General features: G+C 46.8%; 3 protein-coding genes across 6 annotated transcripts in view; 1 reads left to right on the forward strand and 2 right to left on the reverse strand.

Annotated features, from left to right (window-relative positions):
- Positions 1 to 715: 715 nt before the first annotated feature.
- pias2 (protein inhibitor of activated STAT, 2) lies at positions 716 to 24,775 on the reverse strand. 2 transcript variants are annotated; one of them, XM_056296546.1, is made up of 14 exons: positions 24,742 to 24,775; positions 23,648 to 23,733; positions 22,582 to 23,015; positions 16,254 to 16,341; positions 16,123 to 16,173; positions 15,937 to 16,027; positions 15,696 to 15,830; positions 15,096 to 15,201; positions 13,580 to 13,653; positions 11,290 to 11,492; positions 10,127 to 10,260; positions 5,998 to 6,184; positions 1,176 to 1,362; positions 716 to 948 (listed from the first exon to the last, which is right to left on the reverse strand). In XM_056296546.1, the coding sequence occupies exons 3-14, from the start codon at positions 22,691 to 22,693 to the stop codon at positions 727 to 729; spliced, it is 1,590 nt and encodes a 529-aa protein (XP_056152521.1). In that variant the 5' UTR covers positions 22,694 to 23,015; positions 23,648 to 23,733; positions 24,742 to 24,775; the 3' UTR covers positions 716 to 726. The 2 variants fall into 2 exon arrangements, with proteins under 2 accessions (XP_056152521.1, XP_056152522.1); XM_056296547.1 differs by lacking the exon at positions 23,648 to 23,733 and having other exon boundaries at positions 24,742 to 24,759.
- Positions 24,776 to 50,686: 25,911 nt separating this feature from the next.
- ube2l3b (ubiquitin-conjugating enzyme E2L 3b) lies at positions 50,687 to 54,509 on the forward strand. The gene is made up of 4 exons (XM_056283460.1): positions 50,687 to 50,737; positions 51,760 to 51,855; positions 51,979 to 52,165; positions 52,823 to 54,509. Exons 1-4 carry the CDS (start codon positions 50,711 to 50,713, stop codon positions 52,975 to 52,977), a joined length of 465 nt encoding a protein of 154 aa, XP_056139435.1. The 5' UTR covers positions 50,687 to 50,710; the 3' UTR covers positions 52,978 to 54,509.
- Positions 54,510 to 67,888: 13,379 nt separating this feature from the next.
- ydjc (YdjC chitooligosaccharide deacetylase homolog) overlaps positions 67,889 to 71,666 on the reverse strand; it is a 16,549-nt gene continuing 12,771 nt past the window's right edge. For 2 of the 3 annotated variants that reach the window (XM_056283946.1, XM_056283955.1), the window contains one exon: positions 70,758 to 71,567. In XM_056283946.1, the coding sequence (XP_056139921.1) occupies positions 71,243 to 71,567 (325 nt within the window). In that variant the 3' untranslated portion in view covers positions 70,758 to 71,242. Of the gene's footprint in view, positions 68,411 to 70,757; positions 71,568 to 71,666 lie in introns of those variants that run through there. The other variant, XM_056283963.1, reaches the window with a different exon arrangement.

The following is a 71,666-nucleotide window of genomic DNA, read 5'->3' on the forward strand; positions in this document are numbered from 1 at the left end:
TTGTCTCACTTGCCACAAAACGAAATGTATCCCTCTAGTAAAAAACTTAGAAATTCTGCCAACATATGGGCCTGCATATTTAATAAACAGAACATGAAATAAATTCAGATCCGATGTCTGTCTTATGGTATGGCATCATCCCGTAATACTTTTTTTTGACACATTTCTGAAGTCTGGAATCAAAACTTGGCTAGGGTGAATGAAACTATTAAATACTAACTAGTTAAATAATCTATTATTGCCATGACGAAGACAGAACAAGTTCATCATTGTCTGGATAAAAAAAGAAAGCTGCCTTGTGGTACAACTCAGTCAAGACTGATGGATATAACAACCTATGAGGAGGACATCTTCGTACTTTTCCAGCCTTCTGCTTTTCCATCGTGAAATTAAAAGAAATAGAAGGCTGTCAAAAAGGTCCAGTAAAAAGTAGCGAAAGAAAAAAAAAACAACCTCCTGACAGACCCATCTCTCATAAGACATGAAGAGGTTAGCTTAATCAACAGTCTTTGCAAGTCCAAGTAGTTTCTCACAAATGGGGCTTTCTCCTCAGCATTATGTTCTCCTGCAGGGGTGTGAGGTGAAACATCTCGGTTTGCAGGGAGAAGTGCGTCTACGCTCTCAACACTCCTCTCACGCTTCCATTTCTTATACACCAATCTCAGCAGAGCAAATGGACATCAGGCCAGTGGTTTGATTAAGGTCCACTGGGATGCAGCGAGATGTTCAGTCAAGTGAGATGATGTCCGATATGCTGGTAGCACCACCTCCTCCACTGGCTTCTCCACCCCCTGTTATTACATGGGTCTCGTGAGTGGAGCTAGTGGCGTGGGCGCTGGCTTCATAGTGGCTGCTGGAGGAGGAGACCAGGGCCGAGCTGGTGGTGGCAGCAGCCGCACTCTGCAGGGTGCTGGTCAAGCTATCCAGGAACATGGGTGTCCGGTAATGCTGCACACCCACAGAGGGAAGGGAGGGGAATGAAATTACATCATTAACGACACATTTCCATGAAAAAGCAACTTAAATGAGGTTTCCCTCAATCAAAAATTAATTCATTTAATTCAAACAAAACTTCAAATACCTGAGAATCTGCCTGAATTAAAGAAAATAGATCCAGACCTAAACGAGATAGCACAAAATAAGCGTTAGGAAATGGTCCCTCACAGGAAACACACCATTACTGGAGGTTCTTTGGGCAACTGGCCCCAGGATTTGGACTCACTCTGCATGTCTGTGGGGATGGTGGCCAGGCTGGAGTGGTGGAAGGGAACCGCATACTCAGCAAGGGCGGAGGTCAAGTATTGCGTTTCCAGAGCCTGGACGTTCTGCACTCTCATGGTGGAAGGTTGGTAAGTCAACACTCTGATAGAAAAGGGAAAAGGATTGCAGAAAAAGAAAAGAAAAAGTGGTCTCAGTAGCATTCGCATCAGTCAATGTAAAAACTGGGAGCAAAACATTATTGTCAATTTTTTTGACAAAATGCAAAACTGTGGACAAAATCCAACGACCCCTTGTTTGGTTTCATACATGAAATGGAGAAGCCATACTTAATTTTGCCCATCATATGAGTTTTGAGTTGATTTCGTGGACAAAAAAAACCCTGCCATTTTACTATCCATCATGGGCAAAATGGAGAATTTAAATTGAATTATGCATTTATGTGGCTTTATTGTTTAAATTTCAACAAATTGGGTTTGGAACTTGTTTTGTTGTACAGTATCCTACTCAAACACATGGCAAACATTCCATAGGATCAAAACGTGTTTGGTTGACAAAATCCATCTAGATATCCAACTCCTCCTCAAATTATGCTAACACACCTGAAAAATTGTAATTTGCCTATGACCCAGTCTTCAGCGGTCATGGTAGGGTTGGATGTCATCCATTTTTTTTTAATATCATTAAACAGTCCCTTAGTATTACCAGGTGTAGGGTATCCATCCATTGTCCGAGCCACTTATCCTGCTCTCAGGGTCGCGGGGATGCTGGAGCCTATCCCAGCAGTCATTGGGCGGCAGGTGGGGCGACACCCTTGACAGGCCATCACAGGGCAAACTACAGTGAGGAGTTTCACCACGGGGACATAGCGCAGCGGAGGATCACGCCACCCCCCCCCCCCAACCGGCACCCCAACCGACCAGAGAAGGCGCTAGTGCAGCAACCAGGACACATACCCACATCCGGCTTCCCACCCGCAGACATGGCCAACTGTGTCCGTAGGGACGCCCGACCAAGCCGGAGGCAACACGGGGAGCCGGAGATCCCCATGTTGGTAGGCAATGGAATAGTCCGCTACACTACCCAGATGCCCCCATGTATGGTATTACCAGCTTTAAAAAAAAAAAGTAAGTCCGCGGTGGCGTAGCGGTCTAAGCATCGGCTTGGTGTCGATGCAGATGCCCACTGGGGACTGGGGTTCGCGCCCCGGTCTCGTCAGATCCGACTATGGCCGGACTCGATGAAGCAGCAATCATTGGCAACGCTGTCTTCGGGAGGGGGGCGGAGTCGGCTTGTGTTCGTCATGTGAATGCGTCTCTGTGTGTGTCGGAAAAACAGTGGTTCGGCTTGGATTCGCCTTGTCACGAAAGTGGGGAGGTGCTTTCCTTCGAGACTGCCGACCGGAGAGATGCAGTTGGCGAACGCATGCAATACGAGGGTGGGTGTTTGAATTAAAATAGGGATCAATTGGCCACTAAATTGGGAGAAAAAAGGGAAAAATCAGAAATAAATTTAAAAAAAAAAAAAGTAAAGATGAAAAGGGAGGGAATAGCGGGAGCTGTCCAACTATACTGCCATGCAAATATGGTCATGGCAGTCTTCCATCGCTCACAGTTGTTTGTTAATCCACCTGGATATCCTGTCCAACTCTGCTACACAAGTCTGGAATGACAGTTTTAGAAAAGAGCTTGAGAAGTGTATCGGGCTTCGATCAGGCCTTTAAATGAAGACTTGTCCACCATTTGGAACGACGTCATTTCGTGTCTATATATATGTTGCCACCTCACCTGGCAGGTGAGTTTTCCATCGAACACTGTAGCAGATGGTTGTGATGTTCCAGTTGCAATCAAAACTTATACAGAAAAATGTTTTAAATCTGATCAAACAGGAAGGTATCAATTCTAAAAAGAAACATCCATCCACCATCATCACAACCGCTTACCCTGCTCTCAGGGTCGCGGGGATGCTGGAGCCTATCCCAGCAGTCATTCGGCGGCAGGCGGGGAGACACTTTTTTTATTTTTTATTTACTTTATTGATCCCTGTAGGGAAACTGTGCTCTCCATTTAACCCATCCTAGCTGTGTAGCTAGGAGCAGTGGGCAGCCACCATGCAGCACCTGGGGACCAACTCCAGTTCATCTTGCCATGCCTCGGTCAGGGGCACAGACAGGAGTATTAACCCTAACATGCATGTCTTTCTGATGGTGGGAGGAAACCGCAGCATCCAGAGAAACCCCACCGCAGACACGGGGAGAACATGCAAACTCCACACAGAGGACGACCTGAGATGACCCCCCTCCCCCCCAAGGTTGGACAACCCTGGGGTTCGAACCCAGGACCTTCTTGCTGTGAGGCGACAGCGCTAACCACTGCGCCACCGTGCCACCCAAAGACTCCCATTTGGGGTAGTTTTTAGTGCAGTGACACATGACCCTCTCACACGCCTTACAAATTTATCAATTACGCAATGCAGCGATTTTCAGTAAATCGTGCTGCATGCAGACGAATGTTTTTTAAATGGGACAGTTGCATAACTGATGGCATAGCATTCCCCGCTCGCACACGGTTAGCGATCACACTACTGTGCCCAACTGAATCATCCCTGAGCCCACCACTTCAAGTGGGCCAGAAAACAGTACAGTGAACCATGCCTGAGCACGGTACGGATAGATTACACTAGCCACACGAACTGCACTTTGGAGGTCAAACGTGCTTGGGCATGGTACAGATAGACGTGGCACAGAATTTTTAAGTCTGTGTTGAAATGGATACCGTCATCATTTTTCAGTACTCCGGGTCACCATATTACCGTGATAGTGCCCAGTACTCCGGGTCACCATATTACCGTGATACTGCCCAGCCCTCATTCATGGTCTATTCAGGTTTTGTGTCGCTGAAATGACACAGCCAAGTCTCCCCCCGTGGTGCTGCAGCAATCCAACGGCAAGACAATCATCAAACTTCTTATCTTCACAAGTTCTTCCTTCCAGTGTCCCGACATAAGGGCATAAATGTTGGACCCTGTTTCGGAAAGATTTGGGAAGTAAATTTGATAATTGAAGTCCTGTTGTCCGTCTCGTCTGTCTACTTGAGTAAAAGGGGTTTGTGTTTGGTAATTTAATGTTTTGAGCACGCAAATCTCCTTAAAGTTTGATTTATTATTTTCAAATTATTGAACGGACAAAATGCCAGAACTACATATCGTTTAGCTGTACCGATGGACGTCAGGAAAACAACAGCGTATAAACAGGAAATTTGGTGACGTGATTTGTAACGCAGCTCTGTTTGATAAAGATCCTGCTACTGTAGCCTGGCATGATCGATAACTCAATAACCTGCTACTGCTGCTCAAACACGCTGGAAAAGCACTGATGAACTGTGCATCTTCATGTTTACCCCTTTCTGACATCTCCTTGTAAGCCTATTCTATATTTCTTGTAGGTAAGCACAGTGCTCAAAGTACAACCCTACACCTGAAGCACTTCAGCATCTAACATGTGCCTGCACATTGTTTGTAATGACAATACATTGAATTAATTAAAGTTAAACATCAATAATTGATTGATTATTTCAAATTGAAGTCTAAATGACATTTAGTCTAAATGCAATGTGCCATGTTGGGCTTGTTCCAACAAAAATCAATAATCTTATTAGATAAAAATGAATTACACATCGTTCTAATAGTTTCTTTACAACTACATTGCCATTAAATTCTGCTGCTGCTGCTACTGCACCAGAGCTAGCCAAGACAGTTTAATAAAATTGCATTAGAGTAATTTTCATAAAATAATTTATTAAATTAAATTTTAAATTAAAATGAATATTTTACAATAAAAATAAAATAATTTGAGGAGTTTAGTCTAGAAAAGGGCCCATTGAACTTCCAACAAACAAAAACAGTTTTGTGTATTGGGTTTGTTAAGGATTGTTTGGACTTGTTTTGTGTTTCGGGATATTCAGTCTGTGAACACAGCTGTGAAGGTTTCAGATGGAGAAACTCTCCCCACTTTCATCACGTGCCGATTCTGCCAACTAGTTACTATAGGGGTGTCCCATGCCGATGTGAAAATCGACATTCTTTCCTGCAATCAACAAAGTGAAAATGAAACACAATTCATAAGCAAGAAAATCTGCAGGTCAGGGTAACGACAAAGCAGCTCGTTGTTTTGTCCCGTCATGACACAGTCCTTCAATGAAATACTCGCCATATGTCTCACAAAATAGATTTAACCCCACAGAATGCAACAAGGGGACCGTTTGCTCATTAAGGTAGTATGTAATTCAATTTAATTTAAATTCAATTTAAATTTAGTAAGTAATGCGGTTTCCCCGCAGTACAAATACGTTTTCCTCCAACAGAATGCTTGATGTGCGTTTTCTGAAATGGCTTCCATGAAACAACATTATTCTATACCAGCATTCAGTTGGTTAAAATTTAAATAAAAGTTAAAGAACCAACATAATTACATTATTTCACTTAAATATAACCATTTAGTCCAAGAAGTTAAAATAGATAATTTCCCTCAGCTAAATCAAAAGACAAAATTAAAAGTGTTGCTTTCCCATTTTGTGGGCGAAATAAAACAAGGTGTTTATGGATTTCGTCTACATTAATGCGTTTTGTGCAGAAAATTGACAAGGTGATGTGCTGCAACCCATATAAAACCTCTAGCAGAAAGGTACAAGACAGAAAAGACTGAAAGTTGCCCTGGAGTGGGGCACTAGACTGGAGTTTTGGAAAACCGATATGAACAGAACAGTTTTGAGGCTTACTGACCCCTTCCCGTGCATGTCCTCACTCTTTGACATGTAGAGGCAGCGCTTCTTAAGAGGTGGATTCATGTTCTCGTCCTCATCGTCTGAGGATGAGCTTTCCAGCGTCAGATCAATGACATCAGCCTTCTTGGTGACATTGGGCTCAGGGGTATGGGGGACAACGGCACATTGACGCACAGGGGTAGAAGCTGAGGGACACAATGCAGCTTGTATGAAGAGATGTGATATGAAGACTCCATTTTCATTCATGTTACCCAGGTTTTGTCATGAGGAAATAGCACCTTAGCTGCTAACATCATGTGTTACATAGTAAAGCTGATAACATCATGTGTTACATAATAAAGCTGCTAACATCATGTGTTACATAGTAAAGCTGCTAACATCATGTGTTACATAGTAAAGCTGATAACATCATGTGTTACATAGTGAAGTGAGCAAGCAACGTGTGTGACACGTCACTGTCTTTTGATTCTTTGTACTCTCCAAAAACATTTGATTCCAATTCGTTTTAGTTACTTTAACACAGCAGATCTGTTCAAACCGACACATTTAGCTACTACAGATCAATGACATCAGTCTTCTTGGTATATACAGATATATTCTAGATTTTGAATAAAAATAAAACCTGCAAAAGGTAACATAAGTTAGACCTTGAAAATGAGTGTATTATTCAATGGCTCGATGACATTAGACAATATTTTGACAGTGGTATATGGAGACTGGAACGTGTCATAAAGCATGCTTATGATGCCGGTTAGTGTTATGTCACCTCGCTCCATGCTACAGATGGAGAAGTTCATTACTGAACAACTCTATCAGACTGGGCGAGTGTTGGGCCTTCCAAGCCAACTGTTGCATCATTGCCAGGTTATGACTGGCTGTTCACCATTTAAAATGTTTAATGTTTACCCAATTTGCAAACTTTTATCCAAATTTCTTGATACTCAGTAATCCAGGTAAGGAAATCACAGAAAATTCAATCAGCTCATCTGGACAACGTTTAAGGAGAGAAACCTTACATCACTCACCCAAGTGAACTCTTCAGTCTACACTGACTGGAGGCATCCCCACCCTTGACTCCAGATACCTGCAGTCAAGGGTGGGGATACCTGTGCCGTTTATAAGAGTGGGGGTGTCATTTATAAGGGTGGGGATACCTGCAGTCAGTTGATACTGAAGAGGTCAACAGGCACCTCAACCAACCAGAGGTGGCGCTAGTGAAGCGACCAGGACACATACCCACATCGGGCTTCCCACCCGCAGACACGGCCAATTGTGTCAGTAGGGATGCCTGACCAAGTGGAGGTAAGCGGTAACACAGGGATTCAAACTGGCGATCCCCGTGTTGGTAGGCAACAGAGTAGACCGCTACGCTACCCGGAGGCCCCAGCAGATAAATTTTTATCTTTAACAGGCATTGGAGCACTACAACAAAAAATATCAATGTCGAGAGCGGACATATCAACAGCAATCAGCATGCATCTGAGATCTTTAAGGAAGAGTGACAGGAGATTCAAATAAAGTAGAAACACAAAGCCACATATCAGTATCACAGACATATCACAGAAGACAGTACATGTGTAAATCACTGATGTCCGAGTAAAAGCAGCGATTCTTATTAAGGGTTGCCACTCTTTTGTAATGATACATTTCAAGGACTTTTCAACGGCAAATTATTTCAAAATTAAGGGCCAATAATTCACATAGATGTATCAGTCTAACCCAGCACAGTTTGGCATTACTCTTGGACTTGCTGGTCCCAATTCCAGTTGTTTGAACAACTGACAGCCACCAGGTGGATGTAACAACACAGCTAGCGGAGCTAACGACTACTCTTGAAGTTCTTCTTTCCACTGCCTTGCTCAGGGGCACAGGCAGGAGTATTAACCCTAACATGCATGTCTTTTTGAAGGTGGGAGCGAACCCATGCAGACATGGGGAGCACATGCAAACTCCACTTTGAAAGGACCCGAGACGGCCTCGGGTTCGAACCTAGAACTTTCTTGCCGTGAGACAACAGTTCTAACCACTGGGCCACCGTGCCGCTGAATAGGTTAGCTACATACAAAAATATAGCATAGCTTACCATTTTAAAGTCCTCTCTCTGCATGCTTGAGTTTTTCCTCCTTTTGCGTGGCTTTTGAGAGAGGACTCACCCGAGGTCTCCAGTTGAATGTTATTTGTTTTTTTTTGCAGAAACTGCATTTTGCCAGGTATTTGGGACTTTTCGTAGCCATTTGTAATTTGGGTTGAGCAATCATAGGTCATTGAACCAGCATTTGCCTGGCATGTTGGGCAGTGCTGGAAGTAGGGGGGGAAAAGGCCCCCCCATTACTTTTGACGGGGGGGAGGGGCTAGCCTCGACACAGAGACACAGATAGCTTGAGCCACCGCAGGTTGTGTTTGTCACCCATCCCAAATCAGAGCTGGAGGGGGGGGCTAAACAATGCGAGTTACCTAGGCGACCAGCTGCGAATTTGTGCTAGGAGTGCCTACAAGACCGCACAACAGCCAATGACACAGCGTAGCGATCAGGAAATCGCTGTATGCTAGTAGCCTATGTGGCGATAATACATAGGAAGAATGTGTATCAGACTTGCCCAGCACTCCACATGTATAAAAATGGTTACCAGGTGAATTTTGAGATGACGGCGCGCACGAGGCTCAAACTCAAGAGACCCCAGTAGGCTAAATCCAAGCACTTCTAGGGACCTCTTTATTGCTTGGTAAATCCAAGCAAGTTCAAGTTCTTGTGATTTTTATCCCCCCCCAATACTTTCAAGTACTTGCCAGACCCATGGCAACCCTGATATTGGCAGGCCAATACCACAAAACAGCTGAGCTTCAGGGTTTTGGTTGTGCATGTTTGTTTAAAGCATGGGGCGCTACTCCACATGCAGTTCTCTGGTTCTCTGCTAACTGGAGATATTGTGCCTTTCCATTGTCAAGATGCATTGATGCAAAGCGACGATGTCCCCCGGTCCATAACATCAGTCTATCAATGAATGCACCTAGCACTACTGCTACCCATGGGAGGAGCAGGATTTATTATGGAGGTTTACTCTTCTAGACCCGCCGTGTTCTGCTCTGTTGTCTCCTGACAACGTTAACAGGATTACCACGAGGAGGGTGTGGCTCTTCACCACGCAACGACGGTCATTCATCATGGAGAGGCCAATTTTGCGTTTCACATGATGCTGGGGTGTATGGACACCAGTCAAACACACCATGAAAGGCCATCTAGGAAAGAGATGAATTTAAAGACCATCTGAAGGAGTAGGAAACCATGTTTTTCAAGATGAAAACATGTCGGTGTGGGCTTAGGACAGTAGAACTGACTGTAAATTCAACAAAATCAGACGAATCATCATGGCTGCTTGGAGTGAAAGAACCCATGCTTTCTTTCTTCTGGAAGAAAAATGCACATTACAATCAACCCCCTCTCAATTTCCTGCGTCATACGGGGACATAAGAGACACCGTGACTAATGTGACCTAGGCGACACACACGGGGTCCAGCGCATTAGGCCAATAAAATGGGACAAGCGGAAAAGTGACATGCAAAGCAGTGGGTGGATTTGTGAAACGCCGTTCTCCTCCAACACAGCCAACTCCAGTCTAACTCACACCACCACCATCGTCTTCCACATCTCGTTTTTTCCAGAAGGCGAGTAGGCAGAGACTGGCTAAAAACAAGTGCTTACTTCTTTTACTTTACTTACTTACTTGTTTTTTTCTGTAAATTGTGTAAACACAACATCCATTGCACATTGTCCATCTTGGGAGAGAGATCCCTCCTGTTGCTCTCCCTGAGGTTTCTTCATATTTTTTCCTCCCTATTAAAGGGTATTTTTAGGGAGTTGTTCCTTATCCGGTGTGAGTGTCTAAGGACAGGATGTTGTGTTGCTGTAAAGCCCTTTGAGGCAAATTTGTAATTTGTGATATTGGGCTATGCAAATAAAATTGACCCGACTTAAGGGCCACAGTAAGCCTGAAAAGGAAAGAGCTTCACGGGTTTCTCACAAGCACCTTGCCTGCACTTTCAGCTAGACCACACATTTTCTCTAGCGGATGTACTTTCAGGTTATTACATGCGGTCTCTGGTCATTCATTTGGAAAAATTATACTTACTCTCAAGTTTTGGAATGGACTGAGAGGGCACCTTGACAGCCTCTTTCTTTGGTCTCATGGGACACCACGTCCCATCTTCTTGGAACTTGATTTCATCCACATCTGAGCAGTCATTTAGGATCTCCATGAATAAACTGGATGTAAACAAAGATTTTAATTACCAGAAAATATAGGTACAGGTATGCAGACGTATCCTATCGGCAGTGGCATACAGGAGGATTGACAACTTTCAGTTTCACTGTAGATAATAACATACAAATATCATGTTACACTTGTGTGATATTTTACCCATCAAGACCAGATTCTAGTGGAAGACCAGATTCTAGTGGAAGACCAGATTCTAGTGCAAGACCAATGCACTATTCTTAGTATAGCACTATTAGTGGTACAAGTGAAAACAGGGTTTGCATCAGCACTAGGGTCCTCATTGTCAGAATTTCAAACCCAGAGAAAGCATCCATCCATCATCCGAACCGCTTATCCTGCTCTCAGGGTCGTGAGGATGCTGAAGCCTATCCCAGCAGTCATTGGACGGCAGGCGGGGAGACACCCTGAACAGGCTCGTTCACGCTCACTCTCACACACACACACACACACACTCACACACTCACACACACCTAGGGACTATTTAGTACGGCCGATTCATCTGACCTACATGTCTTTGAACTGTGGGAGGAAACTGGAGCACCTGGAGGAAACCCATGCAGACACAGGGAGAACATGCAAACTCCACACAGAGGACGACCCGGGACGACCCCCGAGGTTGGACTACCCCAGGGCTCAAACCCAAGACCTTCTTGCTGTGAGGCGACCGCACTAACCACTGCGCCACTGTGCTGTCACATGTTTAATGTTGAGCATGAATGAGACCCAAGCGTGACAGAGAGCCATCATCAGTGTTATCAGCTGCAGCCGTGTTAATCCTGATACGCTAACGTCACACAGTACCAAGACCAGCCCGCCATTTTTTATACCTTTACATGGTTTTAACCTGTAGATGTCAGCAAACACGCTAAATAGTCTAGGATTTAGTTGTATGTTAAGGTCCTTTTGAGGACACTGAATACTCTCTCTCGTCTCCTTAAAACCCAAAACACACAGCATAAAGGGACTGCCTGCCAGTCCCCCGTATCCAACTGCGCTGAGGTAAAATAAATAATAACCTTGTTCTGAGCAGCATGACTGGATTACTTGTGTTCACTGACCCATCAATGATTAGACTCTCGTACGCAGCTTTCTTGTCGCACACAGGGCAAATCCAGGTGGGCTTCTTCTCATTCATCTGCAGGTACAGGGCAGCATCAAAACACTGCAGGTGAGAGCAGGTCACCGCCCGGCATGGCACCGTCAGGCGCATCTTCCCCAGCTAGCAGAGAGGAAAACCACAACATTTGTAGGTGAAAATAAAAGAGGAAGAGTTATAAGAAGAGAGGGTTGAGAATTAATCAATAGTAAACGGAGGGCTCAATTAAATGAATAAGAGATGGTTGTGACACTTGATCTTAATCCAACACATTTTCAAATTTATGTCCTGGGCTCTTCACAAGTCACAGCGAAAAAAAATTTGTAAAAAAAAATGCAGCTTTCAGTTTTCCATGGGTCCAGTGTGGAAACAACTACACAGCAACATTCTACTTGCAGCAGATGCAGTTAATTTCATGTGTATAAATTACTTCCTTGTTACATTATTGATGTGTTTCTGTGCTTCGTTCTTTTTTTGTTTTGTTGATGTTGGTTTATCGTTCAGTCTCACATCTCACATGTGAGGCACTACGCTGGACAGAAAGCTGTTTGGCTATAAGGACCAGGTCGGGCAAACATTTGCTGAACCACGTTTTACTCCTTGTTAATGGGAGCACCTATTGTGATTTTTGGCGGTGCATCTTGTTATTCAAGTCCAGGATAAACATGTGAGTTCCACTCAAAAAGTCAGAAAGCATTCGTTAAAAAAGCTTTACTAGTTATGCACTGTCAATACATCCACCACCAAAGTCAAAACACCATTTTGTCCTAAGAAAGTACAGTGTGGGGTGTCTGGGTAGCATAGCGGTCTATTCTGTTGCCTACCAACATGGGGATTGCTGGTTCAAATCCCCATGTTACCTCCGGTTTGGTCGGGCATCCCTACAGACACAATAGGCTGTGTCTGCGGGTGGGAAGCCGGATGTGGGCATGTGTCCTGGTCACTACACTAGCACCTCCTCTGGTCGGTCGGGGCGCCTGTTCACGGGGGGGGGAATAGCGTGATCCTCCCACGTGCTACGTCTCCCTGGTGAAACTCCTCACTGTCAGGTGAAAAGAAGCAGCTGGTGACCCCACGTGTCAGAAGAGGTTATGTGGTAGTCTGAAGGCCCTCCCAGGATCGGCAGAGGGGTTGGAGCAGCGACCAGATGGCTCGGAAGAGGGGGGTAATTGGGCAGGTACAACTGAGAGAAAAAAGGGAAAAATCCACAAAAAAAAAAAAAGAAAAAGAAAAGAAAAGAAAAAAGAAAGTACAGGGTTTCCCCCGGACAACCTCTTAGTCAAGGTGGCATCTCTTTGGGGTTGAGGGGATTGGTGTGCAGTCTGCTTCCTTCCCTGCTGTTGCCAATGGTAGCATAGGCAGTAGACGGGGACGTTTTTCTTAATGGAGTATTTTATTCATCCATGTAGTTATAGTCTCGCTACTGTTCCAACTAGGACAACAGGTTTTTGATTTTTTGCAGTAACGCATTTTGACCAGGAGGTGGTTCATAACCATGCCGTTTGCTTACATCGTGCTCACTTGCTTTATCCAGCTTTTAAACTGTGTTGACAGATGAACAAATAAAATGTGGCAGTACAATTAAAAACTAATTTTCAAAGAATCTCTAGCCAAGGCGAGCCACAACTCTTAAGGCTTCCCACCTTGTTTAAAAAGCACTAGGGCAAACACTTGAGCCCAATCTTGTATGAAAGGGAAATGCCCCTTTTTTATCCATCCATTATCTGAACCATTTGTCCTCTTCTCAGGGTCGCGGGGATGCTGGAGTGTCTCCCTGCCTGCCACCCTTTTTATATATATTCTATTAATCCTTGTGGGGAAATTCTGCTTTGCATTTAAGCCATCCTAGCTGTGTAGCTAGGAACAGTGGGCAGCTGCCGTGCAGCACCCAGGGACCAACTCCAGCTCGTCTTGCCATGCCTCGGTCAGGGGCACAGACAGGAGTACTAACCCTAACATGCATGTCTATTTGATTGTGGGTGAAATCGGAGCACCCGGAGAAAATCCACCACAGACACGAGGAGAACATGCAAACTCCACACAGAGGACAACCTAGGATGACCCCCCCCCCCCAAGGTTGGACAACCCTGGGGTTCGAAACCAGCACCTTCTTGCTGTGAGGTGACAGCGTGCCGCCCGAGGGCATGTTAAATGCAACACATCCGTATTAGACAGGCTGTTCTTGTATTTCAGTAAAATGGTTCCTTTACCGGACACATGAGTGAGACTCGAAGGCTTGTTGTGGCGATTTCACTGTCTGGATCTGCTGTGAGCTTCTCTTTAACTGAAAAGGAGGAGGCAGTAATGAGTAGGCACATTAAAGACAAAATGCAGCATAATTCAATGTCTTGTGCTGGGGACACACTACACAACTTCAGTCCCAATTTTGCGATGGCCAGGCTATCACAACTGGTTTTCAGATTTAGCAAAATCTGCACTGGCCTGGCTGGCTGCGCTGGACAGTCACGACAGTTAGTGTGTGAGGGTTCCAGACTTGCCTATCAATTCTAGATGATACCATCAAGATTTATGTCACAAAAATGAAACATGTTTGGAAATATGTTCGGGAATGTGGACAAGTCTTTACATATTCTAGTCAGTTGGGAAAAGAAAAAAAAAATTGGAATGGGGATCGTCAACAGCCTGTAAAAACAGAGTGAGAAAGGGTAAGGTAAAAGATAAGGGGATTTGGTGAGGGCATGCCAGAAGGATGATAGAGCCGGTGAAAATGAAGAGCAAACAGCGAGTAGCGTCCGGGTAGCATAGCGGTCTATTCCGTTGCCTACCAACACGGGGATTGCTAGTTCAAATCTCTGTGTTATCTCCGGCTTGCTTCGGCATCCCTACAGACACAGTTGGCTGTGTCTGCGGATGGGAAGCCAGATGTGGGTACGTGTCCTGGTCACTGCACTAGCGCCTCCTCTGGTTGGTCGAGGCGCCTGTTCAGGGGGGAGGGGGAACTGGGGCTACACGTGCTACATCCCCCTGGTGAAACTCCTCACTGTCAAGTGAAAAGAAGCAGTTGGCGACTCCACATGTATGGGAGGAGACATGTGGTAGTCTGCAGCCCTCCCCGGATCGGCAGAGGCGGTGGAGCAGCGACCGGGATGGCTCGGAAGAGTGGGGTAATTGGCCGGATACAATTGGGGAGAAAAAACAGGGGGAAAATAATCCCTCCCCAAAAAAAACAAAAAAAAAAGGCGAGTGCACTAGACTACAGAGATGGTTGGCTGGTGCAACAATGGTAACAGGAGGGCCTATACTGTCAACTCACTGTAACAACAAATTATCACAGCTGCAATGATGAAGAAAGAAGCTGGGCTGATTTCACGTCATACAAAAACAGGAATGTGTGTTCTGGTGCAGTTATTGGGTGAGTTGTTCCAGTCTTTATGCATGTGCCCCTCAGAACCAGTCTTTCACCTGTCTTTATGCATGTGCCCCTCAGAACCGTACCAATGTGTCTCTCTCTTAAAAACTAGAGCTTCATCAGTGTCAGTCATTAAATGTCCATTGCCAGACTTTTCCTCGTTTGCTTCCATTTTACTTGTCTTGTAGTGCATCCCCGGCACTAGTCTGTAGTCTATGTAGAGAGCCAAGTCATCATTAGGGCCCTGGTGTATCTAGGGCAGTATATATAGAGCAGGTTAAGTCCATTTCATCGTTGACTACAAGAGTATCAAGCGTTGGGTCATAAGAAGCGTTGTCATGTCTACATGTACGTACTTAGCGCTCTGGAATGGTCGGGGTTCCGGATTCCCTTCATCCTCAATCTCTGAAGGAGCAGCGGTGACGTCAACTGCCTCACCAGGTACACCGACATGGAATAGGTCTGCACAAGCAAAAATACCAAACAGCCTCAAAATAGAGCTTTGTATCTTTTTCAAAATAGATGTCCATTATCTAATCTATCCGTTATCTGAACCGCTTATCCTGCTCTCAGGGTCGCGGGGATGCTGGAGCCTATCCCAGCAGTCACTGGGCGGCAGGTGGGGAGACACCCTGGACAGGCCGCCAGACCATCACAGGGCCGACATACACACATTCACACCTAGGGACAATCTAGTACGGCCAATTCAGCTGACCTGCATGTCTTTGGTCTGTGGGAGGAAACCCACAACATGCAAACTCCACACAGAGGATGACCCGGGATGACCCCCAAGGTTGGACTACCCTGGGGCTCAAACCCAGGACCTTCTTGCTGTGAGGCAACCGCGCTAACCACTGCGCCACCTAGACATAGATGTGTTCTCAGAAAACATCCTTTTTGTAAAAAAATAAATAAAAGCGGAAAAAAAGAGCGAGAACTGAGGGAGGTGTTCTAACTTTTCCGATCTCAGGCGCCCATGCAACTGAAATTTGATTGGGTACTGCAGATGACAGTCGGACCAATGAGGTAATGTTAAGAGGTCTTCCAGGTCTCTTCTGTTCCACTCCATTTTTTGGCGGTGGTGCATAACCCTGCAAAAACAAACACACAAAACGCCGATGTCTGCCTTTTATACGTCAGTGTGCCACAACAAATGGTATCTTGTCATCTTAACTGAAAGTAAAAACTAGCACTTACTGGCAAAGGAAAAAGTTTTCCATTCACTTTTATACAGAGACTATTTGGGTAATTGTCCTCTTGAGGGCAACTTGTCTCTGAGAGGCAAAATCTATATAAAGAAAAAAATCAGGATCAAAATAAGAATGTGGATTCTGACATTATGTCTGTCAACACCGAGCAGCGCAGAGGAAAAAACATTCTCACCTTAGCTGAATCTGAACCATGTAGTCTCTTCTGCCACCTGGTAGAAAATCCCTTTAAAAACAAGCGCACAAAATTAATAATCCACACAGGTTTGGAATATTCTAGTAACACATACGAGGATTGTGTTGTACCTGGATATGCACACTTCTCGAACCTGCTGTGGCGTCAAGGCAAAGATAAAGTACTTCTCTTGATGGTATCGCTGTACAGTGCTCGCTCCTGAAAAGCAGAAATGATCCCAGTAAGTCACATGAAGGACAATCTTTTGGGGGGGTCATAGTGGTGTTTAATCTCTCCCAATAACAAGAAATCCAAGTAAAGATCTGAGGCTGCCCCCTGAAAGTCGACAGTTCAAATCATCTGCCAGACATCCCCCAACTGAACAGGCTCTTCCAGCGGAGTGATCATTTTGATTTTTATATCAGTCAAAATGCAAATAAGAACAGAAATAAAGCTGATATGTGCTTACAAATATGCACTGGGCTACCTTAAATATCAATTAGAAAGGAAATTATTAATATGGGCATCTGTGCTATATTTTTGGTGTAGGGGATTTTGTGATGTAGGGCATTTGCTTAATATCTTGGAGTAAGGCCCTGAACCCCAGTAAGCGGCGCAGGTCTGGCCCACAAGAGCCAAATGTCTGGCCTGTGCCGAACCATTGGCACCAATACACCCATCATAACATGTGAAATAAAGTGCGCAACATCAGAATCATGTTTGTTGGCCACATAAATGGGATTTGACTCGGGTTTTGTGGCTCTCAATGTACTTAACAAGAATATATACAAACCAATAATACATACAAATATATACAGACCAATTGTACAAACCAAGAATATGGCCTGCGTGAAAAAGCAGAACGTCGACCAGGAAAACCTTCAATTCAAATCTGACTGATCATTTTTATTTTATTTTACCGGACCATGGCCGACCCGACATGCTTGATATGCATGCAGACTGTAGCCGTCTGCAAAGCAGATAATCTAAAGTGGTACTTCAGCACTATGCATGCTGCCAGTTTTAATGTCAACTGGTGTTGTCACGATACCAACATTTTGACTTTGATACCAATACCAAGTTTAGTATGACGATACTCGATACTGAAACAATACTTGAAACTGAAATGATACCGATTTGATACTGGGCACCTAATAGTTCAGAAACAGAATGTCCACAAGGGTTGATCACATTTTTGAATTCACAACTTTGTAACAGCCAGATTGCTGGAAAATTCCCAAACAAACATGTTTTCCGCTGGATCTACAAGTCAGAAAAACATTTAGTGTCAAAATGTTCAGAACACTTTCAACTTGGAAGGGAAGGTCCGATGTTTACCTCAATTTCAATGGTAAAGAAAATAATAGCCACATAAAACCTCTACATCTCTCATTGGAGTGAATGGAGTCTGGGCCTGCTCTAGTCTCCTAAAGTGGAAGGGCAATAAACCTGCCAATGCCGCACCTTGCGTAGCTCACATGACAAATTACAGAATGCGAGAAGGACATAGTTAGTCTCCCTTTTGAAATGTCTCTGGTGTAAATTAGAAGACCACCATATTACTGTGAGGCAATAATTGTGCCGCAGCCGCCAAGTACCATGGGAGTTAGGAACAAGCACGAAACCGTCCAGACCCACGGCGGTGTTACACCGAAATCTGAGATTATGTGACCATGCTTTTAGAAGACGCAATTTCAGACATGATACAATTGTCAGATCGATGCGGTTAAATTTAGGCATAACATTAGAAACAGTTAAGATTAGGCGTTCTGTTGGAGACAGTTCATTTTTGACGTGGGTTTGGATTAGCATGGGGGGGTCGAAATAGCGCATTTTAAGGGCAGGGTCACATAATCTGACGGGTCACAGATGTTGGTGTTACACCGCCAGTCACTGAATTAACAACTCCGGGGAGAGTGTGTACTTTCGGAACGGGACTTCAGCGCCATGGCTATTTGTTTACGGGATAATGGGCTGTCGGACGAATTGCCTTTGGGGCCAATGGGACATTTTTCGGACTACTGGGGTTTCAGAGTAATAGGCCGTCGGAACAACAGCATGGCAGCACATGTAGCTGGTAGCCCTATACTATTTAGCTATTGAACAGTTTTCAAAAGCACCAAAATAACTGTAGCTTAATATACTGCTCAAAAAAATAAAGGGAACACCTAAAAACACAATATAGACCTCAATGAATGAAATATTTCAGCTGAAAATCTTTATTTATTAGATAGAGGAATGTGTTTAGAGCAAAATAACCTAAGAATGATCAATGGAAATCAAAATCATTAGCCCATTAAGGTCTGGATTCAGAATCATACTCAAAATCAAAGTGGAAAATGAGAACATAGGCTGATCCAACTTCTGTGGAAATTCTTAAAGACGATTCAAAATGAGGCTCAGTGGTGTGTGTGGCCTCCACGTGCCTGTATGCACTCCCTACAACGTCTGGGCATGCTCCTGATGAGACGATGGATGGTCTCCTGAGGGATCTCCTCCCAGACCTGGATCAGGGCATCGGTCAACTCCTGGACAGTCTGTGGTGCGACATCGCGTTGGCGGATGGTACGAGACATGACGTCCCAGAGGTGCTCGATTGGATTCAGGTCTGGGGAACGTGCAGGCCAGTCCATAGCATCAATGCCCTCAACATACAGGAACTGCTGACACACTCTGGCCACATGAGGACGAGCATTGTCATGCATGAGCAGGAACCCAGGGCCCACTGCACCAGCATATGGTCTGACAATGGGTCTGAGGATCTCATCCCGGTACCTAATGGCAGTCATGGTACCTCTGGCTAGCACGTAGAGGTCTGTGCGGCCCTCCAACGATATGCCTCCCCAGACCATCACTGACCCACCGCCAAACCGGTCATGCTGGAGGATGTTGCAGGCAGCAGAACGTTCTCCACAGCGTCTCCAGACTCTCTCACGTCTGTCACATGTGTTCAGTGTGAACCTGCTCTCATCTGTGAAGAGCACAGGGCGCCAATGGCAAATCTGCCAACCAAGATGTTCTCTGGCAAAGGTCAATCGGGCTACACGGTGTTGGGCTGTGAGCACAGGCCCCAATTGTGGACGTCGGGCCCTCATACCATCCTCATGCATTCTGTTTCTCACTGTTTGAGCAGGAACCTGCACATTAGTGGCCTGTTGAAGGTCGTTTTGTAGGGCTCCGGCAGTGCTCCTCCTATTCCTCCTTGCACAAAGGACCAGATAGCGGTCCTGCTGCGGGGTTGTTGTCCTCCTGCGGCCCCCTCCACGTCTCCTGGTGTACTGGCCTGTCTCCTGGTACCTCCTCCATGCTCTGGACACTGTGCTGGGAGACACATCAAATCTTCTTGCCACAGCACGCATTGATGTGCCGTCCTGGATGAGCTGCACTACCTGAGCAACTTCTGTAGGTTGCAGATACCGCCTCATGCCACCTCTAGTGGTGAGGGCACTAGCAAAATGAAAAACTAACCAAAGATCGGCCAGAAAAGATGAGGACAGGAAAATGGTCTGTAGCCACCACCTGCAAATCCATTCCTTTTATAGGGGTTGTCTTGCAAATTGTCTAATTTCCACCTGGTGGAAATTAGACAATTTACCAACAGGTGAAATTGATTCACAAATCATTGTTGCTTCCTAACTGGACAGGTTGATATCTCAAAAGTGTGATTTTCTTGGAGCTACATTGCATTGCTTATGTGTTCCCTTTATTTTTTTGAGCAGTGTACATTTGTCGTTTATGGAACTCACATTTTCTAATACGCGTGCCGTGCATACTACAACTGCGCAAATTTCCTTTCGCTGCGGGATTCGAAGGCGACATCGCTGACCGTGCGACTAAAGACGCCGACACCCCCAGCGGATCGGCGAGTCAGTTATTTGGTAGTTCACACTATTTATGACTAAGAGTAGGCCTGACTGACATTGATAAGCTACATATCTCATAATTTAGCAGCTCATCACCATCCTACCAGCTGGCTAGCCAGCTAGCTTATTCTCTAACCTGTCGCGTTTTGTACTCCTTGAAAAGATCTCGGTGTCTGCCACTGAGATGCTTGGCAAGGTTATCCTACCAGCTCAGCTGGCTAGCCAGCTAGCTTATTCGCTAACCTGTCGTGTTTTGTACTGCTTGGAGGTCTTGGGTGTCTGCCACTGAGGTTTGAAGTGTTTCCTCCTTTACACGACACCGTTTTATAGCACCTTTTGCACACAGGCTTTGTTAAATCAGTAGGTTCGCCATCAGCGTCGGCTCTGTAGGCGAAGTAGTCCCACAGTAGATTTCGGCAGCCCACTTTGTTAACCAGTACAGGGCGTGGGTGTATTGTTTTTAACTCTGAAGATGACACGCTGTTGTTTTCAGTTGTAGACATGTTGAGGCAGAGGCACTGGTTCTCTCAATCGAAGCTGAGGCTCACGCTGCATCTACGGCGATGAACGCACAGGCGCATGTCCCCTGAACATAGACCGTACACGCGCCTGACTTGGCTACCTTGCTAGTACTGCCACATAGTGGAGATTCAGACACATTATACATTTCATCCTCTCGTTCACTTTCATTGGAAACACGTTTGACCTACAAGTGTCGAACGTTGGGAAATTCTAATACTGAACCGTTTTTAACAAAAAAGTATCGAAAAAGTACCTAAATTTCGGTATACCGTGCAAAACTACTGCCAACTACCCTACAAAATCAGATCACCGCAAACAAAAAATAGCAAATGACATCATACAAACACTCTTTCTACCGTCTGTAAATCAACATCCGCACCAGTGCAACAGTTGCATCATTCCATGTTTCATGGAACCTTGCTAAAGCTAAGCAGCCATTTGCTGATGCCGAGTTGATTAAAACGTGTGCAAGTGAGATGGTTGGTGAAGTTTTAAAGTCATGAGAAAAACAAAAAACAATTGCGGAGCTATTAAAGCAGGAGTAATTGTTGGCTAATATGGCGACAAGAAGAGTAGAACTTTTAGCGGAGGAGTGTTTTTCCGATCTACTCACCAATCTGAAGAAAGCAGAAGCCATATCACTAGCCAATGACTTGTCCTGCTACCTAAAAGATATGGAACAGCTATCTGTGTTCACAAGATTTTTTGATGGGAAGACCTTTCGGGAAGTGCTACTTTGTTTGCTTCCTCTGCCCGGGCGCACAATTGGCGAAATCATCTTTAATGATTTAACAAAATTCTTTGAGAAGAATGGCTTGGATGTGAGCAAAATTGTGTCCATTGTCACTGATGGGGCTCCGTCAATGGTGGGACAACATAAGGGCTTCTTGGTAAGCAGGCTTGCCGCTGTTAAACGCAGCACTATTAGCATTTCATTGCATAATTCAGAAATCAGTGTTATGCACTAAACTGTGTGGGGAAATGAAAGAGGTAATGGATACTGTGAAGAGACTGATAAACTGCGGAGCCAAAAAGCCAAAGAACATCAGGAGGTTTTCAAGTGTTGATAAGGTGACGGCACATGTTATGTTTTGTGTGACATGTCTCATCTAGATCACCTTAATCTGCAATTACAAGGCAAGAACCACACTGTTGCAGACATGTTCAAGGCAGCTGAACCTTTCTGGCAGAAGCTGAACCTTTTGAAGAGAGACATTCACGGGAAAAATTTTTTTCACACAACGTTTACATTTGATTCAGTGTGATTCCCCCCTCTTTGAGACCCATTAAACTGTCTACTGGAGTCAAATGGGAAGTTAATTCAAAGCGGCAATCTAGAATCAAACCTACACATATATATTGAATTGACAATTTTGAATCGAATCGTGACCCCAAGAATTGAAATCAAATTGAATCATGAGATTCCCACCCCAAGTAATTATACATAAAAGATAAATAAAGAGGAATATTTCATATGAATATGCAATTTCTAATAAGCTATTTGTTACACTAAATATACCTGTACTTATATAGCACATGCCATCAGTGTAACAAGCTCCCACATGTGATGTCCAGCACATACATATAAATCAAAGGAAATTGCACTCGAGTAAAAGGATTTTTCATTGCTTGCCATTACAAAATTGACCAACCACTTCTGACTCTGTTAGAATTGTGTGGCGACCCCCAACAGGAGCAGCCAAAAGTAGTAGCAGTAGTAGTAGTTCTGTATACCAAGGCCTAACAAAAAAGCTAACCACAATTTATGAGTTTACCAACTCCTTTGCCATGACTAGCAAAGATTCTACCCTGGTCATTCCCACAAGTCATAATACAGACAATTCATCAACTAAGACAAAATTCAGTACACAAGGGAAAAAAAAGTCTTAATTCACTGCACTTGAGGTAATTCTATGGATGTTCTATATTACAACCTTAGCTTTCTGAATCTAGCTCTGTGTGATAAATGTTACACAACACTGGTTGCTACGCTAAAAGGCAAACTTTTAAAAGGATTTCATATTGGTTGTCATTTCACTCTAAACAAACATAAGACAAAAAAAATTATACAAACCTAGACTGGAAGGCTTGATGAGGACATCCAGCACATCGTAGAAAGGCAGAGACTTCATCTGCACATCAGGGTGGACAGGTGGAATATGCGGAGTGGGCTGTTGAAGATTCATGCTGACTTTGTGTTGTACAAAGTAACTGGCTAAACAGTCAATGGGTGCAGCAGTGGCACAAAGCCTTTGTCACTGGGATATCCCCCACTAATTGAGTTGTCAAAGTTCACCAGTATCACTGCTCCCTTGGTAGAAAAAGTAGTAGTAGTTTCTATTATCCTGAAGTAGTGACGTTGATAAAGCTCGTTGACTTTGATTTGCACGGTGGGTCTTGCAGCCGTGCTTCAGCAAATACAATGTCCTCAGGAGAAGCTCATGTTTACGGCCACTTTTGTTGTGCCCAGCAAAACCAAGTAAAACTTGAAGCTCGGTCAGTCGGAAACTTGAAACCATAATATGAAAATTAATTAATAGTATTAAGTACACAAGTACGTGAGGCAAGTGGAAAAAAAAACGGCATTCAAATATAAGAAGCCATGTCACAACCCTCTCAGATTGTTAACTTTCAGTGCAAACTTATTTTGTAGAATGTGCCAAATATACTTAAGGTAATTAACCACTAAAATTGCTGGAAATCAAAAGTAAGAGGGATACGGTTGACAGTTTGAGTCGTACAAACAATGCATCTCTATGAACTGAAATACTCAGTTCAAATAGGTATATTGCATAGGTAGCCCATTTGACACTGGCATAAAAAAAAGAGGGTAAGAATCTATTGTCAATAAGATTCTAATGTCACGGCACACTTTCTATGCCGTCCAAGCAAAGTTACAAAACCAAAATTATAAGTTTCTGGATTACCCTAACAACTGACAAGAGAAATGTAACATAAGCCACGTTTTTGCAAGAATAGCTTTATAAAAAGCAGATTCGCAAGAACAGCCTTAGACAAACAACAAATGACTTGTAATTTTGTCAATTTACACATTCACAATTTGATTTGATTAAAAAAATACTATTACATCATACGCCCGTAAAAAAAGCCTATAGAAAAGTAGGAAAACCCCAACTGACCCTTTGTTATATGCTCCATGCTGGATTGTTCTTACGTGTGTATCCTTTTTTCTTGCAATTCTTTAACATATGTGACCGTTACGCATCTAAAAATGTTGAAAATAATGTCAAGACCCATCAGATAAAAAAGACGGCATGACAAAGCAGATGACTGGTGAGCAGTGAAGCAAATATACCTCTAGGACTACAGAGGGCAATTACGGTTATCAGCAAGCAAAATAAACATATCAGTAAATGGGACCGATTTAGGATCTGGAAAAGTTTTACAACCACAACTATGTACTAAACATAAATGGAGCAAGTCAATTACAGTTGGTTTAATATTTTAGGTAGTATTTTTAGCCTAAGAAAACGCAAGAAACAACAGTATACATCTTTTTCGGTGAGAAGATACCTTAGACGCTACCCCCGTTGCGCTCTCCTCTTTGACCCCCTTGTCTTCATCTTTTACCAAGGAGAAAAGTATTAACGCTACCCTCACAGGTTTACGTCTCCTCTCACCAAACTAGAATTAATAGGTGTTCAGATTGTGAAATATTGCCCTGAATTTATCTACGAAAAGCCGAGCACAACGTGTGAGCCAAGAGGAACAAAAAGCTTTCTTCTACGTGAATAACTTTTGTTACGCTACCGTTAGCAAATTATCATTTACTAGCTGCCAGGACGCTAAGTGTTTTAGATTAAAAATAACGATCTGCGATTTTAAACTCAACAGTTAATTACTAGACATCAAAAAATTACAGCAAAATCGACAAATCATTTCACCATCATTCGCTTCGGTTCACTGCATTTCGGAAGAACAAGAAAGGAAAACAACTTGGGCTAGCTACTTGTGAGCTAGTTAGCTAGCAAGTTAGCCGGTGAGCCCTGCAGGCAGCAGTCCAGAAAGCTAACAAATTGTTCGCGAAGGCTAGCGCTAGGCTAGTTTAGCGATATATTGTGATAATATGCGTTCTAGTACTTCGGTGCTCAAAACGCTCCACCCATCTGCTCAGCCCTAGCGTATTCTACGTCTGCCCCACTTACAGACAGTCATGTAAAATACAGACAGTAAACAAAGCTACGTGCCAGTCGCTCCTTTGCTTTTCGCCTACCCGTAGGGCCTCATAGTCCGCCATCTTCTTGTCGCGGTCATCCTGCGCGAATATATACTCTCCCCACGTGACAAAGGCAGACACTCCAAACAAATCCACTTCACATGTCACGTGTCACACCGCCATCATTTCTCTCCGTATACGGTGGGCGGGCTTTCTCTCCGCTTCGTGAGCCGCAGTTGTCGCCTACGCTGATGATAATCTGTTAAAGTAAAAACATGTCACAGAATGAAGTCTGAAATATTTGAATGGCGTATTATTTGAAAACTAGTTTTGATTTAACATTATGCTTTAGATCGGGGATGGGCAACGTGATCCAGAAAGGGCGGGTGTGGGTGCAGGTGTTTCTTTCAACCAAGCAAGTTACACACCTGAGTCTACAAATCAAGGTCCTTCGCAAAGACTATTGGTTGACTATCAGCATCAGGTGTGTAACTGCTTGGTTGGAACAAAGACCTGGACCCATACCGACCGTTTCTGGATCATGTTGCCCATCCCTGTTTCAGATTACCAAAAGGTCCAACATGAAGAGCCACAATTGGAGCGGTATTTTGCTTATGAAAACAGAATATATATATATATATATATATATATATATATATATATATATATATATATATATATATACACACTACCGTTCAAAAGTTTGGGATCACATTGAAATGTCCATATTTTTGAAGGAAAAGCACTGTACTTTTCAATGAAGATAACTTTAAACTAGTCTTAACTTTAAAGAAATACACTCTATACATTGCTAATGTGGTAAATGACTATTCTAGCTGCAAATGTCTGGTTTTTGGTGCAATATCTACATAGGTGTATAGAGGCCCATTTCAAGCAACTATCACTCCAGTGTTCTAATGGTACAATGTGTTTGCTCATTGGCTCAGAAGGCTAATTGATGATTAGAAAGCCCTTGTGCAATCATGTTCACACATCTGAAAACAGTTTAGCTCGTTACAGAAGCTACAAAACTGACCGTCCTTTGAGCAGATTGAGTTTCTGGAGCATCACATTTGTGGGGTCAATTAAACGCTCAAAATGGCCAGAAAAAGAGAACTTTCATCTGAAACTCGACAGTCTATTCTTGTTCTTAGAAATGAAGGCTATTCCATGCGAGAAATTGCTAAGAAATTGAAGATTTCCTACACCGGTGTGTACTACTCCCTTCAGAGGACAGCACAAACAGGCTCTAACCAGAGTAGAAAAAGAAGTTGGAGGCCGCGTGTCACAACTGAGCAAGAGGATAAGTACATTAGAGTCTCTAGTTTGAGAAACAGACGCCTCACAGGTCCCCAACTGGCATCTTCATTAAATAGTACCCGCAAAACACCAGTGTCAACATCTACAGTGAAGAGGCGGCTGCGGGATTCTGGGCTTCAGGGCAGAGTGGCAAAGAAAAAGCCATATCTGAGACTGACCAATAAAAGAAAAAGATTAAGATGGGCAAAAGAACACAGACATTGGACAGAGGAAGACTGGAAAAAAGTGTTGTGGACGGATGAATCCAAGTTTGAGGTGTTTGGATCACAAAGAAGAACGTTTGTGAGACGCAGAACAAATGAAAAGATGCTGGAAGAATGCCTGACGCCATCTGTTAAGCATGGTGGAGGTAATGTGATGGTCTGGGGTTGCTTTGGTGCTGGTAAGGTGGGAGATTTGTACAGGGTAAAAGGGATTCTGAATAAGGAAGGCTATCACTCCATTTTGCAACGCCATGCCATACCCAGTGGACAGCGTTTGATTGGAGCCAATTTCATCCTACAACAGGACAATGACCCTAAACACACCTCCAAATTGTGCAAGAACTATTTAGAGCAGAAGCAGGCAGCTGGTATTCTATCGGTAATGGAGTGGCCAGCGCAGTCACCAGATCTGAACCCCATTGAGCTGTTGTGGGAGCAGCTTGACCGTATGGTACGCAAGAAGTGCCCATCCAACCAATCCAACTTGTGGGAGCTGCTTCTGGAAGCGTGGGGTGCCATTTCTCCAGATTACCTCAACAAATTAACAGCTAGAATGCCAAAGGTCTGCAATGCTGTAATTGCTGCAAATGGAGGATTCTTTGACGAAAGCAAAGTTTGATGTAAAAAAAATCTTATTTCAAATACAAATCATTATTTCTAACCTTGTCAATGTCTTGACTCTATTTTCTATTCATTTCACAACATATGGTGGTGAATAAGTGTGACTTTTCATGGAAAACACAATTGTTTGGGTGATCCCAAACTTTTGAACGGTAGTGTATATATATATAACTTTTAATACATTGCAGTACAAGCTTCTTTCGTGCGTCGCGCACTCATCAGCCGCTGATGTGATTCAACAAAGAAAATCAGTTTCCTTTGCCTCGCGTCAAGCCCCTAATTTCGGTGGACAGCAACCAATTAGAGGACAAAACATTTGAACTATTACAACAAATCGGGTAGGTAGTTACGATGCACAGCGACCAATGGTGTTTTCTATCCCACCATTGGTTGCTGTGCATTAAATATTTAATGCACACATTTTTAACCCTAAACCTAGCGTTAAATGTTTGTGTTTTAAATACAGAATTAGCATTTCATTTAAATATATAACGGTTTCCAAAATATTTATTTACTTAACTAAATATCTAAATGTTATCCGTGATTTAGATATGTTATATGTTTAGCAGGTTGCTATATATTTATTTGGAATGACTGATTTATCATTTAAGTTAAATATTTAGTAAAATAATTTATTTAATCAGATTTATTAAATTAAATGTAACGGAAATAGTTATTTATACAAGAGATAAATATATCTCTCCTCTGAGAATTGTCACCTTAACATGGTGGAGCGGTTTGTGTGTCCCAATGATCCTGGGAGCTGTGTTGTCGGGGGCAATAGTCCCTGGTAGGGTCTCCCATGGCAAATTGGTCCCAGGGGAGGAGCCAGACTAAGAGCGATTCCCAAATGTAACCAGGTTAAAATTAATGTTTTTATTTTATTTTGTTTGAGTATGAAATATCACCAAATCCTGTCTGTGTGCTGTTAGTTGTGTTTACTACATTTTATTTTATGTCATTATTTACTTTTATGTATGTTTTCCAACGACCGTCATATACGTGTACTGTCGCTTTAAGAGAGAGGTCTTGTGGGTACACGGAAGAGGGAACGCGGGAGAGGCCATTTTTGTTTTGTGGGAGGAGTCTCAAGCAGCAATCGAGCCGAGACACACGTGTTTCTTACCGTGGGACAGTTTTGCTGGTTGAGGAGAACGTAACCTTGAGTATCCCTGTAAGAAGATACTGCAAGCTGTGGGATAAAATACTTGTTTATCCTTTCTTACATCGGAGTCCCGTGGACGGTTTCTACTTCTAACGCACACGAGTGGAGTCCGGGCAGTGGTTGAACTTCGACCCCCACGTCCGTAAGAAACACCGCTCCCGCTGGAGGACTGGACGGTTGTCGAAGGGTTTGAAACCAAAATAAATGGCAAGGTGGGCCAAATAGAGTCCTGTGTGTCCCCGCTCCTTCCTTGATCATGATGATGATGATGATGATGATGAGAGACTGAGGGCCCCCCACAACACCTGGGGCCCCACCCAACTAGAACACAACGCAGAGCTAATGATGAGAGTGACGGGCATGCAGCAGGCTGACCAGCACAGAACAGCATAGGACTGCCCCCGTTACATTGGTGCCGTGACCCTCCTGGATTCTGAGAGTGACATCAGTTGCTCGCCGCGGGAGGCTGCTGTCGTCATCAAGCCCCAGACGTCCTCAGGTATTTCTACAGACTGTACACTCATGTTACAGTGGACTGGAGTTGAGCTGTGTGGACACTGGACAGTCATAGCTGTGGTTACCATGGACTGGGCTTGTGAACAGGACATTTGTATATACTGAAGGAAGAAAAACACACGAAAAAAAAAAAGGAAAAAAAGGTTAATGTTGATGTGATTGAAGGACTCGTGTGAATAATCTATTGATCTAAACTACTGGATATGTGCATATGTGATTAATCTATTGGTGAATTTGTTGATTGTGTGTGATTGTTTCAATCTCTTAGTGATTTCTAGATTCAATTATTTAAATGAATTGAGCTTTTCACTTTTTTATTTTATTTTTTATTTTATCTGAGTGTTAGAGGTAGGAACATGGCAGAGGGTGGTTCGTACGTAGGTGGGGGTAACATTGCTGATCAGGATCTTTTGGATCGCCAGTGTGCTATGGAGAGGGGGTACCAGTTAGATGTGGGTGGGGGTTTACGGCTAGGTGTAGGTAGGAGTTTCGGGCAGCTCTTAGAGGGCGGGGAACCAGACACCAGAGCACCAGGACCTAGAGACCCGACCACATTTGGCACTCCTCAGTTCACCTCCACACGCTACGTAGAACGGGCCAGGCCAGGTATCAGCGAAGGGGCTGTGCTGGGTAACAGCGAGCAGCCAGTGGGTGAGTTAGCCATGCTCATTACTCGGTTAGCAGAGAAGATAGGAGAGTCAATCACTGCTAAGCTGCAGGAAACACAAATGCTTAGAAACACACACACAGACAGTGCTAGGTCTGCTGAACAGTGTTCGGAGACAGTGCCTAGTGTTAGAGTAGTAATGCAGACAGACGCTAGGGAGCCTCCTATTTTCAGGGGCGATAGCTCTGATAAGTTTACAGTTCATGAGTGGGAGAGCCTTATGACTTTGTATTTGAGGAAGCGAGCCATTCCAGTTAGTGAGCAGTCACATGAGATTCTAGCTAAGCTTATGGGGAAAGCAGGGGACGTGGTGAGGATAAAGCTGCGCAACACATCTGTCGACCACATAGCGAACCCCCACATTATTTTTGATGTACTGAAGCAACACTTTAGTGACTTCACATACTCGAGCATGCCCCTGGCGGACTTTTACAGTACGCTGCCCAAGCCAGGTGAGGACGCTATGGAGTATTGGATTAGGCTTAATAAAACAGTGGAGGTGGCTGACGAATGCTTGAAGTGGCAGGGCCGTAGTATTGAAGAGCCAAGCCACGAGGTAAGCATGATGTTTATCAAACACTGTCCAGATCAGTCTCTTGCCAATGTTTTTAAGTTCAAGTCCGCAGGGAAATGGTCTGCTAGCGAGATCCAGGAGAGGCTTGATGAGCACATGCTGGAGAGGAAGTCCGGTGTTGCTGCAGGTGGACAACGTGAAGCAGGCGCGGTAGAGCGTAGGTTCCATTCACAGGTTCATGTCCCTGTAGTCGACATGGCTCCCGACTTGAACGCGACCGTGCCGGTGGTGCTATCTCCCGTCCCGGCTCATGCGTCATCTCCTATACCATTTTGTGCAAGGTCTCCTACACCGTCTCCTGCACCTGTCTCTGGCGGTGATGATTATATGAGGAGTTTGGTGAGCTTGCTAGACCGTTTGGTCAAAATGCAGACTCAGGTTCCAGTTAGCGCTGCAGTCCGGACACCGACGCAGACTCAACCGCCAGCTAGCGCCGCAGGGCAGGTGTCAGATGCACCGCAGAGGTTGTGCAGGGTTTGTAAGTCTCCGGATCACTCCACATTTTCCCACTGCAGCCGGGAGAACCGATGTATAAACTGTTTGTCTCCTGGTCATTGGAAGAGGGACTGTCCTCACCCTCAGCCGCCCAACCAGCTCCGTTCTCAGCCTGGTGGAAGAGCTGGTCGTCAGTCTCGTCCGTTAAACTACTAAACCCACACCTAGAGAGGGATGGTGTGGGTAATGTAGATGTATCCCTCACTGATGTCTCCGACCTGGCTCACTTGTATGAAGACAAGTGTGCCAAAGCACCTCAGGGTTCGCGTATGGTCATTCAGGCGACACAGAGGATTCAGGCTTTCAGTGACTTGTTCTATGCTCCTGTTCTTGTCAACCAGAGTGTGCAGCTTAATGGCATGTTGGATACTGGCTCTATGTCATGCAGTATCAGTGAAAATGCAGTAGAGAAGCTCCGCTCTGGGGGTGTTTTACCTGAGAAGCAGCAGCCTGAAGAGAACATTGTCTTGATTGGCTGCGGTGGTCTGGAGACTAGGCCTGATGGTTTTTATGACCTCAACATGCAGCTTTATGGTATTTCCTTTGTCATACCCACTCTGGTCGTGCCCGGTCAGCATGATGATCTGATAGTCGGCACAAACGTCATTAAACATGTGGCCCATGTACTCAAGAGTGGTACTGAGTACTGGGACATCGCGTCCAGACAGGAACATCCGTCTAGTCCTGACGTTGAACAGTTCTTGTCCATGTTCACGAATGTAGAGCGCTGGAGGGGTGGTGCAGTTCCTGAGAAGATAGGTACTGTTAAGCTCACCCAGGCCGTGACACTCTTACCGAGGCACGAGCACTTAGTCTGGGGCAGACTTCCTGCTAAGGTGCCTATGTCAGCTGGAAGCACTGTTGTTGTGGAGCCGACAGACTCCAAGGCCATACCACGCAGTGTCCTCGTAGGTCGACTTGTCACACCGCTCTGGGGTGATAGGTGGGTACCCATGACTGTTGTCAATCCATCTGACAAAGCCATCACACTGAAAAGGAACTGCAAGTTGGCTGATGTGTTTCCATGCTTGGCGATTGAGGACTTTAATGTTTTCCAGGGACTGCAATCAGTTGCAGGGAGGCATGAGTCCAACGCCACAGATAGTGCCTGTCCCCCTGTCCAGCCGGCTAGGAGTTTGTCAGAGCTCGGACTCAGTGACATTGACCTCAGCTCCTGTCAGGTTAGTGAGGCATGCAAGTCCCAGCTCACTCAGCTGCTCACCGAGTACCATGACATCTTCTCCAGGGACTCTCTGGACTGTGGCGAGGTCACAGGATACACACATCGCATCCATCTGGTGGATGAGCGCCCCTTTTGCTTGCCCTACAGGAGGGTTCCCCCAGCCCACTATCAGAAGTTGAGACAGGTTCTCACTGATATGGAGGAGAAAGGGATTATCCGGAAGTCCTCGAGCGCATACGCTTCACCGCTGGTTATGGTATGGAAGAAGGATGGCGGGCTTCGGATCTGCACTGATTTCAGATGGCTGAATGCTCGGACCTTGAAAGACGCTCATCCCTTGCCACACCAGTCGGACTGTCTTGCCGCGCTGGGTGGTAACTGCCTCTTTAGTACGATGGACCTCACCTCTGGCTTCTTCAACATCCCAATGCATGAAGATGACAAGAAGTACACTGCTTTCACGACTCCCCTTGGGTTGCATGAATACAATCGCATGCCACAGGGCCTTTGTAATAGCCCTGCAGCCTTCATGAGAATGATGATTGGGATCTTTGGGGATCTGAACTTCACGAAGCTTTTGTGCTATCTTGATGATCTTCTTGTCTTCGCGCCGTCAGAGGTTGAGGCTCTGTCGAGGCTCCGCACTGTGTTTCAGAGGTTGAGGGAGAACAACTTGAAACTGGCCCCGAAGAAGTGTCATCTGCTGCAGAAGCGGGTGCGGTTTTTGGGCCACGTGGTTGATGGCGGAGGTGTGTCTGTCGATCCCTCCAAAGTAGAGGTCATCTCCAACATGACAGTGCAGGATCTCATGGAAGGTGATGGGTGCACGCCTTCTGTTCGTAGGATCAAATCTTTCCTTGGTATGGTATTTTACTACCAGCATTTCCTCCCGAACTGCTCCTCCGTGGCTAAGCCCCTGTTCGCCCTTACAGCTGGACAAAAGAGGAGGGGGAGGTCAGCTAAGGATAAGAAGCCCCATGGCAGCTTCCGTAAGCTTACCTCCGCAGACTGGACGGTGGAATGTGGGGAAGCATTTGATCTGTTGAAGACGATGTTACTGGAGTGTGTGGTGCTTGCCCATCCAGACTTTGAGGCGCCTTTCATTTTGTCGGTCGATGCGTCTTTGGACGGACTCGGCGCGGTGCTGTCTCAAGTGCCCCGAGGAGAGTCCAAGGCCAGACCTGTTGGTTTTGCAAGCAAGTCACTCAGTGCCTCACAGCGGAAGTATCCAGCTCATAGACTGGAGTTCATGGCGCTGAAGTGGGGTGTGTGTGAAAAGTTCAGCCACTGGCTGAAGTGTCAAAGCTTCACCGTTTGGACAGATAATAATCCGCTGACTTATCTCCTAACGAAGCCGAAGCTTGACGCGTGTGAGATCCGCTGGGTGTCTAAGTTGGCGTCTTACACTTTCGATCTCAAACACCTGCCAGGGAAGAAAAACGTGGTGGCGGATGCCTTGAGTCGCGACCCTTTTTCCAAGCCCGTCAGTCAGAGGCTACTTAGGGAGCCCTACCCGGCCCTTGTTCAGGAAGCCGACGGGGTTGAGGGGGACTCTGTGCAGGATGTTTTCAGACTCAGTTGCCAGTCCCAAACAGTGAGTAGTGCGCGATCTGGGTTTGCTTGTGATGCAGCTGAGGTCAGGGCTTTTTGTCAAGCCAAATGTGACTGGCCTGATGCATCAGTATTCACAGCACTCAGTTTGGTCCAGCACGTTCAGCATCTGTCGGGTGGTCAGGATACACTGCCAATGTTATCCACCGAGGAGCTCAGGTTGAGTCAGGAGCAGGACCCCTGCATCTCCAAGGTGTTGCCCTTTGTCGCTGTTCGGAAGCGGCCATCGAGACGTGAGAGGCATGGTGCTGACCAGAAGGTCCTCAGGCTGTTGAAACAGTGGGAGAAGTTGGAAGTCAATGATGGTGTCTTGTACAGGGTGACAAAGGACCCAGTGTCCAAGCAGAGGAGGTCTCAGTATGTTTTACCTCTGAGTCTGAAAGACAAGGCACTGTCTGGCATCCACGATCACGCTGGTCATCAGGGCCAGGACCGTACTCTCTCTCTTGCAAGGCAGCGTTTTTATTGGTCTGACATGGAGAGGGATATCAGAGCATATGTCAGATGCTGTCGGAGATGTGTGTTTGGGAAGACCCCAGAGCCAGCTGCTTGCGCGCCCCTGGAGAGCATTAAAACTTCCGCACCGATGCAGCTTGTGTGTATGGATTTCTGGTCCGCTGAGGACAGTAAGCAGCGGTCAGTCGATGTCTTAGTGGTTACTGACCACTTCACTAAGCTTGCTCACGCGTTCCCCTGCACCAATCAGACAGCGAAGCAGGTCGCCAAGAAACTCTGGGATCATGTATTCTGTGTTTACGGGTTTCCAGAGAGAATACATTCTGACCAGGGCACAAACTTTGAGAGTAACCTGATTGCAGAGCTTCTCAAGTTGGCGGGTGTAGCGAAGTCCCACACGACGGCTTACCATCCTATGGGTAATGGCGGGACAGAGCGGTTTAATCGCACGATGGGGAATATGCTCCGTTCCCTTCCGCTTCAGCAGAAGCAACAGTGGCCTCAGCAGATCCATTCTCTCACGCTCGCGTACAATGCCACTGTTCACGAGACCACGGGTTACGCGCCTTTCTTCCTGATGTATGGGCGTGTCCCAAGACTGCCGGTGGATGTTATGTTCAGGCAGGTTTTGCATGACCCTCACGTTGTTGATTATGACTCTTATGCTCAGTCTCTGCTTTCCTGTCTAAGGAGTGCAATGGAGATCGCTCAGAAGCACTCCACGGCTGAGCAGCAGCATCAGGCGCGACAGTACAACAGACATGCCAAGGGCACTGTCCTGTCTGTCGGGGATCGTGTTTTGGTTGCGAACCAGAGTGAGCGAGGGAAGAGAAAGTTGGCTGACAAATGGGAGAACGGAGTGTACACGGTTGTCGGTGTCAACCCCAATATCCACGTCTACAAGATTCAGGATGCAGAGGGGCACACCAGGGTGGTGCACAGGAACCGTTTGTTGGAGGTCAACTTCTTGCCTCTTCCTGAGTTAGATCAGGGTGAGGAGTCCAGTACAACCAGTCAGTTGTCTGACTGCGCAGAGTCCGATGAGGAGGACAGTGCAGATGTCCTGACGGTCTCAGGGGATGCAGTGGGGCTAGCAGTCTCATCACTTGGAGACTCGCCTAGATCTGAGTGGGCAGAAGCGGAAGAGTTCATTCCGTCTAGTCTGGTAGTCAGTCCTGTGGGGGCCACTGCTCAGTCTCCACCCAACACACACGCACCACACAACACACATGCACCACACATAGAGGCATCACACTCACTCGATGTAGGTGTTATATCTCACACTGATTCGCACACAGGGGCACCACCCTCACTCGATACAGATGTTGCAGCTCGCACTGTCTCACGCACACAAGTAGAGAGCGATGGTCGGGTTAGGACACGCACAGGGAGGGTGGTGAGGTCAGTGAACAGGTTAATAGAATCTATGGCTCAGATGCCATTTCTACGGAGTGTGAGGGTTTGAACTTTGATGGAGGTTGGAGTCATTCAAACTAGTTTAATGTGAGTTATTAGGTGTCTATCAGACAGGGTTGTTTTGGGCCAAGTGCATGGTGTGGCGTATCAGGCGTCACATTGATCTAGGGGAATACTGAGACTTGATCAACCTCATTATTTTCTGAACCTCGTAACCGAGGTAGCTCCTAAGTTGACTGGAGGACTAGGTCCTTCTTTTCACTTGTGCCAGTAGTCAGTGATGGGCTTTTCCTTTCCTCTTTCTCTTTTTATCCTGCTGTCAGGATGTTGGTGAATTTCAGGAGGGGTGAATGTAACCAGGTTAAAATTAATGTTTTTATTTTATTTTGTTTGAGTATGAAATATCACCAAATCCTGTCTGTGTGCTGTTATTTGTGTTTACTACATTTAATTTTATGTCATTATTTACTTTTATGTATGTTTTCCAGCGACCGTCATATACGTGTACTGTCGCTTTAAGAGAGAGGTCTTGTGGGTACACGGAAGAGGGAACGCGGGAGAGGCCATTTTTTATTGTGGGAGGAGTCTCAAGCAGCAATCGAGCCGAGACACACGTGTTTCTTACCGTGGGACAGTTTTGCTGGTTGAGGAGAACGTAACCTTGAGTATCCCTGTAAGAAGATACTGCAAGCTGTGGGATAAAATACTTGTTTATCCTTTCTTACATCGGAGTCCCGTGGACGGTTTCTACTTCTAACGCACACGAGTGGAGTCCGGGCAGTGGTTGAACTTCGACCCCCACGTCCGTAAGAAACACCGCTCCCGCTGGAGGACTGGACGGTTGTCGAAGGGTTTGAAACCAAAATAAATGGCAAGGTGGGCCAAATAGAGTCCTGTGTGTCCCCGCTCCTTCCTTGATCATGATGATGATGATGATGATGAGAGACTGAGGGCCCCCCACAACACCTGGGGCCCCACCCAACTAGAACACAACGCAGAGCTAATGATGAGAGTGACGGGCATGCAGCAGGCTGACCAGCACAGAACAGCATAGGACTGCCCCCGTTACACAAAGAAACAACAAACAAAAAAAACAATGAATTTACACCAGCAAATGTTACGCCTCGCCCATCCCTTGCCTGCAGACCATCAGCTCGTCAGGGCTGGGTTTAGTCGTCAGGGCTGGGTTTAAGTTTGCTGGTCTGGCCCGTTGCCAGTTCGTGCCGTAACATATTCGTCGAAGTGGTTACGTTTCCCTCCCTATGTATTCTCTCCGAGTTTATCTCAACCCGTGGATTTGCTATTTTCTCTGCGGAGTTTTTTTCCCTGCGGAATCATCCTGCCGCGTCCGCAATTTGGATTACCCCTGAGTTTTCCCGTATTTTCTCTGTTTGTTGGTGACTACCCGCAAAGCGACTCGCCGGACTCTTTGCGTTGCCATGCATGTCGTCCCGTTGGACCTTTGTATGAACTGTTAATAAAGTACGCCAGTTTCGGCGAACTCTATCTCTGCTTGGTGTCGTGCGCTTGGGGTCTTCCACAAACCCCAACAGTACGAACTGGCCAATGACGACCCCAGCCGGCATAGAGAGCGTACCGACCAATCCGGTTCAAGCAGCTCTCATCGAACAGATCCGCCTGACCAACTCCCACACCCAGCAGTTAGAGGCGGCCTCTGTCGCTGTGAGGGATCTCCAGACTCGGGTCCAGCCCCTCCAGGCCTCTGTGGATAACCTAACGGGCCAGCAGGCGGCGTTGGCGAGCCAACAAGCAGAGATCCTGCGGCAGTTGCAGACCATCACGGCGGCTCTCGCCCCCCAGCCGCCGGGCCAGCCTGCTCCTGGAGTCGTGGGTAACCCGCCCCCTGGGCCCGCTGCCCCAGTCAACCCTGTGGGGCTCAACCCAGTTCCCCGGCAGCCCTGCCTCTCCAGTCCACGACCATTTGATGGCAACTTCAAGACCTGTGCCACGTTCATCATGCAGTGTGAGCTGGTCTTCATGCACCAACCTAGCCTGTTCACGTCTGATGCTGCCCGTGTTGCTTATGTGACCAACCTGCTCACAGGCCGAGCAGCTCAGTGGGCCACTGCTTCCTGGTCCATGAGGGACAGTTTCTGCTTCACCTACGAGGACTTTGGGGCGGAACTACGGAAGGTATTCCACCATTCAGTCTGGGGCCAGGACCCTGGTGCTCGGCTGAGCAATATTCAGCAGGGCAGTGGCAGTGTCACGGACTACTCAGTGGAGTTCAGGCTGGCCGCAGCTGAGAGCGGCTGGAATGACCAGTCACTTCGGGTCACCTTCCGGAGAGGTCTCAGCGAGGCTGTCAAGGGCCAGCTAGCCACCCGGGAGGAGCCCACCTCCCTCGATGACCGATCAAACTCGCCATCCGGATCGATGGACGCCTCCGGGAGAGGAGGCGCGAGCAAGCCCTGCGTGGATCCCCGTCCATTCCCCAGTCGTCCAGCACTCCTGACAGGACCCCTGCTCCTGCTCGCCCCACGTTCCCTGTGGCCGTTTCTCCCTCCGCACCCCAGACCACGACGGGGGAGGAACCTATGCAGCTGGGGCACATGCGCCTTAGTCCGGCCGAACGGGAGGCCCGGTTCAAGGCGGGTCAATGCCTCTGCTGCGGCCAGAAGGGACATCTGATCAGCAGTTGCCCCACTTGACCAAAAGACTAGGCTCACTGAGACCCCGGGAGATCCTAGTGAGCCGCCTTTCCTGTTCCCGCCGTCCTGCCCCACAGAACCATCTGGTTAGTGTTACCCTGGCCTGGGCTGACCAGCGGCTCACGGTGGGTGCACTCCTCGACTCGGGAGCTGATGAATGTTTCCTGGACTCAGAGTTTGCTGCCCAGGCCAACATCCCGCTAGAGACACTGGAGAAGCCCATGGAGGCCTTCGCACTTGACGAGCGCTGCCTGCCCAGCGTCACCCAGCGCACCCACCCTGTCTCTCTCACCATAGCCGGGAACCATGTGGAGAGACTTTGGTTCTTCATTATCCAGTCCCCATTATTCCCTGTGATCCTAGGGCGCCCCTGGTTCGTGCAGCATGAGCCACACATCGCCTGGGCCTCCGGTACCATCATGGAGTGGAGCTCCTCCTGTCATGCCCAATGTCTCCAGGCTGCTCCCGGCCCGTCCCCCCGATGTGCCCCTCCTCCCGACCTCTCCTCTGTCTGTTCGCCTGTACAGTCTGACCATCCCCGAGAAGGCTGCGATGGACGAGTACATCTCTTAGTCCTTGGCAGCGGGGCTCATTCAGCCCTCGTCCTCCCAGGTGGCAGCTGGATTATTTTTCGTGAAGAAGGAGGACAGGGGCCTCCAGCCCTGCATTGACTATCGCCAACTCAATGAGATAACCATCAAGAACAGGTATCCCCTTCCCCTCATGAGTTCCACCCTTGAGCCCCTCACCCAGGCTACTGTCTTCACTAAGCTGGACCTCCGGTGTGCCTATCATCTGGTCCGGATCCGGAAGGGGGACGAGTGGAAAACAGCCTTTAAGACGCCCCGGGGTCATTATGAGTACCTGGTCATGCCGTTTGGCCTCACCAACGCCCCGGCGGTATTCCAGGCTCTCATGAATGACATGCTCGACGAGTTCATTGTGGTCTACCTCGATGACATCCTCATCTTCTCCAGGACCCTCGAGGAACATGTCCAGCGTGTCCGCCGGGTACTCGAACGTCTCCTCTGGAACCGGCTCTTCGTCAAGGCAGAGAAGTGCCGGTTCAATTCCCCTTCCGTTGACTACCTGGGCTTCGTCGTTGAAAGGGGACAGACCTGGGCCGACCCCCGCAAGATCCAGGCCGTGGTGGACTGGCCCGATCCCACATCCCGGAAGGAATTGCAGAGCTTCCTCGGGTTTGCGAACTTCTATAAGAGGTTCATCAGGAACTACAGCCGCGTGGCAGAACCTCTCACCAGGCTGACCTCCCCCTCCCAGCCATTCATCTGGTCCCTGGCTGCCCGCTCGGCGTTCCAGTCCCTCAAGGAGAGGTTCACCAGCGCCCCGGTCCTGCTCCACCCTGACCCCAAGAGGCAATTCATCGTGGAGGTGGACGCTTCGGACACCGGGTTGGGGGCTGTCCTCTCCCAGCGGTCAGCGTCTGACCATAAGGTCCATCCATGCGCCTTCTTCTCTCACCGGTTCCTCCCCGCCAAGGAGAACTACGATGCTGGGAACCGGGAACTGCTGGCAGTGGTGGCTGCTCTGGAGGAGTGGCGCCATTGGCTGGAGGGGGCAGAACAGCCGTTCACCATCTGGACTGATCACAAGAACTTGATGTTCATCCGAGCAACCAAGCGTCTCAATGGTCGGCAGGCACGGTGGGCCAGCTTCCTCAGTCGGTTTGACTTCACGCTGACTTATTGCCCCGGGTCCCGCAACACGAAGGCAGACTCCCTGTCCCGACAACACCCGAGCCGGCTCCCATCCATCCTGAGGGTGATGGGCGTGGTTACCTGGGGCATCGAGACCATGGTCAGGCAGGTGATGTGCTCCCATCCCGCCACGCGCCTCCACGCCGTATTTTCGTCCCGGACTCAGTCCGGCCCCAGGTTATTCAGTGGGGCCGTGCCAGTCAGTTTGCGTGCCACCCAGGTGTCCACCGCACCTTCACCTTCCTGGCTCAGCGTTTCTGGTGGCCCACCATGAAGAACGACGTCAGGGACTTCGTAAAGGCCTGCTCCGTCTGTGGTCACAGCAAGGCCTCTCACCAGGCACCCACAGGTCTGCTGCAGCCCCTCCCAACTCCAAGCCAGCCCTGGTCCCATGTGGCGTTGGATTTCGTCTCCGGACTGCCTCCATCCCAGGGTAACACGGTGATCCTGACAGTGGTGGACCACTTCAGTAAGGGCGTGCACCTGGTGGCCCTCCCCAAACTCCCATCGGCTTCTGAGATGGTGAACCTCCTGACGAGCCACGTATTCCGTCTCCACGGCCTTCCCCTGGACGTCATCTCGGACTGAGGGCCCCACTTCGTCTTCCAGGTATGGCGGGCCTTTTGTAAGGGGTTGGGTGCCTCTGTTAGTCTCTCCTCTGGATATCACCCACAGACTAACGGGCAGACGGAGAGGATGAACCAGAGCGTGGAGTCCGCCCTCTGGTGCGTTGCCGCCAAGAAGTCCACAATAGGACCAACCTCAGCCCAGACCAGATTTGCCAACTACTGGACCTTTGCCTGAACACTACATATTGCCAGTTTTACAGACAGAAACACGGCTGTGCAATGGGCTCACCAGTATCGCCCATTGTGGCCAACTTATATATGGAAGAGGTAGAACACAGGGCCCTGAACTCCTTCAGAGGAACACCCCGAGCCACTGGTTCAGATATGTGGACGACACATGGGTCAAAATCCAAACACAAGAGGTGCAAGCGTTTACCAAACACATCAACTCAGTGGACAAGAACATTAAGTTCACAAGGGAAGACGTAAAGAACAACAGTTTGCCCTTCTTGGACTGTGACGTCCACATTGGGGAAGACAGGAAACATACACACACAGACCAATATCTACTTTTCGACTCAAACCACCCGCTGGAACACAAACTGAGCGTCATCAGAACTTTGCAACACAGAGCTGACAATGTGCCCAGCAGCACTCAGGCCCAAGGAGAAGAACACAAAGACCTGAGGGGAGCTTTAAAAACCTGCGGCTACCCCAGTTGGACCTTTGTGAAAACTGCAACACGTTCCAAAAAGACCAACCAGGTGAGCCACGAGGAGAAAGGGAACAGAAGGAATAGCACAGTCATCCCCGTATGTTTCTGGGATCTCCGAGAAACTCGGAAGAATTTTCAACAAACACCGCATCCAGGTATACTTCAAACCCAGCAACACACTCCGACAAAGACTGGTTCATCCCAAAGACCGTGTACCACACACCCAGAAAAGCAATCTGGTGTATGCCGTACAATGCAATGAGGATTGCACTGACCTGTACATAGGAGAAACCAAACAACCACTACACAAACGGATGGCCCAACACAGAAGGCCAAACTCCTCAGGACAAGGCTCAGCAGTCTATCTACATCTAAAGGAGAAGACACACTCCTTTGAGGACAGCAACGTACACATTTTGGACAGAGAAGATAGATGGTTTGAAAGAGGGGTGAAGGAAGCCATCTATGCGAATCAGGAAAAACCATCCCTCAACAGAGGAGGAGGTCTGCGACACCACCTATCTCCCACTTACAATGCCGTCCTTTCATCTCTACCCAGGAGACTCAAGAAGCCTAGCCTCCAAGAACAACAGTCGGTCACTAACGGCTCCAACGACTCTCATGACCACTGAATAATGAAGTCGAAACTAACACCCCCAACGACCGTTGCTGCTAAACAAATGCAAATTAATAGCTCCGATGGCGATGGGCGCGGCTGGACATCGGAGCACAGGAGAGCCACGCATATCAATAGCTCCGATAACAACGGGCGCGGCCAAACATTGGTACACAAAAGAGCCACTCATATCTATGGCTCTGTTAGCGACGGGCGTTGGTAAACATCGGATCACAAAGAGCCACGCATATCAATAGCTCTGACAACGATTCCTAGAGGATAAATTCTGAGTCTCATCACCAGCCAGTCAGACTATCTTGGTCTAGTCAGAAAGGTACCAACTAAGGAAGCCTCTTGGATGAGAGGCGAAATGTCTTCACGGATATATACCAAGTCCAGTTGCACTCGATTCAACTCCTGTGGATAACCATGACCTGGATGAATGAGAACATTCACAGACAACTTCATTGTTAAATCTTTTAGTATACTCTGTATTTTTACTCCTCTTTCAGTCTGAACAACCTGCAATATTAATGTTCATCACCGGTTCTGAATGTTTTTTTTTCTTTTACTGAAATTGTTGTCTGCTGGAAAGGGTGCTCTGACCTGGTATAAACAACATGCATTTCCCTATAGTTTTTTGACATTACAGCAAGGCGACTGGAGGGGGCAATTGTTGGCCTTGTTTTTGATAAGCCCCTTGACAAGAGCTGTACTTTTGACGTATTTCATCAGATGCCTCTTGAAATTGTGATCAATAAAGGGTTTTGTGTAAAGGATTAAAACATGGAAGTTCAGACAACTCTGCTACTTTTGCTTGCTCACGTTAGGGGTCGCCACAGCGGATCATCCGTCTCCATCTCTTCCTGTTCTTTGTCATGCCAGCCACCTACATGTCCTCCCTCACCAAATCCATAAACCTCCTCTTTGGCCTTTCTCATTTCCTCTTGCCTGACAGCTCCACAATTCAGCATCCTTCTTGCAATATACCCAGCATCTCTCCTCCACACATGACCAAGCCATCTCAATTTTGCCTCTCTTGCTTTGTCTCCAAACCGTCCAACCTGAGCTGTCCCTCTAATATACTCGTTCTTAATTCTATCTTTCTTCATCACTCGAAATGAAAATCTTAGCATCTTCAACTCTGCCACCTCCAGCTCCGCCTCCTGTCTTTTCGTTGGTGCCACTGCCTCCAAACCATATAACAGAGCTGGTCTCACAACTATCTTGTAAACCTTCCCTTTAACTCATGCTGGTACCCTTCTGTCACAAATCACTCCTCTCCACCCACTCCACCCTGCCTGTACTCTCTTCTTCACCTCTCTCCCACACTCCCCAGTCATTTGAACAGCTGACCCCAAGAATTTAAACTTTTACACCTTCGTCACCTCTACTCCTTAAATCCTCACCATTCCACTGTCCTCCCTCTCATTCACACATACACTATATGTACAAAAGTATTAGGATAGCTGGCCATTACACCTACAGAAGCTTTTATGACATCCCGTTCTAAATCCATAGGCATCAATGTGGAGTTGCCCCCCCCCCCTTTGCAGCTATAACAGCTTCCCCTCTTCTGGGAAGGCTTTGGAATGTATATATGGGAATTTTTGCCCATTCATCCAGAAGAGCATTTGTGAGGTCAGGCGCTGATGCTGGACGAGAAGACCTGGCTTGCAATCTCCATTCTAGTTCATCCCAAAGGTGTTCGATGGGGTGAGGTCAGGGCTCTGTGCGGGCCAGTCAAGTTCTTCCACACCAAACTCACCCAACCATGTCTTAATGGACCTTGCTTTGTGCAAAGGGGCACAGTCATGCTGGAACAGAAAAGGGCCCACCCCAAACTTTTACCACAAAGGTGGAAGTATAGAATTGTCCAAAATGTCTTGGTATGCTGAAGGATTAAGATTTTTCTTCACTGGAACTAAGGGGCCTAGCCCAACCCCTGAAAAACAACCCCATACCATTATCCCTCCTCCACCAAACTTTACAGTTGGCACAATGCAGTCAGGCAGGTAACGTTTTTATGGCATCCACCAAACCCAGACTTGTCCATCAGACTGCCAGACAGAGAAGTGTGTTTTGTCACTCCACAGAACACATTTCCACTGCTCCAGAGTCCAGTGGCAACATGCTTTACACCACTCCATGTGACGCTTGACATTGTGTTTGGTGATGTAAAGCTTGCATGCAGCTGCTTGGCCATCGAAACCCATTCCATGCAGCTCCTGGCACACAGTTTTTGTGCTGATGTTAATGCCAGAGGAAGTTTGGAACTCTTCCGTTATTAAGTCAACAGATCGTTGGTGACTTTTACGCACTATGCGCCTCAGCAGTCGACCCCGCTGTGTGACTTTACGTGGTCTGCCACTTAGTGGCTGAGTTGCTGTTGTTCCTAAACGCTTCCACTTTTCAATAATACCACTTACAGTTGACCATGGAATATCTAGCAGGGAAGAAATTTCACGAACCGACTTGTTGCAAAGGTGGCATCCTATGACAGCACCACGCTTGAATGCACTTAGCTCTTAAGAACGTCCCATTCTTTCACAAATGATTGTAAATACAGGCTGCATGGCTAGCTGCTTGATTTTATACACCTGTGGCAATGGGTCTAAATGAAACACCTGAATTCAATGATTACGAGTTGTGTCCTAATACTTTTGTACATACAGTATATGTACTCCGTCTTGCTCCCACTGACTTTCATTCCTCTTCTCTCCAGTGCATAGATCCACATCCCCAGGCTGTCCTCAACCTGCAGCCTACTCTCACTACAGATCACAATGTCATCCGTGAACATCATAATCCACAGAGTCTCCTGCCTGATCTCGTGCATCAACCTGTCGATCACCACTGCAAACATGAAAGGGCTCAGAGCCGATCCTTGATATAATCCCACCTCCACCTTGAACCCATCTGTCATTCCAACCACACACACCACTGTCACACTTCCCTCATACATATCCTGCACCACTCCTACATACTTCTCTGCCATTCCTGACTTCCTCATAAAATACTGCACCTCCTCTCTCGGCACCCTGTCGTATTGCCTTCTCTAAATACACAGACACAATGTAACTCCTTCTGGCCTTCTCTATACTTCTCCATCAACATTCTCAAAGCAAACATCGCATCTATAGTGATCTTTCCTAGCATGAAACCATACTGCTGCTCACTAATCATCATCTCTCCTCTTAACCGAGCTTCTATTACTCTTTCGCATTCTTCATGCTGTAGCTGATCAACTTTATGCCTCTGTAGCTGTTACAGCTCTGCACACCACCCTTATTCTTGAAAATAGATACCAGTATACTTCTTCTCCACTCCTCAGGCATCCTCTCACTTTCCAAGATTGTGTTAAACATTCTAGTTAAAAACCCCACTGCCATCTCTCCTAAACACCTCCATGCCTCCACAGGGATGTCATCTGGACCCACCGCCTTTCCACTCTTCATCCTCTTCATAGCTGTCCTCACTTCCTCCTTGCTAATCCACTTCCTGATTTACTATCCCCACATCATCCAACCTTCTCTCGCTCTCATTTTCTTCATTCATCAGCCCTTCAACATACTCCTTCCACCTTCTCAACACACTCTCCTCACTTGTCAGCACATTTCATCTCTATCCTTGATCGCCCTTACCTGCTGCACACCCTTCCCAACTTGGTCCCCCTGCTTAGCCAATCGGTACAAGTCCTGTTCTCCTTCCTTAGTGTCTAACTTCTCATACAACTCACCATATGCTTTTTCCTTTACATTTGCCACCTCTGTCTTCACTTTACACTGCATCTCATTGTACTCCTGTCTACTTTCTTCATCTCTCTGACTATCCCACTACTTCTTTGCCAACCTCTTCCTCTGTATACTTTGCTTTACTTCCTCATTCCACCACCAAGTCTCATTGTCTTCCTTCCTCTGTCCTGATGACACACCAAATACCATCCTAGCTTTCCCCTTCATTATTTCTGTAGTGATTGCCCAGCCATCCGGCAACTCTTAACTACCACCCAGTGCCTGTCTTAACTCTTCCCTGAACTCCACACAACAGTCTTCCTTCTTTAACTTCCACCATTTGATCCTTGGCTCTGCCTTCACTCTCTTTCTCTTCTTGGTCTCCAAAGTCATGCTACAGACCACCACCCGATGCTGCCTCACTGCGTTCTCCCCTGTCACCACCTTGCAGTCTCCAGTCCCTTTTAGATCATGCCTCCTACATAAGATATAATCCACCTGTGTGCACTTCCTTCCACTCTCATACGTCACCCTGTGTTCCTCCCTCCTCTTGAAATATGTATTCACCACAGCCATTTCCATATTTTTCACAAAATCCACCACCGTCTGTCCTTCCACATTTCTCTCCTTGACACCATACCTACCCATCACCTCATCACCTCTGTTCCCTTCACCAACATGTCCATTGAGATCCACTCCATTCGGCACACTCTCCTCCTTGGGTACCCTCTCCACCACCTCATCCAACTCACTCCAGAATTCTTCTTTCTCTTCCATCTCACACCCAACTTGCAGGGCAAATATGCTGATAACATTCATCAATACACCTTCGATTTCCAGTGTCATACTCATCACTCTGTCTGACACTCTCTTCACCTTTAACACACTCTTGACATACTCCTCCTTCAGAATTACCCCTACCCCATTTCTCCTCCCATTCGCACCATGGTAGAAGAGTTGATCCCACTTCCGATGCTCCTGGTCTTACTCCCCTTCCTCCCGGTCTCTTGCCTCAGGCATCCTCTCACTTTCCAGTATATCTTTATTCCCTCTCTCCATTATATCAGCCAGCTCTCTCCCTTTACCAGTCATAATGCCAATATTCAAAGTTCCAACTCTCACCTCCGCACTCCTATCCTTCCTCCTCTCCCACTGCCTCTACACATGCCTTCCCCCTCTCCTTCTCCTCGCCCAACAGTAGCAGTTTCCACCGGCACCCTGCTGGCTAACAGTACCGGTGGCGGTCGTTGGTAACCCGGGCCTCGACCGATCCGGTATGGAAATCTGATTTATGATCCACATATTTGATTTGGCAAAGATTTTATGCTGGATGCCCTTCCAGACGCATCCCTCCCCATTTATCCGGGCTTGGGACCAGCACTAAGAATGTAACTGGCTTGTGCATCCTCAGTGGCTGGGTTAATCAACTATTATTCAGCTAATCAACTAAATCAGCAAAATTGAGTTTTAGAAATTCCCAGAGAAAATGGTTTCCAATGTGACTGCACATTGATGAGCAGCAGTGGGTATGCTTTCAATAGTTTAAGGAGGAAGGCAAGGGACGGACGTCCCTACAGACACAATTGGCCGTTTCTGCGGGTGGGAAGCCGGATGTGGGTATATGTCCTGGTCGCTGCGCTAGCACCTCCTCTTGTCGATCGGGGCGCATGTTTGGGGGGGGGTAGCGTGATCCTCTCACACGCTATGTCCCCCTGGCGAAACTCCTCACCGTCAGGTGAAAAGAAGCGGTTGGCGACTCCACATGTATCGGAGAAAGCATGTGGCAGTCTGCAGCGACCGTGACAGCTCGGATGAGTGGCGTAATTGACCGGATACAACTGGGGAGAAAGAAAAAGGGTGGGGGGGCAGGTAATGATCCTTGTGCCAGAGCCCTCTTAGTGAGCACTTTTTTTTTTATTTTTGAGAGAAAGATTTTGTCTTTCCTGTTGCTGGCTTCTGTCGGTTCTCTCCTGGATTGACGAAGGGAATGAGCGTTCGATGGTGACCTGAGGAGTTGTTTTCCCTCACCCTGCACTTCTTCAGTAGCTCCGCCATCTTCCTCAGCACCTCATTGTGCCACCACGTGAAACATCCCTGCGCCAGCGCAACCTTGCATCCTGACAGGATGTGCTGGAAGCCTGTGTTGCTGTACAACGGGCACTTGTTGTCAGAGCTGAACCACAGGCTTGGACTCAAAACACAGAGTCAGTTCACAAAAAGCAGTCCTTTTAATAAGAATGAGGTGATCAGATAACAAGGCAACAGTGCCCAAATCGGCAGGCGAAATGCGAGGTCAAAAAAGGCAAAAACAGGTCAGGAAACTATAGGGCTCAAGAAACGCACACAAGGAAAAAATGCTGGAACGCTGTCACAAGGAACAAGACGAACTGGCACAGAAGGAAGGAACACTAAGACTATATACTATGGAGGAGGGCAGACAATGAGACACAGGTGCAACACATTAGAGCAGGGCAAACAAATTAATCCCATACCAGCAGATATAAAACTACCAGTTAACAAAGCCATTTGAATGCAGAGTTTGTATTTACTACATTGAGCATGAAACAGATGATCTGTAAAGACAGTGTCCATCCTAGACAGCATCCGGGTGTGGGCCACTTCAGGCAATGATGCGGCACTGATGGTCTTCTTCTGGCCCTGACAAAATGGATGTGAGCCTGAAGTGGCCCACATGTTTAATAGCAAATATGGCCCAAAGATGCCAAATCAAATGTGGGCCTTTTTCTGGCAAAGGTGCGGTGCTCTGGGCAACATGAGATCTGGATGTGACCCTGAAGTGGCCCGTGTGGTAAATGGTGAATATGGCCCAAATATCACAAAACAAATATGGGCCACCTTTGGCAAATATGTGGCAGATGTGGCATTGCTATGGCTTGGTTCTGGCCCAGATCTGGCAAACAGGAGCGGATCGCCCAAGTGCCATCATTCCATGGGGTGTGTGGGCCGGATGAAAGTGTCGGGTGTGGGACCAGTGGCGCCTCCAAGGGGTGGCCAGGGGTGGCCACGGCCACCCTGATACTATCCCTGGCCCCCCCGCTGGCCCCCCCAGCCACGAGTCGCATATGCAGAGTATGCTTCTGATTATGCATAATATGCTTCTATCTGATATTTTACATTAGGTGCTGTTCATTTAAATCAATAATGTATATTTTTCTTAACTCTCATATTGACAGTTTTCAGCTAGCCTATACGGTATACTACAACAGCATCACAGAATTCCTGAAATTCAGTCATGGCTTTTGGTTTTGGTGTGCCACCCCAAGATTTTCAGTGGCCCCATTTGGCCACCCCTATGTAAAATGTCTGGGGGCGCCACTGTGTGGGACGGGTCCGGGCCACAGCAATTTTGCTATCTGGGATATCTGCCAGCACTATTGGTGGCTGATAAACTGCACCCTCACCTTAAAGTGAGTAAAATGCATGTGTGCTGAATGAGGTGGACGATAAACTTGGATAAAAAGGTTAAAATGCCAGGAGCAATCCATCAGCAGGTGTCTGTAGATGTGGAGAATGCTGCTGGAGTCAACTTGAGTAGCCTATTGGGGGCGTAACATGACAGGGAGCAACAAATGCTGACCTGGAAAGGCTCGTTACACCATTATATAGGCTGTTGTGTTGAACTTCTGAAGGGGAGGTCATAATTCTGGTAGGCCAACCAGCCAAGGACATGTACCTTAACAGGGCGACTTCAGTTTGGATTTTTCAGTTTTTATTTCTTTTCTATTTTCAGTTTTCCTTTCGAATTTCAGTTCAGTTGTATAAATTGCTGGCCATTCTCGTTTGTTTTGTTTTTGATTTATCAAAATGCCAATGTTTCGGGTCACAAGACCTTTCTCACGGCATAGCAAACTGAATCTTCTCGCTGAAGCCCAGTGAGAACATTTTGCGAAGTTGTAAATTTCTTAATATTCAGTTGGATCAGTGAAGTTTTTGTCTGTATTACACTAAATGATATGACATCACGTTCCAAAAAAAGAAGAAAAGGAAACTGTTCTTAAGCAAAAACCACTAAATCCAAAACAACCCAAACACTGGGAGGGATGCTAGACTGTTGGGGATGCGCATGTTTGTCTCTGATGCAGATCTGAGGAATTCAGACCACAGTCTGGTCTAACTCGTCCCATTTTAAAGGCAGGAAGGGTCATCTCCAAAGCCTGTTTTTACCACCTTGAAAAAGTGAACCACTGGAGCCAAAGAGGAGCTAAAGGCTGTTTTTCCTCTCTGAATGCTGTGATACAACAGCCTAGAAAATGAAATGCATTAAGTAAGTGTTGCTAATTTGTTCAGGGAGGGATTTATCTATTAAATCAAGTATGAGAATGTCACTATTTGTCTCTCATTTTTCAGGGAGATATACTTAGTCGTCTGTTGCCCTGTGATGGTCTGGCGAGCTGTCCAGGGTGTCTCCCCGCCTGCCGCCCAATGACTGCTGGGATAGGCTCCAGCATCCCCGCGACCCTGAGAGCAGGATAAGCGGTTCAGATGATGGATGGATGGATGGATGGATGGATGGATGGATGGATGGATGGATGGATGGAGAAAGCTATGCCTGGCCTATACCACCCCTCCCTTGAAGTACCAGTACTTGTGATATACTGTGCCCGTCCAAAAAAAATAAAAATAAATAAAGTCTCAACACATTTAACATGAATGGTTTACTACTGACACCACACTAAAACAGCACGGGAGCTCGCGTCTGTCTTCACTATGAAGGGCGTTCTTTTTGTACCAGAGAGAGAGAGAGAGAGAGAGAGAGAGAGAGAGAGAGAGAGAGAGAGAGAGAGAGAGAGAGAGAGAGACGTTAATCCGAAATAATCCGCACATTGCCACCCAGTGGCCATTTTAAACAACCACCAGCACAGAGGAAGTGTTCTTTTGTTGGGACTTTCCACGTTTTGACAAAATAAATAAATAAATAAATAAATAACCTGGACGAACCAAAAATAAATAAATAAATAAGACGAGTGCAAATATTTTTCAGTTTTAAAACTATTTCTATTTATTTTTTTATGTTCGATATTTCAATTTTAGTTTAGATTTCGTTTATCACACAGGCTAATTAACGAATTGATTTCCCCCCCATTGATTTGTTTTTTCCCACTTCAGTTTCAGTTTTCGCAAACGATAACAACCTTGCATCTGAAACTGTAGGCGAGGTATGTTTTGCATTTTTACTGGTGCCGATTAAAACGGACACGAACAGAAGCCCCAAACCCAAGATGTTAAGCACTATTAGGCAACGAAGGCCCAGCACCCAAGCCGAGAAAAACCTACACTAGTTCTTATTCCCACCACACAGAATGACGCTGGGACTTCGCTACTGTACATTCACACTATGAAATGCCAACAATACATTCGAGTGTCTCAATAGACGAGCCTCCTGAAATGTTTGAAAAATTTCTCATAAAAGGGATTAAGTGTCCGTACAAAATACGGGTTATTTACTGATATAGCCTAGTTGTGTAGCCCTGCCACCCCCCCCCCCCACACACACACACACACACACACACACAGCCAAAGTTTATTTCATCTGTGGTAAAGTGAACTGAGATGTTAAATACAGACAATTTAACCCTTCGGTAAAACCTCGTGTATCCAGGCCTTTAAAAACGACCGTAATTTTTGTAAAATAAATAAATGAATAAAATTAAAAAAAAATCTGGACTACATCGTGTCACTTTTGACGGATTACAATCATCAAAAGCCAATCTTCTCGTCGTGCTGTGCATTCTGGGAACACACAGCAGTTTCAAGATGGCGGCGAGCAGGAGACTGCACAAGGTAAATCTCCCCGATGTCTCTATTTTCCTTTTTCTAGTCACGCCGTAAGTCGATCTGTGCGTCTTTAGGACCCACGCCCTCTTCAGTTCACTTTATGTTATTTATTTGATACCGCGTCCGGGTGTTTTGTGGCCTGAGCGGTTCTCGGAAATGCCAAATGAATGCAAGAAGTCGCTCCTGGTGACTAGCTAACCAAGCTAACCGAATGTTTGGCATAGAAACACCGGCAAATTAGGCCGGAGAGAGTCGGTAGACGTCAGGCTCCGTACAGCTGACTACGGCGTTACACGGCTGACACCTCCGCTATGAACTTGACAGTCGTTCCCTCATGGCAGAAGTTAAGCAGCTAACTCCGCTAACCAAGGCAGTTTCCATTATTGTAGCTTGGAAACTCCGAGCTAGGTGGCTAGCTAACGTCAGCTAAATCGGGAGCTTATCGTTGTTGGGACCGGAGTTAGTCATCTCAGAATGGGTGGGGATCAAGTTATCATGTGAATTAGCCTTCAGTTAACGTTAGCGCAGTTCAGCATTTTGCTACGGTTCATAGATAAACGTTTGGCGGTGCGCCGGCACGCCACTTGTAAAGTAATTATCACTAAAGTGTAAAATGATGAATTGGTGAAAATTCCGAGACGTTAGCTGTTAGCTGTTGAGTAACGTCTACTACCGTTAACCGAGGAACGGGACAGTGTTGCCTCCCAACCTACGTTTTGCCCTTAATAAAACGATTAGAAAGGCAATTTGACGCGCAAGGTTGACATTTATCCAATTTTTTTTTCAGATGAAACGCGTTTCATCTGTTGTGTAACGCACACCGTAAGGGTTTACTGGTTAAACAAAACCGAAACTAAGGTCAGCTAGGCGGAAATGTAATTTTTCGATCGTTGATTTGTGTGCCGTAGTGTGAGGTTACCTTGTCCAGTAACATTACTAACATTACATGACCAGCTCAGGTCAAAGTTATACCACAAACGCCTTGATCTGAGCAACACCTTAACTTAAATTGTTATTTTCTCTCTCAGGAACTTGATGAAATTCGCAAGTCTGGAATGAAAAACTTCAGAAACATTCAAGTCGATGAATCAAACATATTGACATGGCAAGGGCTCATTGTTCCTGTAAGTGCCAGCTGGGGGCGAGCCATCTATCACCTCACCATTTTTCTGGTTGCCCACCAATGACTCAGGGCAATAATTCAGCATTTGGTAGTATTTCATGTAAACCTTCCCCCTTCTTTGTAGGACAACCCTCCTTATGACAAGGGTGCTTTCAGGATTGAAATCATTTTCCCTGCTGAGTACCCCTTCAAGCCTCCCAAGATTACGTTCAAGACAAAGATCTATCACCCCAACATCGATGAGAAGGGACAGGTGTGCCTGCCTGTCATCAGCGCTGAGAACTGGAAGCCAGCCACCAAAACTGACCAAGGTGGGTGCAATTTGACAGTGCTTTTTTTTGTTTTGTTGCAAGCAATGGTGTGTTTGTGGTTGGTGCTAGTCTCCTTTAGTGTGAATGTAAAGTAACATATTGCATACATGTATTGCTAACAACCCTGAGCAACTCGGTGCCACACTTCAGACGAAGATCAGTTTTATCCTTTGGACTGCCATAAAAAATTCATGTGAATTTCTCAAATGCAATCCACCAAATTTAAACTCAACTTTGAAGCTCTTAAAATATTTGTTCATATCTGCCCCATGTAAAAATTCTTAGAAATTGGAATCGTCTGTAAATTTTTCAAATTTCGCAATGTTAAAAGTGTGTATTGAAAGACAAAATAATGATTTGGGGCACAAGTCAGCCTTCTAGCGTCATTGAGGTGTAACCTGTTCACAGTTTTAAGCATGACTCTTGAGTAACTCTACTGAAGAGTTTATTAATTAGAGTTTCTGGATGTGTCCGTCCAAAGAGAGGATTCATAATTTTTTGTGCATTACAAACATGATTAAACCCACGTCTGTGGCGTTTCAGTTTTTGTCCCTGCAGCATACACTCTGAAAAGCAAAGTTGATACTGTAGCCAGGTCCGTTGCATTTAGTCTTGGTTTAGGATTGTTGAGTTTTGCCTTTTGTGTTGTTCTTGCAGTAATTCAGTCCCTCATTGCTCTGGTGAATGACCCACAACCGGAGCACCCCCTGAGGGCAGATTTAGCAGAGGAATACTCAAAGGACCGGAAAAAATTCTTTAAGAATGCTGAAGAGTTTACAAAGAAACACGGCGAAAGGCGGCCAATGGACTGATCACCTGATGAACGTGTAGCCCTATTTCTCTGTCCTCTTGCCCTTTCTGTCTCTCTCTCTCTCTCTCTCCAGTCTCACCTGCCCAAACAAATATCTATCTATACGCCTGCCTTTTCACTGTACCTTTCCCCTCCTTGCATCCCATTCTCCCCATCACTCTTTCACATGCTCACCCCTCTTCACACAGACACATACATACACAAACTTCATCCTTGCAGTCCAACTGAAGTGAGGCAGTGGTAGTCACAGCCTCCCTCCCCACCTTGGACTCTCTGTGGATCAGACAGGTTCCTCCTCCTCCTCCTCTTGGCCCTATAGCTCCCAGGCCATCACTAACTTTCTACTCCCTTTTCTTAAGTTCAAAAAGGAAAAAAAAAGAACAGACAGAGCAGATGAAATGTTCAAAAACATCATTTTCTGGTGGAGAAGTTTTAGATTGAAATACTCAATATATCATAGTTTTGTTTTCTCAATAACATATTGAGTAAGTAGGCCTCTCACATAGACCTAATTTTTCTGATAAAATTTCGTTCTTGCAGAGGAGGAAGACTGGTTGGTCATTCTTTTTCTTTTTACCTCATCAATGGTCTGTCATATTCTTTAAAAAGAAAATGTCTCACTAAAGTAAACTAAAAAAAAATAGAACAGAAGTTATTAGGATCAGGAGGTTTTTAGTAAAATGTTTTCCTTTTTTGAGCTCTGGACTCGCACTGTATTCTGTGGAACATGAGCATATCCTCAGTTCCCTTTCCCCAAAGTTTGTGACCTGCCAAGCAGAAACAAATACAATGGAAATGCACAGTTATTTACAATGTCCCTAAAAAGTAAAAACAAAAAATAATAATAATAAATGGGTTGTGTGATTAGGTTGGAAAATGAATTGAATACTTTGTAACACTCCAAACATATTGGGTAGTTAACTGAAGGCCCTACATCAGTTTTTCATATTTTGTTGTGCCAGTTTGAATTATGCCATCACTAAACATCCAGTGAGACTTGCCTAGATGCTTTTTTAATGTAGACAAGTGTCAAACTGTCTCGTTCCGTAGTGTTGCAAAGGCAGTTTTTACATGAAAAGTAGGATTTGCACTGTCTCCGAACAACTTGTGCTATCTCCATTCTGATTAAACTTTATTGACATTTCACACAAATCTGGCATAATGGAGCGTCCCCATGATAAGTACAGCTTGTGAGCATGCTGCTTCTCCAACCATTTGGCACTTCCATATCTTCATCTATCCCATTAAAACATATTAACAGGAGCTCGTTATTACTGACACATGCCATCCTGCAGCCCCCATGAAAGCACCTCAACTGTCAGAGGAGGAAGTTGGAGAAGGAACCCTGTAAGGAGGAACGACTTGAACCTCCCAGAGTTGGTCCTTGAACCGAGCACCTTGTGAGCAGCTGGGAGGGCTGGCTGTCTAGGGATATGTCAAGAGATGGAAAGAGACTGGAGCAGCCAAATCCCACGTGTAACAGCTATATGATCTGGTCCCAATATTGTTTCATAATAAAGATGGCTAACCATTGGGCCTCACTGTCTGGTGCAGTGGATGTGGATGAGTAATTCTGGGATGTGTGTGTGTGTGTGTTGGTCTGGTATGGTACACACTATAAAAATGTCAATACTCTAACCACGAGGATGCGTAACAAGCATTTGCAGGCCACTGCGGCGTATTCACACGGTGTATGTGGAGCTGTGCTGTGTCTTCCACACGGGTGCGTGTTCAGTGTGAAAGACTTAATATGGTGTTTCGTAGGAACGCTGTGCAAACATAAACCTAGCTGACATTTCAAACTTCACCGACTTCAAACTACAACGCATGAGTGTATCATGAATATTGTGCACTGGTGGTGAAATCGAACAACTACAGGTCAAGCCTCAAATGAAGTACATGAAACACGGGCCGTGCTCGAGTACATGTGGAGTCTGGAACGCAGAGAGATGACAGTAAGGGCCATTCCTCGCTGGGTGTGATTTTTGTAGTGGTTTTTCCTGCCTGCTCCAGTCGTGTGTATCTTTCCCTTGTGTCCAGTTAGGTACTGGACTAGTGCAGAGAGGCCACGGCTCCTTATCAAGTACATACTACTACTGCTTACTGCAGTTTCCATCAGCACAGCTCGGATCTACTTCTAATTCACACAAAGCCGGCTGAAATTAGTTGACTTTTTTTTCACTCCCATTTTTTTTCTTGCTCTCTCTCCCCTTTCTACTTCACTTTAGTTGTAGTTTGGTTTTAAGAGTTACTTGCCATTTTTTATTCATATCAGTTTTTGGATATCCATACCTATTCAATTTTTGTATTATCAGATTTAATTTTAGGTTGTGTGTGGTTTTTTTTTTTTAGAAAACCCTTCCTGGTTTGCGCCACCCCTCCCTCGAAGCACAAATACTTGTATTTTGTGCCTGTGCAAAACCGGAAGTATCGACGGGGTTTTATTGACATCAAACTGAAGTTGTCTGAAGCTTGTGGCCGTTCCCATTATGAAAGGTGTTGCGTTTGAAAGAAGTGCCCGACAGCATTTCCACATCCACACCTTGCAGGCTGATGACTAGTGGGGGCAGCGGAGGGGAGGTGCTGTGTAGTTCTTGTCAGGACTCTCCACACTTTCACCCCCAAAACACTGATTGACAAAAAAATCAAAATGATGCAATTGTGCTTCAGTTTCACTACTATTTCCCCATATTGCTTCTTCTTACTACAAACTTTGGCGTAAGAAGCAAGCGTGTAACTTTAGCAACCCTTCTGTTGTCTTACGGGTCAAACTGACCCATAGACCCTACATGACCTTTTTTCAACCTGACGTGGTGACTTTGCCTACAGGGACCTGAACATTAGAAACAGTGAAACCCTGGTTTTTTTCATATTTCCATGAAAGATGTACACCACTAGGGTACTGACATGGTCTTAGGGTCACGTGTGGGTCATGTGTGACCCTAAGACATGTGTGGGTCTTGTGTGACCCTAAGACATGTGTGGGTCTTGTGTCAGCCTAAGACATGTGTGGGTCTTGTGTAACCCTAAGACATGTGGGTCATGTGTGACCCTAAGACATGTGGGTCTTGTGTGACCCTAAGACATGTGTCGGTCTTGTGTGACCCTAAAACGTGTGTGGGTCATGTGTGACCCTAAGACATGTGTGGTTCTTGTGTGACCCTAAGACATGTGTGGGTCTTATGTGACCCTAAGACATGTGTCGGTATTGTGTGACCCTAAGACATGTGGGTCATGTGTGACCCTAAGACATGTGGGTCTTGTGTGACCCTAAGACATGTGTCGGTCTTGTGTGACCCTAAAACGTGTGTGGGTCATGTGTGACCCTAAGACATGTGTGGTTCTTGTGTGACCCTAAGACATGTGTGGGTCTTATGTGACCCTAAGACATGTGTTGGTATTGTGTGACCCTAAGACATGTGTGGGTCTTGTTTGACCCTAAGACGTTTGGGTCTTGTGTGCCTCTAAGACAAGTGTGGGTCATGTGTGACGCTAAGACATGTGTGGGTCTTGTTTGCCCCTAAGACGTGTGGGTCTTGTGTGCCTCTAAGACATGTGTGGGTCATGTGTGACCCTAAGACATGTTTGGGTCTTGTTTGCCCCTAAGACATGTGTGGGTCATGTGTGACCCTAAGACGTGTGGGTCTTGTGTGCCCCTAAGACATGTGTGGGTCGTTTGCCCCAAAGACATGTGTGGGTCATGTGTGACCCTAAGACATGTGTGGGTCTTGTTTGCCCCTAAGACATGTGTGGGTCTTGTTTGCCCCTAAGACATGTGTGGGTCTTGTGTGACTCTACGACATGTGGGTCATGTGTGACCCTAAGACATATGTGCCCCTAAGACATGTGTTGGTCATGTGTGCCCCTAAGACCTGTGTGCCCCTAAGATTTGTGGGTCTTGTGTGCCTCTGAGACATGTGTGGGTCTTGTTTGCCCCTAAGACATGTGTAGGTCATGTGTGCCCCTAAGACGTGTGTGGGTCGTTTGCCCCTAAGACATGTGTGGGTCTTGTGTGACCCTAAGATGTGTGGGTCTTGTGTGCCTCTGAGACATGTGTGGGTCTTGTGTGCCTCTGAGACATGTGTGGGCCTTGTTTGCCCCTAAGACATGTGTCGGTCATGTGTGACCCTAAGACATGTGTGGGTCATGTGTGACCCTAAGACATGTGTGCCCCAAAGACATGTGTGGGTCTTGTGTGCCCCTAAGACGTGTGGGTCATGTGTGCCCCTAAGACATGTGTGGGTCTTGTGTGACCCTAAGACATGTGTGGGTCTTGTGTGACCCTAAGACATGTGTGGGTCTTGTGTGACCCTAAGACATGTGTGGGTCTTGTATGACCCTAAGACATGTGTAGGTCATGTGTGCTCCAAGACATGTATGGGTCATGTGTGCCCCTAAGACGTGTGTGCCCCTAAGACATGTGTGGGTCATGTGTGACCCTAAGACATGTGTGGGTCTTGTGTAACCCTAAGACATCTGGGTCATGTGTGACCCTAAGACATGTGTGCCCCTAAGACATGTGTGGGTCATGTGTGCCCCTAAGACATGTGTGGGTCATGTGTGCCCCTAAGACATGTATGGGTCTTTTTTGACCCTAAGACGTGTGGGTCTTCTGTGCCTCTAAAACATGTGTGGGTCATGTGTGACCCTAAGACATGTGTGCCGCTAAGACATGTGTAGGTCATGTGTGCCCCTAAGACATGTGTGCCCCTAAGACGTGTGGGTCATGTGTGCCCCTAAGACATGTGTGGGTCTTGTGTGACCCTAAGACATGTGTGGGTGTTGTGTGCCCCTAAGACATGTGTGGGTCTTGTGTGACCCTAAGACATGTGTGGGTCTTGTGTGACCCTAAGACATGTGCCGATCTTGTGTGACCCTAAAACTTGTGGGTCTTGTGTGACCCTAAGACATGTGTGGGTCATGTGTGACCCTAAGACATGTGGGACTTGTGTGACCCTAAGACATGTGTGGGTCATGTGGCCCCTAAGACATGTGTGGGTCTTGTGTGACCCTAAGACATATGTGGGTCATGTTTGACCCTCAGACATGTGTGGGTCTTGTGTGCCCCTAAGACATGTGTGGGTCTTGTGTCACCCTAAGACATGTGTGGGTCTTGTGTGATCCTAAGACATGTGTGGGTCTTGTGTGACCCTAAAACGTGTGTGGGTCATGTGTGACCCTAAGACATGTGTGGGTCTTGTGTGACCCTAAGACATGTGTAGGTCATATGTGCCCCTAAGACATGTGTGGGTCATGTGTGACCCTAAGACATGTGTGGGTCTTGTGTCACCCTAAGACATGTGTGGGTCTTGTGTAACCCTAAGACATGTGGATCATGTGTGACCCTAAGACATGTGTGGGTCATGTGTGCCCCTAAGACATGTGTGGGTCATGTGTGCCCCTAAGACATGTGTGGGTCTTGTTTGACCCTAAGACGTGTGGGTCTTGTTTGCCCCTAAGACGTGTGTGGGTCTTGTGTGCCTCTAAGACGTGTGGGTTGTGTGTGACCCTAAGACATGTGTGGTTCTTGTGTGACCCTAAGACATGTGTGGGTCTTATGTGACCCTAAGACATGTGTCGGTATTGTGTGACCCTAAGACATGTGTGGGTCTTGTTTGACCCTAAGACGTTTGGGTCTTGTGTGCCTCTAAGACATGTGTGGGTCATGTGTGACGCTAAGACATGTGTGGGTCTTGTTTGCCCCTAAGACGTGTGGGTCTTGTGTGCCTCTAAGACATGTGTGGGTCATGTGTGACCCTAAGACATGTTTGGGTCTTGTTTGCCCCTAAGACATGTGTGGGTCATGTGTGACCCTAAGACATGTGGGTCTTGTGTGCCCCTAAGACATGTGTGGGTCGTTTGCCCCAAAGACATGTGTGGGTCATGTGTGACCCTAAGACATGTGTGGGTCTTGTTTGCCCCTAAGACATGTGTGGGTCTTGTTTGCCCCTAAGACATGTGTGGGTCTTGTGTGACTCTACGACATGTGGGTCATGTGTGACCCTAAGACATATGTGCCCCTAAGACATGTGTTGGTCATGTGTGCCCCTAAGACCTGTGTGCCCCTAAGATTTGTGGGTCTTGTGTGCCTCTGAGACATGTGTGGGTCTTGTTTGCCCCTAAGACATGTGTAGGTCATGTGTGCCCCTAAGACGTGTGTGGGTCGTTTGCCCCTAAGACATGTGTGGGTCTTGTGTGACCCTAAGATGTGTGGGTCTTGTGTGCCTCTGAGACATGTGTGGGTCTTGTGTGCCTCTGAGACATGTGTGGGCCTTGTTTGCCCCTAAGACATGTGTCGGTCATGTGTGACCCTAAGACATGTGTGGGTCGTGTGTGACCCTAAGACATGTGTGCCCCAAAGACATGTGTGGGTCTTGTGTGCCCCTAAGACGTGTGGGTCATGTGTGCCCCTAAGACATGTGTGGGTCTTGTGTGACCCTAAGACATGTGTGGGTCTTGTGTGACCCTAAGACATGTGTGGGTCTTGTGTGACCCTAAGACATGTGTGGGTCTTGTATGACCCTAAGACATGTGTAGGTCATGTGTGCTCCAAGACATGTATGGGTCATGTGTGCCCCTAAGACGTGTGTGCCCCTAATACATGTGTGGGTCATGTGTGACCCTAAGACATGTGTGGGTCTTGTGTAACCCTAAGACATCTGGGTCATGTGTGACCCTAAGACATGTGTGCCCCTAAGACATGTGTGGGTCATATGTGCCCCTAAGACATGTGTGGGTCATGTGTGCCCCTAAGACATGTATGGGTCTTTTTTGACCCTAAGACGTGTGGGTCTTCTGTGCCTCTAAGACATGTGTGGGTCATGTGTGACCCTAAGACATGTGTGCCGCTAAGACATGTGTAGGTCATGTGTGCCCCTAAGACATGTGTGCCCCTAAGACGTGTGGGTCATGTGTGCCCCTAAGACATGTGTGGGTCTTGTGTGACCCTAAGACATGTGTGGGTGTTGTGTGCCCCTAAGACATGTGTGGGTCTTGTGTGACCCTAAGACATGTGTGGGTCTTGTGTGACCCTAAGACATGTGCCGATCTTGTGTGACCCTAAAACTTGTGGGTCTTGTGTGACCCTAAGACATGTGTGGGTCATGTGGGACCCTAAGACATGTGGGACTTGTGTGACCCTAAGACATGTGTGGGTCATGTGGCCCCTAAGACATGTGTGGGTCTTGTGTGACCCTAAGACATATGTGGGTCATGTTTGACCCTCAGACATGTGTGGGTCTTGTGTGCCCCTAAGACATGTGTGGGTCTTGTGTCACCCTAAGACATGTGTGGGTCTTGTGTGATCCTAAGACATGTGTGGGTCTTGTGTGACCCTAAAACGTGTGTGGGTCATGTGTGACCCTAAGACATGTGTGGGTCTTGTGTGACCCTAAGACATGTGTAGGTCATATGTGCCCCTAAGACATGTGTGGGTCATGTGTGACCCTAAGACATGTGTGGGTCTTGTGTCACCCTAAGACATGTGTGGGTCTTGTGTAACCCTAAGACATGTGGATCATGTGTGACCCTAAGACATGTGTGGGTCATGTGTGCCCCTAAGACATGTGTGGGTCATGTGTGCCCCTAAGACATGTGTGGGTCTTGTTTGACCCTAAGACGTGTGGGTCTTGTTTGCCCCTAAGACGTGTGTGGTTCTTGTGTGCCTCTAAGACATGTGTGGGTTGTGTGTGACCCTAAGACATGTCTGGGTCATGTTCGACCCTAAGACGTGGGGGTCATGTGTGACCCTAAGACGTGTGGGTTCTTTTCCCCTAAGACATGTGTGGGTCGTTTGCCCCTAAGACATGTGTGGGTCTTGTGTGACCCTAAGATGTGTGGGTCTTGTGTGTCTCTAAGACATGTGGGTCTTGTGTGACCCTAAGACATGTGTCGGTCTTGTGTGACCCTAAAACGTGTGTGGGTCATGTGTGACCCTAAGACATGTGTGGTTCTTGTGTGACCCTAAGACATGTGTGGGTCTTGTGTGACCCTAAGACATGTGTCGGTATTGTGTGACCCTAAGACATGTGTGGATCTTGTTTGACCCTAAGACGTTTGGGTCTTGTGTGCCTCTAAGACATGTGTGGGTCATGTGTGACGCTAAGACATGTGTGGGTCTTGTTTGCCCCTAAGACGTGTGGGTCTTGTGTGCCTCTAAGACATGTGTGGGTCATGTGTGACCCTAAGACATGTTTGGGTCTTGTTTGCCCCTAAGACATGTGTGGGTCATGTGTGACCCTAAGACGTGTGGGTCTTGTGTGCCCCTAAGACGTGTGGGTCTTGTTTGCCCCTAAGTCATGTATGGGTCATGTGTGACCCTAACACATGTGTGGGTCCTCTGTGACCCTAAGACATGTATGGGTCATGTGTGCCCCTAAGACGTGTGGGTCTTGTGTGACCCTAAGACATGTGTGGGTCTTGTGTGCCCCTAAGACATGTATGGGTCATGTGTGCCCCCAAGACATGTATGGGTCTTGTGTGACCCTAAGACATATGTGGGTCATGTTTGACCCTTAGACATGTGTGGGTCTTATGTGCCTCTAAGACATGTTTGGGTCATGTGTGACCCTAAGACGTGTGTGGGTCTTGTTTGCTCCTAAGACGTGTGGGTCTTGTGTGCCTCTAAGACATATGTGGGTCATGTGTGCCTCTAAGACATGTGTGGGTCTTGTTTGCCCCTAAGACATGGTTGCCCCTAAGACGTGTGGGTCATGTGTGCCCCTAAGACATGTGTGGGTCATGTGTTCCCCTAAGACATGTGGGTCATGTGTGCCCCTAAGACGTGTGGGTCATGTGTGCCCCTAAGACATGTGTGGGTCATGTGTGACCCTAAAACATGTGTTGGTCTTGTGTGACCCTAAGACGTGTGGGTCTTGTGTGCCTCTAAGACATGTGTGGGTCTTGTTTGCCCCTAAGACATGTGTGGGTCATGTGTGACCCTAAGACATGTGTGGGTCTTGTGTGACCCTAAGACGTGTGGGTCTTGTTTGCCTCTACGACGTGTGGGTCTTGTGTGACCCTAAGACATGTATGGGTCATGTGTGACCCTAAGACATGTGTGGGTCTTGTGTGACCCTAAGACGTGTGGGTCTTGTGTGCCTCTAAGACATATGTGGGTCATGTGTTCCCCTAAGACATGTGGGTCATGTGTGCCCCTAAGACGTGTGGGTCATGTGTGCCCCTAAGACATGTGTGGGTCATGTGTGACCCTAAAACATGTGTTGGTCTTGTGTGACCCTAAGACGTGTGGGTCTTATGTGCCTCTAAGACATGTGTGGGTCTTGTTTGCCCCTAAGACATGTGTGGGTCATGTGTGACCCTAAGACATGTGTGGGTCTTGTGTGACCCTAAGACGTGTGGGTCTTGTTTGCCTCTACGACGTGTGGGTCTTGTGTGACCCTAAGACATGTATGGGTCATGTGTGACCCTAAGACATGTGTGGGTCTTGTGTGACCCGAAGACGTGTGGGTCTTGTGTGCCTCTAAGACATATGTGGGTCATGTGTGACCCTAAGACATGTGTGGGTCTTGTTTGCCCCTAAGACATGTGTGGGTCATGTGTGCCCCTAAGACATGTGTGGGTCTTGTTTGACCCTAAGACGTGTGGGTCTTTTGTGCCTCTTAAGACATGTGTGGGTCATGTGTGACCCTAAGACATGTGTGGGTCTTGTTTGCCCCTAAGACGTGTGGGTCCTGTGTGCCCTTAAGACATGTGTGGGTCATGTGTGCCCCTAAGACATGTGGGCCCGTAAGACATGTGTGGGTCATGTGTGCCCCTAAGACATGTGTGGGTCATGTGTGCCCCTAAGACATGTTTGCCCCTAAGACGTGTGAGTCATGTGTGCCCCTAAGACATGTGTGGGTCATGTGTGCCCCTAAGGCATGTGTGGGTCATGTGTGCCCCTAAGACATGTGTGGGTCTTGTGTGACCCTAAAACGTGTGGGTCTTGTTTGCCCCTAAGTCATGTATGGGTCATGTGTGACCCTAACACATGTGTGGGTCTTGTGTGCCCCTAAGACATGTATGGGTCATGTTTGACCCTTAGACATATGTGGGTCTTGTGTGACCCTAAGACATGTGTGGGTCTTGTGTGACCCTAAGACATGTGTGGGTCTTGTGTGCCCTTAAGACATGTGTGGGTCTTGTGTGCCCCTAAGACATGTATGGGTCATGTGTGCCCCTAAGACATGTGTGGGTCTTGTGTGACCCTAAGACATATGTGGGTCATGTTTGACCCTTAGACATGTGTGGGTCTTGTGTGACCCTAAGACATGTGTGGGTCTTGTGTGACCCTAAGACATGTGTGGGTCTTGTGTGCCCTTAAGACATGTGTGGGTCTTGTGTGACCCTAAGACATGTGGGTCTTGTGTGACCCTAAGACATGTGTGGGTCTTGTGTGCCCTTAAGACATGTGTGGGTCTTGTGTGACCCTAAGACATGTGGGTCTTGTGTGACCCTAAGACATGTGTGGGCCATGTGTGCGCCTAAGAAGTGTGGGTCTTGTGTTACCCTAAGACATATGTGGGTCATGTGTGACCCTAAGACATGTGTGGGTCTTGTGTGACCCTAAGACGTGTGGGTCTTGTGTGCCTCTAAGACATATGTGGGTCATGTGTTCCCCTAAGACATGTGGGTCATGTGTGCCCCTAAGACATGTGTGGGCCATGTGTGCGCCTAAGAAGTGTGGGTCTTGTGTTACCCTAAGACATATGTGGGTCATGTGTGACCCTAAGACATGTGTGGGTCTTGTTTGCCCCTAAGACATGTGTGGGTCATGTGTGCCCCTAAGACATGTGTGGGTCTTGTTTGACCCTAAGACGTGTGGGTCTTTTGTGCCTCTTAAGACATGTGTGGGTCATGTGTGACCCTAAGACATGTGTGGGTCTTGTTTGCCCCTAAGACGTGTGGGTCCTGTGTGCCCTTAAGACATGTGTGGGTCATGTGTGCCCCTAAGACATGTGGGCCCGTAAGACATGTGTGGGTCATGTGTGCCCCTAAGACATGTGTGGGTCATGTGTGCCCCTAAGACATGTTTGCCCCTAAGACGTGTGAGTCATGTGTGCCCCTAAGACATGTGTGGGTCATGTGTGCCCCTAAGGCATGTGTGGGTCATGTGTGACCCTAAGACGTGTGGGTCTTGTGTGCCCCTAAGACGTGTGGGTCTTGTTTGCCCCTAAGTCATGTATGGGTCATGTGTGACCCTAACACATGTGTGGGTCTTATGTGACCCTAAGACATGTATGGGTCATGTGTGCCCCTAAGACGTGTGGGTCTTGTGTGACCCTAAGACATGTGTGGGTCTTGTGTGCCCCTAAGACATGTATGGGTCATGTGTGCCCCCAAGACATGTATGGGTCTTGTGTGACCCTAAGACATATGTGGGTCATGTTTGACCCTTAGACATGTGTGGGTCTTGTGTGCCTCTAAGACATGTTTGGGTCATGTGTGACCCTAAGACGTGTGTGGGTCTTGTTTGCTCCTAAGACGTGTGGGTCTTGTGTGCCTCTAAGACATATGTGGGTCATGTGTGCCTCTAAGACATGTGTGGGTCTTGTTTGCCCCTAAGACATGGTTGCCCCTAAGACGTGTGGGTCATGTGTGCCCCTAAGACATGTGTGGGTCATGTGTTCCCCTAAGACATGTGGGTCATGTGTGCCCCTAAGACGTGTGGGTCATGTGTGCCCCTAAGACATGTGTGGGTCATGTGTGACCCTAAAACATGTGTTGGTCTTGTGTGACCCTAAGACGTGTGGGTCTTGTGTGCCTCTAAGACATGTGTGGGTCTTGTTTGCCCCTAAGACATGTGTGGGTCATGTGTGACCCTAAGACATGTGTGGGTCTTGTGTGACCCTAAGACGTGTGGGTCTTGTTTGCCTCTACGACGTGTGGGTCTTGTGTGACCCTAAGACATGTATGGGTCATGTGTGACCCTAAGACATGTGTGGGTCTTGTGTGACCCTAAGACGTGTGGGTCTTGTGTGCCTCTAAGACATATGTGGGTCATGTGTTCCCCTAAGACATGTGGGTCATGTGTGCCCCTAAGACGTGTGGGTCATGTGTGCCCCTAAGACATGTGTGGGTCATGTGTGACCCTAAAACATGTGTTGGTCTTGTGTGACCCTAAGACGTGTGGGTCTTGTGTGCCTCTAAGACATGTGTGGGTCTTGTTTGCCCCTAAGACATGTGTGGGTCATGTGTGACCCTAAGACATGTGTGGGTCTTGTGTGACCCTAAGACGTGTGGGTCTTGTTTGCCTCTACGACGTGTGGGTCTTGTGTGACCCTAAGACATGTATGGGTCATGTGTGACCCTAAGACATGTGTGGGTCTTGTGTGACCCTAAGACGTGTGGGTCTTGTGTGCCTCTAAGACATATGTGGGTCATGTGTGACCCTAAGACATGTGTGGGTCTTGTTTGCCCCTAAGACATGTGTGGGTCATGTGTGCCCCTAAGACATGTGTGGGTCTTGTTTGACCCTAAGACGTGTGGGTCTTTTGTGCCTCTTAAGACATGTGTGGGTCATGTGTGACCCTAAGACATGTGTGGGTCTTGTTTGCCCCTAAGACGTGTGGGTCCTGTGTGCCCTTAAGACATGTGTGGGTCATGTGTGCCCCTAAGACATGTGGGCCCGTAAGACATGTGTGGGTCATGTGTGCCCCTAAGACATGTGTGGGTCATGTGTGCCCCTAAGACATGTTTGCCCCTAAGACGTGTGAGTCATGTGTGCCCCTAAGACATGTGTGGGTCATGTGTGCCCCTAAGGCATGTGTGGGTCATGTGTGCCCCTAAGACATGTGTGGGTCTTGTGTGACCCTAAAACGTGTGGGTCTTGTTTGCCCCTAAGTCATGTATGGGTCATGTGTGACCCTAACACATGTGTGGGTCTTCTGTGACCCTAAGACATGTATGGGTCATGTGTGCCCCTAAGACGTGTGGGTCTTGTGTGACCCTAAGACATGTGTGGGTCTTGTGTGCCCCTAAGACATGTATGGGTCATGTGTGCCCCCAAGACATGTATGGGTCTTGTGTGACCCTAAGACATATGTGGGTCATGTTTGACCCTTAGACATATGTGGGTCTTGTGTGACCCTAAGACATGTGTGGGTCTTGTGTGACCCTAAGACATGTGTGGGTCTTGTGTGCCCTTAAGACATGTGTGGGTCTTGTGTGCCCCTAAGACATGTATGGGTCATGTGTGCCCCTAAGACATGTGTGGGTCTTGTGTGACCCTAAGACATATGTGGGTCATGTTTGACCCTTAGACATGTGTGGGTCTTGTGTGACCCTAAGACATGTGTGGGTCTTGTGTGACCCTAAGACATGTGTGGGTCTTGTGTGCCCTTAAGACATGTGTGGGTCTTGTGTGACCCTAAGACATGTGGGTCTTGTGTGACCCTAAGACATGTGTGGGCCATGTGTGCGCCTAAGAAGTGTGGGTCTTGTGTTACCCTAAGACATATGTGGGTCATGTGTGACCCTAAGACATGTGTGGGTCTTGTTTGCCCCTAAGACATGTGTGGGTCATGTGTGCCCCTAAGACATGTGTGGGTCTTGTTTGACCCTAAGACGTGTGGGTCTTTTGTGCCTCTTAAGACATGTGTGGGTCATGTGTGACCCTAAGACATGTGTGGGTCTTGTTTGCCCCTAAGACGTGTGGGTCCTGTGTGCCCTTAAGACATGTGTGGGTCATGTGTGCCCCTAAGACATGTGGGCCCGTAAGACATGTGTGGGTCATGTGTGCCCCTAAGACATGTGTGGGTCATGTGTGCCCCTAAGACATGTTTGCCCCTAAGACGTGTGAGTCATGTGTGCCCCTAAGACATGTGTGGGTCATGTGTGCCCCTAAGGCATGTGTGGGTCATGTGTGCCCCTAAGACATGTGTGGGTCTTGTGTGACCCTAAAACGTGTGGGTCTTGTTTGCCCCTAAGTCATGTATGGGTCATGTGTGACCCTAACACATGTGTGGGTCTTCTGTGACCCTAAGACATGTATGGGTCATGTGTGCCCCTAAGACGTGTGGGTCTTGTGTGACCCTAAGACATGTGTGGGTCTTGTGTGCCCCTAAGACATGTATGGGTCATGTGTGCCCCCAAGACATGTATGGGTCTTGTGTGACCCTAAGACATATGTGGGTCATGTTTGACCCTTAGACATATGTGGGTCTTGTGTGACCCTAAGACATGTGTGGGTCTTGTGTGACCCTAAGACATGTGTGGGTCTTGTGTGCCCTTAAGACATGTGTGGGTCTTGTGTGCCCCTAAGACATGTATGGGTCATGTGTGCCCCTAAGACATGTGTGGGTCTTGTGTGACCCTAAGACATATGTGGGTCATGTTTGACCCTTAGACATGTGTGGGTCTTGTGTGACCCTAAGACATGTGTGGGTCTTGTGTGACCCTAAGACATGTGTGGGTCTTGTGTGCCCTTAAGACATGTGTGGGTCTTGTGTGACCCTAAGACATGTGGGTCTTGTGTGACCCTAAGACATGTGTGGGCCATGTGTGCGCCTAAGAAGTGTGGGTCTTGTGTTACCCTAAGACATGTGTGGGTCATGTGTGCCCCTAACACATGTATGGGTCATGTGTGCCCCTAAGACATGTGTGGGTCTTGTGTGACCCTAAGACATATGTCGGTCTTGTGTGCCCTTAAGACATGTGTCGGTCTTGTGTGACCCTAAAACGTGTGTGGGTCTTGTGTGACCGTAAGACACGTGTGGGTCTTGTGTGACCCAATAAAAACGAGTGGTGTCCATTGGTTAAATGTATCTTTCTGCACTGTGGAGAGGGAAAAGCCAGATAATCACATAGTTTGTGTTGAATGACAGGTTTTTTCTTCCTGCAAAATAGATTTGGGGTTTAAAATTAAGTTGCTTTAGAGGTTTAATGAAGGCAGGTCATAAATGACCCTTAAGACGAGGGCAGCATACAAAATGTGTGGACAACACAAGGTTAAATATCAGCACAGATTTAATGGTCCTGTTAAAAAAAGAACAGTCTCATTTTGATAGTGGCAGCAATGAAATGAAACCACCTGCATGTTGTGACAGCCCAGAACAGGAAGTACAGTATCAGTGACATGTTTACTCAGTGGGACTGACAAAAATATCTTCCACATTGTTGATCATCAGGGTACATGGTGTGTCCTCAGCATCACTCTTCTCAGTTTACTGGCACTTGGCCGCACCAGTGCACTTCCAGTCAAGACACCGTGTGTGTAGTTTACCATGTGCTGTGTGAAGCTGCAGCCACTCCACAAACACACAGCACCATGTCCAGCAGATGATGTGTCCCCCCAACATCTAACGTCCAACACTCCCTCACACCAGACCCAAACAACAGGACTGGCAGAACTGGCTTAACACCGGGAATCAGGCAGGCGGTCCACAGCAGAACTGAATGTTTTGTTCTGATGTTATTTTCACCACTGACCAGTTCTGCAATGACAGCAGACTTCCTGTTACTGTTGGACCTTCAGTGGCTACTTGTAAACACTATGTCAGGGGTGGGCAGTCTTCTCCAGAAAGGGCTGGTGTGGGTGCAGGTTTTTGTTCCAGCCCAGCATTACAAACCTGAGCCCATGAGTCAGCCAGCAGCGTCTTCGCTGAGGAACTTGATTAGGAGACGCAGGTGTGTAGCTGCTTGGCTGGAACAAAAACCTGCACCCACACTGGCCCTTTCTGGAGAAGACTGCCCCCCTCCTGCACTATATACATTAAAACGGTCAGGAAATAAGAATTCAACGACACGCCAGATATCTGATTAATTTCCTATTTGACAATATCAAAACAATTTCTGATTTTTTGTTCAACTTAATGATTCTACAAGCTGTAAACGCCTGCTGACAAATGTGCAATCGATGGCAGTGAAAATGTATGATTCTACACTTACTCTTTATATAAAATAGATACGTAAAATAGAAGATTTGATTTGTTACAGTAGATTTTATACCTGTTCTTGGTAACAATTTGACGTTACACCTAACATACATGAACACAAAACTATAATTTGAAGAAACACAAGTCCTCAGCTGGCAAATCTGAGCTACCAGACAAAGGGCATCCTTTATAAAACTCAAGGTAAAATATCTAACGTTAAAGGGGTTGTGTATTTTCTACCGACATGGTGACCCCCCTCCCCTTCATCCAGAGACGGGATTAACAAACTAGACACTGTTCAAACAAACAACTTCTAATAGTGAGGCAGTGCATCCCCACACGTGCCAGTTTAAAATGCCCCCGTTGCTCAAACCCTCACAGAGCTGCTGCAGGGCTCCAACCCTCACAGAGCTGCCGCAGGGCTCCAACCCTCGCAGGGCTCCAACCCTCACAGAGCTGCTGCAGAGTGCTCAGGGCACGTCTGCAGGCCCAACACCGGTGTAGGAGAACAGAAGCACGCAGCCAGCCCAGGTGTTGGATTTAAACCTGGAGAGGTTTACTTTGTTTCTACTACTGTCACACAGCAAACCAAACACGTCACACACACTCTCACTCACACACACAACCCCTTTATGGTGCAAAGCTACAATGACTCAGGTGCTCTCACACTGAACAACCGTGTTATGGAAGTACAAAAAGGCCAAAGGCAGAAAAAAACACTACAATGATGATTGCTGTCACACCCATAGTGTTTCTTTGTAGAGCACTTTTTAATATTGTTTAGAAAAGTGCAATATAAATAAAATTATTATTATCATTATTACCTTACACTTGTTGGAAAAGGGAACATTGTTAAACAAGAATTTTGAGGATAGTTTATAACACGAGTATTGCAGATTGAAAATAGTTCATTCAACTAAAATACTCTCATACAGAAGTCAATTTTTAAGCTCATCTGAGCTCAGAAATACCACCAATGCAACCCCCCCCCCCCCGGCTTGCAGCAATGCTTCGACGTCACATTGGCTCGACACAAGGCATCATGGGGCCCCAGACTGTTACAGCAGCCATCTCTTTACAATATTGTCTTGCACTAAAGGACACCGTCAGTCTCAGTCACTCACCACCATCCTGTTTCTCAAAGTTGATTTCATTTAATAAGTTTAGCCACATTTACATACAAGTGGACACAGGTGGTTTTTTAGCAGTGAGCCCGTGTGACGGCAGGCATCGCTCTTCCTGCAGACTGCATGGCGCCTCCTAGTGGCATTACAATAGCAATACAAAAACACTCAACTTTCTCATTAAAGGTCAAAAATGCCTGAACCTTCCCTTATGGGCTCTCAATGTCACAAGCCACCAGCCCATGCATGGACTTACATGACATTTTCTATTCCTGTAAGGTAAGTAAGGAGGAGGTAGAGCAGTGAAGATAGTGACTACTGTGATATTCATCGGTTTACAGCACCTGACCCAGCCACTGAGATGCACAAGCCAGTGCATTCTTAGTGCCGGTCCCAAGCTCAGACAAATGGTGAGGTTGTGTCGGGAAGAGCATCTGGCATAAAACCTTTGCCAAATCAAATATGTGGATCATAAATCAGTTTTCCATAGCGGATTGGTCGAGGCCCGGGCTACCAATGCCCAAGAAGATAGTGACTACTGTGATATTCATCAGTTTACAGCAGCTAATGGTGGACTAACTGGTTCCAGGAACGTAGCACAGTGGTAGCCATTTTCTGCACCCACCAGCTCTGCTAAAGCCCCAAACGGGCAGCAGCTCACATCATTCAAATAGCATTTTTCTTTTTGAATGTACAACCGATTTACTATGACACAAAAAAATGCAGACATATGCAAATAATTTGTCTATTTACCCTCCCACTACCATCCCTTTATACTGAATCTTTCCCTTGAGGCATCTATTCCCATTACTACGCTAAATATCTGTGCCAGTATTTGCTGCTTGTTCGCTATATTTTGAATTATACGCTCATCCTCCAGGGGGCGTGGCTGAGCCTGGGCAATTAGAAGGGCTGGTTTTGGCTCCAGCAACAGGGGTCAGAGTTAATACACTTTGAGCTGAAAACAGGAGTAAACACCAAACCCAGTGGGAAATGAATAAATTATGATTTCATCACTCCACTACATCTTTACACCTATTAAGAGGATGAAAGGTTTAGGTAAAAATCTCAAGATGCTCTGGAGGTTAGAATATGGACTACCCCTGATATGGGCATGAGTAGTATAAATCATTAACTACAAATATGCTTGAGGTAAAATAAAATAAAAGATTCCAACACACAGCAAGCTTTACCCATTGCAGATTTGAGGACCTGAAACAACCCACAAGCCCCATGTATAGACCTTTTAATTTCTACACAGGAATACTCATAGGTCTTTGAAAGCACAAAGCTGCACTCTCTCCTGGGTGTAGAAGGTAAGGAGTGAGGGGTCCTTAAGGGTGGTAAGCTCATGTTGCCTGTCAGATGACTGGGAGAAGTCATCGGGCCCCTCCCCACAGCCACCCTCATGGGGTAAACTGGGATAGCCTGGGTGGACCATCAGTTCTGCCGTTAGAACAGGCTGATCTGTTGGGGATGTGCTGGTAGCAGATGAAGGACCTGCTTCCATGGCGTGTCTCAGGGCTCTTTTCAGGTTTGAGATAGACATGTTCTGGCCCATGGTGCTTAGTCCAAGGTAGACGTCAGGCCACCTGGGGGAAGAGGCAACACTGACTTGGATAAGCGTCGACTTGCGTGTCTCACAACAATGTTTTCAGAATGTGAGTAAACCAGAGTGGTGTTCTCTCTGG

Source organism: Lampris incognitus, chromosome 1 (assembly GCF_029633865.1).
Source record: "Lampris incognitus isolate fLamInc1 chromosome 1, fLamInc1.hap2, whole genome shotgun sequence".
NCBI classification, from domain to species: Eukaryota; Metazoa; Chordata; class Actinopteri; order Lampriformes; family Lampridae; genus Lampris; species Lampris incognitus.

Excerpts from the sequence above, each read along its gene's own strand:
- pias2 (XM_056296546.1), bottom strand. The coding sequence starts at position 22,693 with ATGAATCTTCAACAGCCCACTCCGCATATTCCACCTGTCCACCCTGAT. Across the intron at positions 16,028-16,122 it reads ATGGTTCAGATTCAGCTAAG|ATTTTGCCTCTCAGAGACAA; the intron begins GTGAGAATGTTT and ends TTCTTTATATAG. Across the intron at positions 949-1,175 it reads CCAAAGAACCTCCAGTAATG|CATTACCGGACACCCATGTT; the intron begins GTGTGTTTCCTG and ends GTGGGTGTGCAG.
- ube2l3b (XM_056283460.1), top strand. The coding sequence starts at position 50,711 with ATGGCGGCGAGCAGGAGACTGCACAAG. Across the intron at positions 50,738-51,759 it reads CGAGCAGGAGACTGCACAAG|GAACTTGATGAAATTCGCAA; the intron begins GTAAATCTCCCC and ends TTTCTCTCTCAG. Across the intron at positions 52,166-52,822 it reads AGCCACCAAAACTGACCAAG|TAATTCAGTCCCTCATTGCT; the intron begins GTGGGTGCAATT and ends TTGTTCTTGCAG.